Raw genomic sequence first — 72,089 nt, forward strand, 5'->3', positions numbered from 1 at the left:
ACCTACAGCCTAGATAGGTGTTCCCTATTCAGCTGAGAAAGATTGCCCCTAAGAACACGGATGTCTCCATTTAATGGTATTTAGGGTCCCTTCAGTGTGTATGAAACAGTGATACTCAGGAGACTCATAAAATTGGTGTCTACACCATCGTTGGTGGTGCCATGTCATATGGACTCTTGTATTACAATGAGACTGCTGGATTTGGGGCAATAGCACCTCTGCTTGTAGATAATTGAGTCACTCTCACACCAGTTGGCAGCTGTCGGCCCAGCACTCCCAGCTCTCTAGCAGCACCTCACCCAAACACAAACAGTAAAGGAGATTTGTGGCAGCCTTACGCATGGAACTCTGAAAACCCCTCAGGGAAATTGTGGTAAACAAGCCTTACCATTTTCTCTCCACATACAAGTCTCTTAGACACACGTAGGCAAGAAAAGAGATGCAGGATAGCTTTCAATACAGTTATTGAAAAAACAGCAATTTACGATAAAATGCATGTGCTGCAATGATTAGGACGATAATGAATAACAAAATCATGATTATGAAAATTAGAGATGTAAATATGAACAACCTCAACATATTGCAATGACATGAATATACAATTCCTACCTGGAAGCCTAATCTCTAGCCCCTTAGCGAGAGCATGGTAATGTAAGCCAAATCTGTCCATATAGTGACCATGAGAAGCACACCCTACCCGTTACCTTGTTATAAGGACAGGTCTACAGATCAGGCTCCACAGAGATAAAACTGCTGAGGTCGGCTGCAAACCGGCATGGAGCATGGATGGAAAATCCTGACTGAAACCACCTCTATTGCCCTTTGTCCCACAAGATGGTTTTATAGGGGACATGTTTATGTTCTTGTACAGAAGCCTGATGCGGGTATGTACCTAAGCGCTAAACTGGTTAAGTAGTCTTGTGGCAGCAAAACAAAATATTATCCAGTGTGCCTCGCATTCTGTTCTTGTGAATCAGAGGAAAAAGAACATGATGCAAAGTATGTTATCCATAACACTGATAGTGACACTCTGTTGGAAAATGGGTTATTGGTAGGGCAGGTAGGTACCTACACCTAGCAACAAGCCACTAACCTCCACATAGGTACAGTTAGGTCTCAGTAAATTAATCCCAGCTCAACCCTTGGTAGCTTGGGAACGAGCGTCAAGGCTTAACTTAGGAGACAAAGTGTAAAGCATTAAAATATCACAAAACAGTAATTAAATAAAACACAGGAAACAGTTTAAAAATCCAAAACCAATTTATAAAAATAGTTTATATTTTTATCTTTAAAATGACACAAAAACGATTAAAATCGGTTCAGGGGAACCGGAGATATGAATTTTTAAAGAATTATTACTTTTCTAGCGCTTAGAAACAAAAAGCGCCAATCGGGTCATCTGGTTGCACCTCGACCGGGGCAAAGTCAAACTTTCAGGCCGACCGCGATGGAGCCCTGCTCGGCTACAGGTCGCGGGAGGCCTCGGTTAAAAAGTTACCTTCTGACTTAGTCTTTATTTTGAAGTTTTTCTTCACCGGGACGAACCTGCCAGTTGAATCCGACCTCCTGGAGCCCTTGTCCGGATACGCGATGTGGGTTTCCTCGGTGGAGACTTTTACCTTCGGACTTAGTCGTTTTTTCGAGATGAAAATCCTTCGACCGGGGTAAACCTGGATCTTGATCCGACGTCCATGGAGCCCTTCTCGGATACGATGGCTGGGAGGTCCCGGTCAACTTTTTACGTTCGGACTTAGTCTCTTTTTTGGATGTTTTTCTTTACCGGGACGAACCACGAAGTCAGGCCGGGTCGCGGTTGAGGCAAGCCGGCTAGAATTTCCGCGGCGGGTCGGTCCCTCTCTGGAGCTTTTTTCCAAAAATTCTCAAATCTTTTCCAAACTTCTGGGGCTTCACCCAGATGTTCTTTTAAGGTTCTTTTGGGGTCCACAGCTCACCCCAAGGGTCCAGAAGTTCTGTGATGGTCCTTGGGGGGTGCGGACTTCAACTCCCAGAATGCACCTGGCGCATACTCCTTTTTGGCCACTGGACAGTGGTCAGCTGGTCGCTTTCTTCAGGAGTTGGTGCAGGGGACTCTGGTTAGCAATTTTTCACCTGTAGCAAACAGGGAGTCCCTCCTTGAACCAGTTGAAGCCAGGCAAAGTCCTTCTTGTGGTGAAGCCCAAGTGTGCAGCTGGTGCAGTCCTTCTGAGTGCAGGTTCCAGGTGCAGGCCAGGGGTCCAGCAGGGCAGTCCTTCTTCTCCTTAAGTTCTTTCTTCTTGAAATTTGGTGGGGATCTGAGGTGTGGGTGCAGGTCTGCCAGTTTTATCCTTGCTCCTGGGTGAAAAGCAGGGGGGCCCTGGTTCTCCAATCAGGGACAGGGTCGTCCCCCTTTGATGACCACTTCCTGGGAAGTGTGGCAAAAATCCATCCCAGAAGGCAACAGTCTCTAAAAATCCAACATGGATGAATCTGATTTTTGGAGGTTACATCTGGCTGAGCCCACCCACTGCTGTGGCTAAAAATCATAAACACACCCCTCTCCTGCCCTCTCCTAATCTAATCAAGGGGGCACCTAATTGTCTGGGGTTGCAGGATGTGGGGGTGTTGCTGGGTGCTACAAATGTCCTTCTCTGCCTTTGAAGACCAGTTTGGCAGCCCTCCCCCTTCCTGCCTCACCATCTGCTGAGGGGAGATTCTCTCCCCCAAGCACATTCCTTTGTGTGAAGACTGGCCACTTCACACCTCATCAAGGCAGCCTGGCAGAAGCTGCTGCAGGCTGGCCAATCAGAGCACAGCAGCAAAAACAATGCAGAGCTGAAATTGGCAACTTTTTAGGTAAAGTCTAAACTTTTTACCTGGACAAGTTATATTAAATCCAACAACTGGAAGTTGTGGGATTTATTACAACAATCAATTTGATACCAAATTCTTGGTATGTAACATTTAAGGAGACTTTAAAATTTAAAATAAAGTCTGCCCATTCTAGCCTATGAAGGCCATTTACTTCAATGAGGGAAAAACGAATTTGGCTGTTTTTACCTCACCAGGGCTTATAAATCTATTTTTATAAAGTCCCTGCTTATAGTTACTTGGCACCCAGCCCTAGGGGCACATAGGGCACACCTTAGGGGTGACTTATATGTAAAAATAAGGTAGTTTAAGACTTTGGAAGTACCTTTAATTCCAAAGTCGAATTTGCATATAACTTTAATTTAAAAGCAGCCAGCAAGGCAGGCTTGCTTTTAAAATGACACTGGGCACCTCAGCAGTGCACTTAGGTGTGCACCACCTATGCTGTGGTCCCTAAACCTACATGCCCTACCATATACTAGGGACTTATAGGTAGGTTAACTTAGCCAATTATAATTAGCCTAATTTGCATATCCATTTTACACAGAGCACAGGCCCTGGGACTGGTTAGCAGTACCCAGGGCACCTTTAAAGTCAGGAAAACACCAGCAAAAAGTGGAAAATGGGGGCAAAAAGTTATGGGGCCTCTGCAATCAGCCCTGTTTTCTCACACACTCTCACAAAGTAGCAACTGATTATGAAAGTCAAACGTTGCCACTAAAATTAGACAAACTGAAATTAATAAAAATGAGTAAATGAACTCAGAGTATATCATCTTGGTAAAAGGGCATAGGCCACAAGCCTAAGCTGAGCCATCACTGTACCCAGGCAGGGAACTGCAAATGGACCCACAACAGTGTAAGTCAATGGGAATGTGAGGGTTTGACTGGGTCTGTGAATGGGTGTGTGAGGGTGTGAGTGGATCTGTGAATGGGTACATGAGGGTGCAACTGGGTCTGTGAATGAATGAGTCTGAAAATGGGTGCATGATGGTGTAACTGCTGTAACTGATGGTGCAAATGAGTGCATCAGGGTGTGAGTGGTTATGTGAATGGGTGGATGAGGGTGTGACTGGGTCTACAGATGGGTCTGTGAAGGTGTGACTGGCTCTGCAATTGGATGCGCGAGGGTGTGAGTGAGTCTGTGAATTGGTGCATGAGGGTGTGACTGGGTCTGCAAATGTGTGCATCAGAGTGTGAATGAGTCTGAAAATGGGTGCATGATGGTGTAACTGGGTCTGCAAATGAGTGCATCAGGGTGTGAGAGGATCTGTGAATGGGTGCATGAGAGTGGGGCAGGGTCTGCAAATGGGTCCGTGATGGTGTGATTGGGTCTGTGAATGGGTGTATGAGGGTGTGAGTGGATCTATGAATGAGTGCACAAGGGTGTGACTAGCTCTGCGAATGGGTGCGTGAGGGTGTCACTGGGTCTCTGAATGGTTGCCTGAGGGTCTGATGGGATCTATGAATACATGGATGAGGGTCTGAGTGGATATGTGAATGGGTGCATGAGGGTATGTCAAGGTCTGCAAATGGCAGCATGAGGGTGTAAATAGGTCTGTAAATATGTGCATCAGGGTGTGAGTGTATCTCAGAATGGGTGCATGAGGGTTGACTGGCTCTTCGAATGGGTGCATGAGGGTGGGACTGGGTCTGTGAATGAATGCACGATGCTCTGAGTGGTTCTGTGAATGAGTATGTGAGTGACTGAATAGGTTTGTAAAAGGATGTATGGCTCTCTGAGTGGTTCTTTGAATGTGTGCATGAGTTTCTGAGTGCCACTGTAAGTAAATGAATTAGTGAATGAATGACTGCAAATCTTTTTTTTGTTGTCACCAATATTTGCAAAGTTGTCATGACGATACATGGGGAGCAATGCTTAGTGTTGAGCCCTATTCGTGAATATCGTATAGCATGAAAAAAAATTCTAAGGTCATAACTTACAAACACTACTATATCACTCCCCTGGAGTTAGAGTAACCCCACCCTGACCTTTTATGCCACTTTTCAGGTCAGTTTACAGCCCCCGGGACCGGGGACCATGTCCCGTTATCTAAAATGGTGGGTGCAACTTTCTAGTCAGGTTGTGACCTGCCAATTACAGCATTGCTTTTGCAGCGTGCATTTGTGAATATGTTGCGATCGCTGTGAAAACATTGTGATGGTTCCCCGGCCCTGGATCTCCAAATTTGTTTTCTGCTTACTAGCTCCAAAACAACTGGAAAGATTTACACCAAACACGTAAAAACGTAATCTGCGTAATTAAAGTTAGCTTTCTGCCACATTTGATGTAATTCCATCCAGTGGTTCAAGCTGTAGTCGCATTCAAATGTCTTATGGGAATTAACATGAGAATCACATCTATCTATCTACCTATCTATCTTTCAACAAAAGCTCACAATACTCTACACTCCAGGGAAATGTTTTTACCAATTTATTTCAGAATTATTTTATCACATAAACCACCACCCACACATTTCGCTGTTAGTGAGTAAGTCCTCTATGCCTACTATTTATATTCTCCCACTTGTGCCCATAATGAGGCATTCTGGGATCCATAAAACTTTTTTGGGGAAAAAAACAACAAATGTAATCAACAAATCATTTGCAATCCGCATACATATTGAGTGTATACATTTCTTCACTGTCATAAATTATCAATCATATCATCACATGTATAATACGTCTGTAGTGAAACAATTTACCATATGCAAATCGTGCTTCGTTATATCTTCTATTATACATTTGTGTTTGATTCCCTGTACCTTTCTTCCACTAACATTTTCTTTTGCCTGGAAACTAGTGACCTTTAACTCATCTATACATAGGATCCCTCACATCTATAAATTGGATACAACCCTTCGTAATCTTTCCTTATTTTGTGTCTCAGTACCCTGTTAAATGACATGTCAAATGGTTTCTTCTCCCTTGCAGTATGCCATTCTACTATGCATATTGTCTTATTTCTTCCTCCTATTTGTGAGAAAAAAACCTCTGCATCATTTTTCATCATTACTCCATTTCTACCTTGTTGCTGTTCGCATGTCACATTCCCTTGTTTTTCTTGCTGTCACTGGGTTATTAGATTACATCCTTTTGTGCTTCTTATATATCACCTTATAGTTTAGAGATATGTTGTATTGCACACTTATAAATGACTGTATAGTTCCTCATCCAAGTTCAATCAATTAGGTATCTTAGTCCTTAGCTTTATAATGAATCGTGACTCCAGATGTCTGAGTTTCAACTCCTTGTCTTCCCCTCTTTCATTTTTAGCAATTCTCGATATTCCAAAATATTGCGTGTTTGACCAATCTTTACCCGGGTGTGTCAATAGCTGTTTTGTCATAGCATCGTTTGTGTCCGTGTTCTGAACAGGTCTTATATCTTCCAAAATTTGTTTCCTCAACGAACATATGGTGCTACCTACAGATCTCAGCCCACAATGACATTCAATCACATATACCACGTATGTAGTGTCACACGTAATCCTTTCATTAATACGTTCTTTTTGCCTTTGGAACTCCCTCATGTTGACACCTATGTGGCAAGCTTTACATTTGTTACAGCAGACAAAACCTTTCTCTTGATTACTCAGCAATTCTAGAGTTTTTTTCAATTGGAAATGACTTCTCACCAATAAGTCTCTCAATGATGATACTTTTCTAAAAGTAACACTGGGTGTCTCTCCGTATAAGTTCCCAATATCTGGATTTCTTTTTAATACATTCCAGTGCTTGTTTAGAATATTTAGAATTAGATGGTTCTCTTTACTGTATGTCATCACCATTCTTATGCTGGTTTGTTCATTCTTCTTTTTGTCTCTGTGATTTGGGGGGTCATTATGACCTCTGCGGTCTTTTGAAAAGACCGCAGAGGCCGCGGGAGACAGAATACCGCCATTGCCGGCGGTATTCCTGTCTCCCTATTATGATATTTCCACTGGGCCAGCGGATGGTAACAGTGTTACCGTCCGCTGGCCCAGCGGAAATGTCACATCAACATTGCAGCCGGCTCGTAATAGAGCTGGCGGCAATGCGGATGTGCAGTGGGTGCAGTAGCACCCGTCGCACATTTCACTGCCCGAAATTAGGGCAGTGAAATGCGCGACGGGGCTATGCCTGGGGGCCCCTGCACTGCCATGCCAAGTGCATGGGCAGTGCAGGGGCCCCCAGGGGCACCCCAAGTCCCCTTACCGCTGGCCTTTCAATGGCGGTGTGTACCGCCATGGACAGGCCGGCAGTCGGGGACTCATAATCCCCAGGGCAGCGGTGCTTGCACCGCTGCCCTGGGGATTATGACCGCCAGGCGGAATCCTGGCGGGAAAAATGGAGGTGCCGGCGGTATGGCCGTGGCAATTCCGCCACGGTCATAATTGCTGGCGGAACACCGCCAGCCTGTTGGCAGTGTTACAGCCAACATACCGCCGGCCGCCAGGGTCGTAATGACCCCCTTAGTTTGTTAATCAGTGGCTGACTTCTTGTCAATGATTTTGTTTTTTTCTCAACCCATTCAATGTCTCAGTATTAATACCACCTTTGGATGAATCTTTGTTTGGGTTCAGCAAATTTGGCCTCCATTTTCCATTATGTCTAGCAATTTCGTTTCATCCTAAGAAATTCCCCATATGGAATGCTTCTTTTTAATGACTTGGGACAGTGGTTCCCAACCTGTGGGCCGGGGACCCCTGGGGGTCCGCGAAGCCTCCTCAGGGGGTCCGCGGCTGCTTATAAAATTTAATAATATTAGGTCCCAGCTATCAGTAATGACTCCTTGGGGTCCCCGTGTTCCAATAATGATTCAGTGGGGGTCCCCGGGCTCCAGTATTGATAAAATGGGGGTCCACAGAAGTCAAAAGGTTGGTAACCACTGACTTGGGATGTAACCTAGATCCATGTAGGATACTATTTTGTGATGTTGATTTCCAATGTAATGTAGTTGGATCTTTTTCTCCTCTATATATATATAGCAACACACACAACAAATTAATTTGAGTGGTACTTATATTGCATGTAAATTGTAGTCTCACTTAATTTTCATTCAGTTTTGCAAAGTATTTTTGGAACTCTATTTCTGTTCTATTCTATATGAAAAATAAATTGTCTATGAAACTTAGCTAGATCACAACCTCCTCCAAATATTATTCATTTCCCTCTCCCCAAGCTATATGTTTTTCCCACCCACCCATGGTGAGGTTGGCGTAGGTTGGTGAAAAGGAAACTGCCATTCCAGTCCCACATATCTGTCAGTATATTTGATGGTTGAAGAGAAACACATTGCTTTTTAAACATAGCTCAATCATCTGTATTAACATTTGTGAGTGTTTCAGTTCTGTGATATTCTTTTGTTGAAAAAAGTATTCAACAGCTTTCACACGCAATTCATGACTTATAGACGTATATAATTACACTACATCTATAGTTACCAACAGTTATCCTTCTTGCCATCCTGTCTCAGCTAGTAGTCTCTGGAGGTCACCAGTATCCTTCACATATGAACTGAGAGTGGATACAATGTGAGTTGGAATCAGTGGTCGTTTGTGATGAAATATTCCTGAAATAAATATCCAGAAACACTTTCCTGAAGTGCAGCGTATCTTGAGCTTTTGTGGAAAATTAAAACGAGGGACGGTCTACCCCTGACTGTGGCACCAGCCTGGTGAGACCGCACTGTAAGGGACCACTTTGTGTGTATATGTATATATATATATATATATATATATATATATATATATATATGCATCCAACAACAATGCTCCCAAAGGAACTTCCAGCACTCTTCGGGTTTCCGAATTACAGTTTATTCATACCAGGCAGACGTGTTTCGGCAGAAACTGCCTTTTCAAATAAAAATAATCTCCTTCCTTATCTCATTTAAAATGACATAGCTTTAGTAGATATTATCCTCAAAGTTAGTACAAGCCATCCGGTGCATGTGCTCCAAAACACCAAAACATGCGGCTGATAAGTTGTGCACAGTAACATCACAGGAGTGATTCTATTATGAATCTTTTTTCCCCTCATTCAAACTGCAATTTACCATTTCAGGTTTTACTGCACACTGCAAGTACAGGTTTAGTAACAAGCACTTATCCATTATAGTAATGTTGACACAGTGTCAGCAGTTACAGTTCTCCAGTTCTCCTTCTCGGGCTGCGGTGGTTCTGGCTACCTTTATTTAAATACTCCATCACAAATGCCACCATAAGGTTGCCGAACTATTGCCTGAACGGGTGCTGTTACCGTGAAGGGTGGCTCTCACGTTATAAATCTAACAACAGTGCTCCCAAAGGAAATTCCAGCACTCTTCGGGTTTCCAAATTACAATTTATTCATACCAGGCAGACGCGTTTATTCGCCTTAAGTTGATTATCAGCTTGCCGTCATCTTATCATGTATATATATATATATATATATATATATATATACATATATATATATATATATATATATATATATATATATATATACATATGTATATATATATATATATATATATATATATATATATATATATATATATATATATATATATATACACATATATGGGTTTCCATAGGAAATTCAATTTTGTTGCATTAACTTTGGCACTAAAGGACAAATCTTCACAAACCATTGCAAGAAAGTGCTATTTTTGCCTAATTTCTTCATGGAATATTTCAGGGTGATTCATCAATCAGAGGTGGAGAAAAAGGGAGAGCGTCCCAAAACACAAACTCCTCATGATTTTTCCATGGACATGTTATAGCCAGTGCTACTGCAAAAGCTACAGCATTACACCACAATTGGTAGGGAGCAAGATCTTGGTCCACAAAGTGTGCTTTTTGTGATTTGTTGTAAATCCACTAGTAGTTTTAGAGAAATTGAGGATCAAAAATATTTCTGGATGGTTGGGTTAGAGGGATTCTCAAGAGAGTCCCTCAAATACAATTTAAAAAATAACACATTCAGATTGACTTAGGGGACTTTTTTCCCTTAGGCCAAGTCGCTTCATCAAGAGTCAGGCTCCTGTGGGAGCAAGTGCTCTGATTGGCTTCCTGCACCGTGAGAAAAATATTTTGCAGGCAGCCATTACAGGACCCGGAGACTGAGTTCCTTGTCCCACAGAGTATAAAAAAATATATATAAGGACCCCATCACTGAGGCCGATTTGCAATTGAAAAGGGAAGGGCGCACTCCACCTTACCCTGTAAAGGCCTCGAGGGCTTATCCTCTGGGGCCAGCCCAATTACTATGTTCTAGGGACCTTACAAATCAATCAATCAGTGCTTGTAAAGCAGAAGTACTCACCCGTTAGGGTCTCAAGATGCTGGGGGGGGGGAGTGTAGCATTCATTGGTGAGGTGGTTCTTAAAAAAGTAATGTCTCCAGTTCCTTTGTGAAGCCGAGGAGGAAGGTGGTTTGTCTGATGTGGAGAGGAAGGGCGTTCCAGGAAGTGGCTGCGAGGTCGGAAAAGGAGCGTCCTCCTGTTCTGGTTTTCCTCATGCGGGGTACTTTTGCGACAGGGAGCTGGGCAGAGATACAGTAGTTTCTCTGCTAACATGAGCATGGGCAAGGAAACTTGTCTGCTTGAATCTGGTTGAACATGCTCACACCAGGTGGGAACAGACTTTTGTTTTCCTAACAGTACTCTTGAAGGCAGGGAAACTCAGATTGCTCCTGCCCAGCGGGAGAACGCAAAAACAGGAATTCTGGCTCAACAGTACCCAGGATGGGTGCACACAGGAAGACAGTGGGGCTATGAGGGCTCTGGAGCCTCATAACCCCCAACATAGTGCGCTGTGGGTGCCTCAGATGGGTGCCTGGTCACCCATGTAAGGCCCTGGGGGTTGAGGTTCATGGTGCCTCTCTTGGCTCTGGAAGGGGGGGCACACACACCCTCCTATTAAAAGTCCCGGTGAATGGGTCCCCAGGACCCATCTTTGCTCAGGGAGGGCAGTGTAATCCTTTTTTCTCTCTTTTTTGCCTCCTGAAATGGGGTCCGTGGGGTCACAATTGGCTCAGGTAGGAGTCCGCGCATCTCTCGCCCCCAAAAAAATGGCCCCAGGGGATAGTGTCTCGGGGCCACTAGTGGCTTGGGGAAGGGGGCTGTGCACCCACCTCTCTCCATAAATACTTTTTAAAAGAGTATCATGGGTGGGTATCAGGAATCCAAAAGGAATATTAAATGAGCTTATTTAATATTCACTGCTGCTTTGAAGGAGCACCCCACAATGCCCTGGAATGGCTCTTTGGTTGCTTTTTTAGCTTGGAAGTGCACCTACAATACGGAGAGGCATCACTAAGCCTTTCTTTAGTGTTGTTGGCAGCTGGAGAAAGTCTACAGCCGTCAGCAACATTAAGTAAAACAGTAAGGTGGTCATTCTGACCCTGGCGGTCTTTGACCGCCAGGGCGGAGGACCGCGGGAGCACCACCGACAGGCCGGCGGTGCTCCAATGGGGATTCCGACCGCGGCGGTAAAGCCGCGGTCGGACCGGCACCACTGGCGGGGTCCCGCCAGTGTACCGCGGCCCCATTGAATCCTCCGCGGCGGCGCAGCTTGCTGCACCGCCGCGGGGATTCCGACCCCCCCTACCGCCATCCAGATCCCGGCGGTCGGACCGCCGAGATCCGGATGGCGGTAGGGGGGGTCGCGGGGCCCCTGGGGGGCCCTGCAGTGCCCATGCCACTGGCATGGGCATTGCAGGGGCCCCCGTAAGAGGGCCCCTACATGTATTTCACTGTCTGCTGCGCAGACAGTGAAATACGCGACGGGTGCAACTGCACCCGTCGCACAGCTTCCACTCCGCCGGCTCGATTCCGAGCCGGCTTCATCGTGGAAGCCTCTTTCCCGCTGGGCTGGCTGGCGGTCTGAAGGCGACCGCCCGCCAGCCCAGCGGGAAAGTCAGAATTACCGCCGCGGTCTTTCGACCGCGGAACGGTAACCTGACGGCGGGACTTTGGCGGGCGGCCTCCGCCGCCCGCCAAGGTCAGAATGAGGGCCTAAGTCTCCTAGGTCATTACATCCTTGACTCCTATTTTATTTCAAGCACTCCCCGCTGGAGCCTTATGCTCTTCAACTGGGGTGCAAGGTCCTCTTGTGGTTGTTTTTATGACTGTATTTTCTGGGCTGAACAATGTTAAAATAAAGTCTCAGAGAAATGTTGTTTTTAATTTTGTTTTAAAAACATGTCTCTAACTATTTATTTTAACGTTTTTCACCCACACAATGTAATAATAAAAACTATGTAAAAAGAAAGAGTCATCAACATGTTTTTTTAATTACACCTTTTTTTAAAATTGTTATAATAAACAATATTAATAATACTGAAATATACATGAGAATAAAAGTATTGGTGATTTCTGGAGAAGGATGATAGATCTGCTTTATGTATATTGGGGGGACGCTGCTGTATGCTGCTGGGACTACCCATCCCAAAAGACCTGACTACCAGCTGCTTGAGGGAGGCGCCAGAGATGAATCACGCTATATTGTGCATTCCCCGCTTCTGGGGGATGCTGCTATATGCTGCCTGGAGTGTGCGTCCCAAGAGACCTAACTACAGGCTGCTGGAGGCGGGGCCAGAGGTAGGCGACTCATGCTATATAGCACAGAAGGGCGTCCCACTGCTGGGAGACGCTGCTGTCTGCTTCCGGAACTATGCATCACAAGAGACCCGACTACCAGCTGCTGGAGACAGGGCCAGAGAGACTTGCGCTATATAGCACAGAAGGGCTTGCCACTGCTGGTGGATGCTTGCAGGTCTGTGCCCGTCCGTGGTCAACCAAGGCTGGGCTGGGCTATCCCTTGTGGTTTCTCCATCTGCACTTCAGAATACATTGGTGAGTGAGCTTTCCCCCGTGAGAGGAGTGGGTCTAGGCTATTCTTTCCTGTGTGGCTGTTCATTGTTTGAACCTTGCATTTCTCACTGATAGTGTCGTCCTTGGGCGTGCCCATCTCCTTTTTGTGGACTCTTATTTTCCCCTTGGGAGTTTTTTTTTTTTAGCTTTGAATGGGGAAGAGATGGGGACACAGAGGGAGCATTTTAGTATGACCCTTGAGTCCTTTCTGGCCTGAACCATAGGGGTGATGTCGAAGGAAGTGGTCCTGGCAGTAAGTAAGCTCTCACTTGAGCTCAGCGATTGGCAAAAAAATTCTACCCCATGTTCTGATGCCAATCCTATGCAGAATGGGGTATCTGGGGAACCTGCTGTTGCTTCAGACTCGCTGACAATCATTGGATCTACTACAGTGACCCAGGATGATCCCCAGCTAAGGCAGGAGCCTAATTGCTCTACCAACTTGCTATCTAGCACTGAAAGCCCTCCATCAAAAAAGAAGCACCATCCAAGAAGGCAATTTAGGAAGGTTGTTATGAGCAAGGGAGCTGCAAAACGTGAGGACACTGATGGGGCCTTAGTTGACCCCTTTTGTATGCCTTCTTTGATACATAATGACTAGGCCAGGGTAGAGTTCATGGAGTTCTGCTACATGGAACTCTGCGAAGTGCTGAAAAAACTGCTGAGCTTCGGGGAGTTTGTCGAGCTGCAGTTTCTCCTGTGCAGTAAAATCAGCACGAAAGGCACCATGCGGAACACCAGAGGGCGCTAACTTATTTCTGCTGCTCTAGTAGATTTTCTATCACGACTGCCTGCATTCAGAAATCTTGTTCCTGCTGTCTGAGTTAGTGATTTATCTCTCTCATGCTCGCTAACTTAACATTGGTAAGCCGCTCAAGAGAAAAAACTCGTCTCCGCGTCACTTCGCTGAGCTTTTGTGAACTCCGTGTGGAGTGGGCAAAAATCTGAGAACTCCATCAGTGGAGTTCTTTGCACACACCTGATAAAGACAAGGGCCGCATATTTTCTTTGGATATTCTTCTGGAGCGGGTTAAGACATTGGGTAAATCATGCTTGCTCCCCTTAAAGGAAAAATTGTGCTCTCTGGAATCAACTCTACCTATGCTGGTTTCCGGGTTGGAGGACAGCCAAACATGTGGACCTAACCCATTAGGCACAGAATCTACCTCTGGAGATTCATCAATAATAGTGAACTGTTTGGTTACTGACCAGGCTCCTCTGGATAATACGCTCAATCCACCAACTCATGCGGCCCCAGCTAGATCTGCTCCCTGTCTATCTCAAAAAGGCAATCTTGGGGTGTTTCTGAATTGGAATAATAATGGGCCGGTCCTTGATGGGAGCTTGCCAGATGACCATGAAGCACCCATGCCCAGAGATGATTATTCTAATGCCCACTGGTGTCTAAATCTGACAGTGGAATGTGGCTCTTATGTCGCAGTTTTAACAAATGTACCTCCGCTGCTGCTGGAAGCTAGGGTATTAATGGCCCAATTGAAAATTAAAGTCTGTTTCTGGCTGGGCAAGAACTATGACTTTCTACCTATAGAATATAAGGATATCCTTTTTGTGAGTAGGATCTCGTGGGTGGGTCCATCAGTCAAACACCTGAAGGATGACTGTTTCATAATTAACTGGCAGTATCCGAGGGTGGCTCGTTGTCTGATTTCTACCTGCAAATAGTACAGTCTGATACAATTAGGTTGGTTCCTCTGGGTTTCTTTTATAGGCACCTGTGACCATCTGGGAATCCACCAATTCACCAAGATTCAAGAATGAGAACGGTGCCCTCTGATGAGCCGCCTAACAGATTTTTGGCATTATACACTTTCTATAGGCAAGCCCCTGCCTTTGTGGGTTGGGGCTCTGGCACAGTTATTGATTATGTTTTTTAATCCTGGATTCTGAGCCAGTTTGTCCTTCGGGCGGAGTGCAGGATATAGTACACAGTGACGATAATCCTATTGAGATTGCATTTGAACTACCTGTTGTTAGACGCTCCCCTGCTTCCTTTGGGTCTAAGGGCATGGTAACTAAGGACAATGGCCTCACGGTGAGCTGGTGATGCATTAACATTACATATGTTTTTTCAACCTTGGTGAAGCATAATCTTAATTTGATCTTGGATGTCCTACTGTCTGAGAACCCACCCCCTGCAGAGGCTATGGTTGCAATGGAAAAACTGAATAGTTCAACTAGAGATATAATTAACAGTACCTGTGGAGCATCTGGCTGATGACAGATGATACCTCGAAACCTGTCCCAGGATGCTTGTTTCCGGTCCAGGGAGGACGTGGCTTGGCAGTTCGGGCAGACTGTTTCCATGCGGAACAGGGTCAAGACTGATTTGCATATGGCTGGGTCCAAACTAGGGTGACATGGCAAGAAAAATAATGATGGATTAAACCCAAATATGTGACTGGGGTTGAGTGTTTGAAAAGTCTCAAAACTCCATCCATCATTTTATTTGTGATGTTGAATATCTAAAAAAGACATTGTGGATGGTTTGATAGCACATGTAAAGCGGCAAGAAAGAGGCTGTGCGAGGAGTTGAACATAAATTCCTGGGTTAGAGTAAGAGTGATTCAGGCTAGATCTCACTATAAGCTAGCAATCAAAGACAGGAAACAGAAGGCTAAGAACAAATATGGGACATCCTCATTCAATCCTGTCAGACCAGAAATACTAGGATCTTTTGGAGTATTGTTAACTAATGAAGTTTTTCAACAGGACCGTCAGATGGGTTGGGGTGTAATATCCCACCTGAAAGTAGGTACAGTGATTTAAGCTGTATATATTCATATGGGGAATCCATGGAGGATGTGGAGGTACCTGCCAAATCCCACCCCTGCTTAGATATTAGGTTTTGTCTCAATGAGGTGATTGCAGCTATTCAAAAAAGTGTGGCAAACAAAGCGTTTTGGGCACCCATTATTTTTTATATTTTAAATGCAGCTACAATTCACGAAATTCCCCCTTCCTGGCGATTAGCATATATAGTTCCTGTGTATGAAAAAGGGTGACAGAAGTGACCCCAAATGTTATCTGCCTATTTCCCTCCTACACGAAGGTGAAGATCCTGGGCCCTATTATTTTGTAGAGAATTGAGTGTTGGGCTGAAAAAAAGGCCATCATGAGTCCAGTGCAGTATGGGTTCATAGAGGGTCTGGGGACTCAAAACAGTGTCTAACCCTACAATTGTTAATTGGTAAATATATGATTGCTTATATTTGGCATTCATGGACTGTAGTAGTGCCCTTGATAGGGTCAATCATAAAAGACTTTGGGGGATCCTATATAAAATGGGTGTGCCCCATTCAATAGTTGATTTTTTTACGAGTGCTCCATGATGGAACTAAAGCTTCCATAAGGTACGGCCTGGAAAGTGAGTGTACATCATTTTTTAAATCTTTTTAGCGGGGTGCACCAGGGTAGAGTTTTAGCTACCAACTGTTAATGGCAGGACCGTGACAGCACTGCAGTACCCAGATGACGCAGTTTTATTGTATTGAACTTTGAATGGCTTATCGGGGGTGGTCGATGCCTTTGTTAAATTTATGCATGATCTGGACCTGGACGTTAACATTACAAAACCCACCACACGGTGTGCGGTATAGCACAGAGAAAACCGGGTCCGGTGATGATTAAAGGACAGCTCATTAGCTGTGTTCATGAGTTCTCTTACTTGGGTGTGACGTTTGATGACAAAGAAAACTGGCTACCATGTATATCTAAGTGATGCACCCGATTTAATGCTGCAGTGGGCACAGTTTTTACATTTTCATCCAGGGTTGGCAATAAACCAACTTTGCCCCTGCTTGAGGTGTATAAGGTAAAATGGCTTCCACTGTTAACTGATGGGGCACCCATTTGGAGATATCGGAACTGCCCATCACTGCAGCAGGAGGAGGACAGATTTTGTAGGCAGTTGTTGGGAGTTGGGCCTAGCAGTCCAGGCTTCGCTTTACATGAGGAACCAGGCATAGGTTGTGTAGAGGATGACATTAAGCTTGCTCCTCTGCTCCTTTGGATTTCTATTTGGGCAAATGAGCACACAAATTTTAACAGGGAAATTATGTCTGATTGTCATGTGATTTGGGCCTGAAAATGCCATGTCTGAACAATATTAAAAATATTACCGTTAGCTGGGGTCGACCAGAGTTATTTACTTTCCCGCAAGCATTGAATAAATGGGAGACAGGCTGGTCTAAGAGTGAGTTAAAAAAACTGCCCATGGTTAATAGATAACCAAATGAACTGGTGAAATTGTCCATGCGAGATTTTGGATTAGACATCCCAAGGTACTGATCCCTGCCTATTTCAGATCAATAATGTGTGGAAAAGGATGCTTGTAAAAAGAATTCAATTGGCCTCCATTAGGTGCAGTCTTTGTTTTCCTTTGGGCCAATTCGATTCAAAAAGTATTCTTGTGTGTCCCTGTGATGGTGTCCCTTTTCAGACTTTGCTGCACTTTCTTTTAAATTTTATGATCCTTTTAGCTGAAGATTGTTATTGCCCATATTAAAAGAACAGGGCTTTCTACATTGCAGACCAGCCTTTTTGTGTTGGTAACAGATGTTTCTGTCTGTCTTGGTGTGGGATCATTTCTCAAAAGTGGAATATGTTAGCGTAACTGAATTTTTAAATTATTAATCAATGTATCTATTTATGTACCTGTTTTAGAATATTTTATCTGGTTTTATGTAATAATAAATGAATAAACTGTATTTCCTATGAATTCCTAAGTATATTGGTATGCTCACCCCTTAATAAAGCAAGTAGGCACACTTTTTACATTGTGGTTTTGTAACCCTTTGACAAAGTCAGTAAGGCTGCCTGAGTGTGGCCAGCACTTGAGAGACCAACCGCACTCTTGATATGACAGAAGGCTGTGCATAGTGTAGAGTTGGAAGCTCGAAGGCCAGGCCCTGCGGCCAATGCCATGCCATGCTCTTGAAGGGTGTGTTGCCTACGGCGGATGAGACTCAGCCAACCAAATCCACACCTTACATGGCCGTGAGATTTATATACATATATTCACTTAAAAAATGAAAACATTAACGTAAAGTTACAGTTAGGTGAATATTTTAGTGACAATTATACATATATCAAAACAAGGCCCTTTCAAGGTGAGAGTGACACATACATTATGCAAAAAAAGAATAGAGAACTCTGGGTAGTTCCCAAGTTTAGGTAGAAAGCAGCTCCAGTAAGGAGCACCCTGCAACACCAGCGACACTCTAGATTTGCTCAACTCAAATGTCTGTTTAGCTAGCAAGGTTTTTAAGCATAGTCTTTAAGCATAGGATCAGAACAGTGCTATCCAGTGCATAGGATCAGCACAGTGCTATCCACTCCGAGCTAGATAGGGACAGCAATATATTTAAACATAGGATTGACACAGTGTCATCCTCCTGAGCTGTAAAATGACAAAAATCATTTACCACTTCCGGCACAATATTACAGCTTTGGACTGGTCAAATACCATCCAAGCCATCCTGGAGTGAGTAAACCAACCCCTGACCCGTGTTTTGCTCTCATTAGAGCTCTTCAGAGAGGTTTAGCTTTGTCCAGACACAAGGGAGCACCCAGTATAAGTCAAAACAAGGCCCTTTCAGGGTTAGAGTGTTAGAGTGATGCATAAATTATGCAAAAAAGAATAGCTTAAAAACTTTGCTAGACAAACAGACATTTGAGTGTTGCTGATGTTGCAGGGTGATCTGAAAAGGAGTCCCCACACGTCAAAATGTAAAAATAAATATTTTGGATTGAGATTACCACCGTGCCAGTGCCAGGGATTGTGGTACCCAGCATGGCATCCCCCTGGGGGACTGTGGTACCGGTAATAAGTATTTTTGTTAAAAAACAATGAGAAGGGAAACCACCATTTGCAAGCAGCAGGCTATGTGCAGTGGGGGTTGGTTACCTGCGGTGGGTTAGGTACAGGGCCAACCCACCTCTGTGTACGACTGAAGGTTGTGTGCAGCACGGGCCCTGTGCCCAATCCCCAGTGGTGCATTGCCAAAGATCATGTGCAGCAGGTGGTTGGCTACCCATTGGGGGTTGGATGCAGGGTCTGGCCTCAGATCAGGCCCTGTAACCACCTCCATCTACACATGGCTAAAGGCTGTGTGCGGCCGAGGGTTGGGCGTCAACAGCAGTAAGTCAATAGCCTCAGCCATCAGCAATGCAGTTTAGGCATCCATATATATTTAGACGCTGAAATTAGATAATAACTAAAGCTTAAAACCCCACAAGTCACTAAAATCTGACATAAGTTAGTAAACTAACTATATTTTGCGCCCCATCATCCACCGCTTACGACCTCACATATTGCATCACTCTTGATATCTTTAAATGGCATAATTGATGATATCAGTGATGACATTTCAAATAACATCATTTTTGATACTGTTATTCACATCACTTCATAAGCCCTTACCATAATTTAAATAAAAACAACTGAGTTGTGAGTAAAAGGCCATTAGCCAAATACAGCATGAAGTGGACAAGTGTAGGTGCACAGAATAAAAATATTGTAAGCCCTAGAGGCAAGCATGGTTGTGCATGTTGAAAATTATATGGTGCACCATTTTCAAACTAGGGAAGTTTTTGGGTGCAAGTAGAACTCCATGTTAAACAGGATAACGGCTGAGTGCACCTGAAGTGGGTGGCATATGCATGTTTTAAAGTAAAGCCAAATCCTGTTGCAAAAAAAGTCAGTGGAAAGCCAAAGCTCCTATTAACAATAGATAATCGAGAAGTGGATGCCTGGGCATGTGCCTATGCTAAATAGTTGTAACATAGTGCTATAGACAAATTCTTAGTAATTTGTAGACATGGGCGAAATTTTTATAATGCCAGAGAAATAGAGTGACCTTGGCAATTATGTGTAATGCAATGCAAAATTACCAAAATTACACTATGACACATGCTTGCATAATTTAGAATATTTTGTGGTAAAAATGATGGGCCATATTTAAAGCCAAGTGATGCAGTGCAGCACAGCAAGGGCAGCAATGTGTTGTATTTAAAAGAAGACAATGCATTCCTACCTTTGTCCCTGTGCCACTTTGGCGGCATAGCACCAATAAAGACACCCTTGCACCATGGTGCAAGGGTTTTTTGGTTGAAAGGAGAATTGTTTTTGTGCAGGAAGGAACACGTTCCTGCACAAAAACAATCCCATGAGGCATTTTCCTCTTTCTATCTGTGCTGCAGAATGCACAACATAATGCAGCATACATAGAAAGAGGAAACAATGAGGATACATAAATACATTTCTCCTCATTATGCCTCACCTGGGAAGGTGTAACATTTTGGCACATTCCCAGGTGTAACATTTTTGGTAGATCAGGAAATGTGTCAAAATCCATGGATATTCCTCGGGGAACACCCATGCAACACCCATGGAATGCCTCCCTGGGGTGGAGTAATGTAACGCAGTGATTTTCACTGAAATGCTTTACTCCTGACTCATGAAACCACTCAGGGCCACGCAAGGTGGCCTTGCATTGCTTCACAAATTGCATTTTCGGCTTACACCACCCTTGCACCACATTGCGTATTGCAAGAGCGATGCAACAGGGCTCATAAATATGCCCCTAAGAGTGGGTGATAAATTCCGCTCCACCGGTGGAGTTGATGGAATTTTGGCCACTCCGCCAAATTCCTCCAATCACCATGTGTTGGAGTTTTTTCTCATGTGTGGCTCACCAAATGGTAAGTTTGCAAGCATGATGGAGAGATGATGTCCCCTACCATGGTTTTCAGGCACCAGGAGGGCACCCTGTGATATTTTACTCCGCCAACAGTCATAGGCAAGCACAACCATTCGCTGTGAGAAAGCTGCCACTTGAGAAGAAAATCTACTTTAGCAGCAGCAAAATCAACTCGAGCTGCAGCGTCCTCTGGCACACTGTGTGGTGCTGTTTGCACTGATTTTTCAGTGCGGAATGAGCTACCTGTGCTAAAAGTCAGTGCGAGCAACACAATGTGTCGATTTCTGCTCACTCTTGGAATTCCACTGAATCTTACAGAGTTTTTATGTAACTCAGCAGAATTCCGTGAAGTGAAACTACGTGAGTTCCGCACACCCCCAGTAAAAATGCCTACTGCAAAAGCATAGAAACAGTGCAAAGCTGCTGCTGACTGCTGCTGTTTGTGTTCTGTTCTATTTAGCACTATTTTCTTAGTGCTAAATGCATCCTTGTGTCCATCTTGTGCTAAATATAGGGTTACACTCTTTGCAAAACTCAGCATAATCTCAAGTAATTTTGCAGTAATTGTGCATAATTCCACTACATCAAATTATATGAGTTACACCCACCCCTAGTGTTAAAGATGTCTACATGGTGTGGATGTTTATTGCTAGGACTTTGAAAAAGATTTTAAAGCATTACACATTGTTGAATAACATAAAATATAGGGGTGATCCACTTCGAGGTGTTTTAACTCACGCTAGAGTGATAATAATGACTCTAAGGCTGTGTGCTAGAGAGCACATCTCAAGAATGTATGTAGTGCCTTTTAACATTCTACAGAGGGTTGCTTATAGGGCCTGGCAGAAGGTGTCTTATCAATGCCAAATACATATCTGTCAACCTCTTAAATTAAAATTGCATGTCATGTGAGGTCTTAAAGAGGGTGGCCCTGTTAAGGTGTATAGTATACATACTTCTTGTTTGGGGGGTGGTCAAGGTCTGCAAAAGGGGTGACCCCCATTAAAATCTATTGTGGCATTTTGTTTGTTAGGTGGGTGAACCCCCCAAAATGAGGGTAACATCCACATAATTGGGTGACTTGACAGATGTGCTATGTGTCCAACCTGTGGTTCAAAGGCTTTTTGTCCATTATCACTTGATCAGTGATAGAAAAATGAAGCTTGGTGAACTACTTCAAGTCAACAAACCCTTTAGGATGATGCCACAATGACCGGATGTGGTTAGTGATGTCGTCAATGATGTCATTAGCACACCATGCACAATATGGCTCCCAGTATTTTAGCATGCAACCTTTCTCAGAACAAGCATTCTGGAAATCGCAGTCATGTTAAATTTTCACATCGCCCATATATTTCGTAGACGTAGAATACATATATAGATGTCTCTTTGATATCACTTATAATATCATACATTACATATCACATGTGTTCAAAACATTTTTTAGATTTCTGTTCATTATAGTAGAACAATTATCCAATCCCTGCACTCAAGCCATGAGTTTATTATTAATCACATACCCTACCATTAATTCATATTTTTTGCTGATGGTAATGTCCAAATAGACTATATATTCATTTTGATTGTCAATCTTAATTTTTTCCACAAATTAGCCCACTATTCATAATTGAAGCTTCATACCTTCCACACATATTTGTTATAATTTCTTATATAAATAAACCATAATGTATAGATATTGACGCCTTTATCAGAAGGTGTGCTCAATATGTTCCCAAACAGCTTCACTGAAAAATACAGTTTTTTTTAAGAAACCTGCCTTTTCTGCATGTTTGCTCTGTGATGTTCACCTTTTTGCTGGTCCCTATATTATTTCCAACTGTTAGAACGCAGTGCACTTTAACCCGGCTTGTTAGTGGCAAAGTGTATGTGCTCCTTCTTTAAACATGGTCAAAGCAGCATATTTGTAATTGGTAGAATTAACTTACATATAAGTTTATAGTATATGGTACAAAATATATCCAGAGCCTGTAAGTTAAATGTCACTAGTGAACTGCTGCACCTATCGTGCAATCTACAATAGTCACAGTGTAAACATGGCTTCAGGTCTACAATTATAACCTTACTGTAGCAATATAAAACAGTAATTTGACCTGCCAAAATAAATCCTGTTGAAAGGTCAAAAGCTCCCTTTTAAATATTAATAAGTCACTCCTATGTAGGCCTTGGATCCCTTAAGGCAGGGTACATAACACTTAAAAGCAGGACAAGTAGAAATTTGATATTAACATGTTCTTACAGAGTCTAGCACCTAAAAGCTATTTTTCACTGTGGCAGGCCTAGCTGTTCAATGTAGAAAATTAGAGTACAGATTTAAAATCCTAATACCTTATCTCAGGAATAGAAATAGTTAGAAAAATAAATAAACAACTACTTTTAGTGGTTAATAAAACCCAATTCAATGCTGAAGTCAGATTAAATAAATATTGAGGAAAAGTAGCTTTTACTAAGTTACTTTCCGTCTGCCTGAAGTCCTTAGAGCCTAAATTTGCATTTGCTCTCCTACATCTGTCAGCCAGTAATTAGTATTTGAATGAGTGCATAAAAGGTGCTTCCCAGGAGCAAACAAAAGACTGACCTGAATGGGCAGAGATGACTGCTCTGAACCTGATAGCTTATGTAGCTGTGAGCACCCTTTTTAACACTGCAGTATCAAATTCTGCTTCTCTATCAAATCCTGCTTGAGACATCTGTTGGGCTTACATATGCTACTGTGGATGTACCTGTGAGGAAGACAAACAGGATACCAAAACAATTCCTGTCTAGTAAGCATCTGGTTGTTGGAAAAACCTACTTGGGTTCTACCAGATTTCTGTCTCTATTTTTTTGTAGGTACAATGACTGCCCCAAGCTGGATTTTAATGTGGCCAAGGACTTTGGCCGTATTGCCCATACCCAAAAGGGTGTATAGTTGGCCCTGAAACCTTTAAACTCTATTGGTTAGGGTATGCCCAGAAGTCCTTCTAACCAACTAGCTTGAGCCACACCTAAATGTGGCACCTCCAGGCATGCACTTCAGAACACTACTGGACTTGTGGGAGATCAGAAGAGGACTGAACCTGTTATCTGAGAGCTGGAAAGAGCCCCAAAGGACTGAACCTACTGGCCCTCTTGTACCCAGGAGAAGCAAATAAACTCAAAGTGGCATAAGACTGATCTCCTGTCAAGCTGCAGAGATACAATCAGTCAATCAATCAGATCATTTCTAAAGCGCACTACTTACCCATGAGGGTTTCAAGGCGCTGGGGGGGCAGGAGGAGGTGCTGCTACTGCTCTAAGAGCCAAGTCTTGAGGTGTCTTCTGAAGGTGAGCAGGTCCTGGATCTGTCGTAGGTCAGAAGGGAGGGAGTTCCAGGTTTTGGCGGCGAGGTAGGAGAAAGATCTACCGCCGGAGGATCTGCGCCGGATGCGGGGGATGGAGGCGAGGGCGAGGTTGGCAGAGCAGAGTTGTCCGGTGGGGGTTTAGAAGCTGAGTCTGCTGTTCAGGTAGGTTGGTCCGGTGTTGTGAAGTGCTTTGTGCACGTGGGTGGGGAGCTTGAAGGTGATCCTTTTGTTTACGGGGAGCCAGTGAAGGTCTCTAAGGTGGGGGATGATGTGGCTGTGGTGAGGGATGTTGAGGATGAGTTGGGTGGAGGCATTTTGGATGCGTTAAAGGCGTTGCAGATGTTTGGATGGGATTCCTGCGTAGAGTGCGTTGCCGTAGTCGAGCCTGCTGCCGACAAGGGCCTGAGTTACTGTTTTTCTTGTTTCGGTTGGGATCCATTTGTAGAGTCTGCAGAGCATGAGGAGGGTGTTGTAGCAGGAAGAGGAGACGGCGTTGACTTGTTTTGACATGGAGAGGGATGAGTCAAGGATGAAGCCGAGGTTTCGTGCGTGGTCGGTTGTGGTCGGTGGGGTGCCTAGCGTGGCTGGCCACCACGAGTCGTCCCACGCAGAGGAGGTGGGCCCAAGGATGAGAACCTCTGTTTTGTCCGTGTCGAGTTTCAGCCGGCTGCTGATACAACAAGCTACTGGAGACCTTCCCAGGAACACTTTCTGCTGATCAGTGTCAATTGGACCTGGACTGGACCCTGCTGATTGGCATCTGCCTGACACCATGTGAGTCTACATTCTTTCAATCAATCAATCAGAGTTTATAGAGTGCAGCTACTCACCCGTTAGGGTCTCAAGGCGCCGGAGGGGGATGTAGCATGTACCGGAGGTGGATTAGAAAAGCCATGTCTTCAGTTCCTTCGTGAAGCTGAGGAGGGAGGTGGTTTGTCTGATGTAGATGGGTAGGATGTTCCAGGTGGTGGCGGCGAGGTACTGGTTTTCCTGATGCGGGGTACTTCTGCGAGGGAGAGCTGGGCTGAGCGAAGGGTCCTGTGGGGTACGTGGAAGTTGAGTCACTGGTTAAGGTAGGCAGGTCCAGTATTGTAAAGGGCTTTGTGTGCATAGGTGAGGATTTTGAAAGTGATTCTTTTTTAAATAAGGAGCCAGTGCAGTGTGCATAGGTGTTGTGAGATGTGGCAGTTTCGGGGTAGGTAGAGGATCAATCTGGCGGCGGCGTTCAGGATGTTTTGCAGTTTGCAGGTGAGTTTTTTGTTGATTCCGGCGTAGAGTGTGTTGCCGTAGTCCAGTCTGCTGGTGATGAGGGCGTGTGTGATGGTCTTTCTATGCTCGAGGGGGATCCATTTGAAGGTCTTGCGTAGGAGGCGGAATGTGCGGAAGCAGGTGGAGGTGACTGCGTTGATCTGATGGTTTATGCTGAGTTTGGGGTCCAGGATGATTCCAAGGTTGTGGGTGTGGGTGGCCACCAGGAGTCACTCCATGCATTGGGTTGGGGGCCCAGGAAGAGTACCTCTGTCTTGTTTGTGTTGAGTTGAAGGCAGCTATCTCTCATCCAGTTGGCGACTGCTTTCATGCCCTCATGGAAGTTGTGTCTGGCCTTGTCTGGTTCATTGGAGAGGGAGAGGATGAGTTGGGTGTTGTTGGCATAGGAGATGATGTTTATTCTGTAGCTCCTGACGATGGTGGCTAGCGGGGCCATGTAGACGTTGAACAGCGTGGAGCTGAGACAGGGACCTTGGAATACTCCTCTGGTGGTGGGTGTGGGTTCTGCAAGGAAAGGGGTGAGTCTCACTAGTTGCATTCTGCCAGAGATGAAGGATTGGATACAGTTGAGGGCCTTGTCTCTAATGCCAGTTTTGTGGAGTCTTCTTATCAGGGTGTGATGGGAGACTGTGTTGAACGCTGCCGAGAGGTCAAATAGGATGAGTGCCGCCGTCTCTCCGTTGTCCAGTAGGGAGCGGATGTCGTCTGTTGCGGACAGGAGGGCTGTTTCGATGCTGTGGTTTGACCTGAATCCGGATTGGGAGATGTCGAGGATGTTGTGACTTTCTAGAAACGTGGTAAGTTGGCTGTTGACTGCTTTTTCTATGACTTTCGCTTGAAATGGAAGTAGGGAGATTGGCCTGAAGTTTTTGAGGTCGGTGGGTTCAGCTGATGGTTTCTTGAGGGGGGGGGTTGATCTCGCCGTGATTCCAGTTGTCGGGGAAGGTAGCGGCAGCTAGTGAGCAGTTGATGGTGAGGCAGAGCTTGGGGGCAATGGTGTCTGCAGCTCTGTTGAAGATGTGATGGCGACATGGATCTGTGGGGGCCCCCTCCCTTAGGTTTTTCTTTAAAATATTAGACCAGTCTTGCGCTTCTCAGACAGCACTCACCTCTTTGGTAAACAAGCCTGCAAGTATGTCCAACTTGGCGGAAGCTCTACCTCGCTGATTTCTCCACACTCTTTGGTTATGCAGGAGATAGATCAGGATACAGCTGGGGGGGATTCTGTGCTCCCATGTGAGGTAGAGTCTGATAGAACCAATGTAGCTCGCACGGACTCCATCCTCCAGTCGTTATTGCATGAAATGACAAATTGGACGTTTCTGAATCTAACCAAGCTAAAATTCAGGGGCTCTGCGATGGTTTAGATGCGAAAATTACTAATCTTATGGAGAGACTAGGAGCTATGGAATCCTCTATAGGGGCATTACAGGCAGAAGTGGAGCTTAATTCTCATGAGGTTCAAGCTCTGAAACGAAGTGAGAAGGACCTAAGGGAGAAATTGGAGTCTCTGGAAAATCACTATAGGAGGAACAATCTCAGATTTCTGATCATTCCAGAAGGTATGGAAGGGAACAATATTAAAGATTTTAGAATATCCACCCACGATCTGGCCCCGGAAATTCAGAGAGTCCACTGAGACCCTTTCAAGAGGAACCCTAATAAGGAGAAACCTAGAAAGGTCCTGGTTAATTTTGCCTCATACCGAGTAAAAGAACTGATTCTGACAGAAGCTCTCAAAGTCCAGGGTTTTCGGCATGAGGGCTGGTCATTCCTATAAGATCCAATATGTCTACGTTAGATCGACGTTAGGAGCTTGGGAAGGCTTTGCAGGAGTTTAAGTCTTTGGGTGCTACTCCACAATTAAGGTTTCCCGCCACCTTGAGGGTAATGTGGAAAAACAAACTGTATAATTTTCGTGATTCCCAAGAAGCTAAGGTTCTGATTGATCAGATGAAAGGGGAGAGCTAGCGGTTTGCAGAGGGTTGGGGCCTAAGGGTAGTTTGAGCCACCTTAGGAAATACGGTTTCAAGGAGGGTTCCCCAGGGAGGGTTTGGGGAAGAGCAGTGCACTATTTGCTTTAATTATTCGATTTAGGTCACAATGGGTGGGGAGCAGATGGGGAAAAAAGAAAAGAAATTGAGTCCTTGCACAATTGTATAACTGTTGAGGTTAGACAAGAGTTTTTTATTAACTGGGTAAGACATGATGGTGCACCCTGGTGATATAGTTAAACTCAAAATTTTGACCTGGAATGTGAATGGCCTGAGAGTGAGCAGTGGAAGAAGGAGAATTTTGGAGTTCCTAAGATTGTCTGATAGCCAGATCATTCTCCTTTTGCTTACACTAATCAATCTTGCAATGTGAAAGGGGTTGCGATTATAGTAAAGAATAGCATTTGAAGTCAGCTGACAGACATCAGTGCTAATCCTAGGGGGAGATGGGTCTTAGGAAATATCAAGTTAGGAGGGCTCAAATACACTTTAATATCCTATTATAGTCCCAATGTGGACGACACAGGCCCACTTAGGGATCTTTATGAGCAACTGATTGGAAGAGCTCAGAACATAATAATTGCAGGCGGAGATTTTAATGTTTTGCTTAATCCTTACTTAGATAAGTCTACTCCCGACTGTCTTTTAGCACACCTAGCATGATAGCTTGCTTACACAATACAATGGAAACTTTGGCCTGATTGATCCTTGGCGAAGCAGAATGGGTCAAACCAAGGAGTTCACTTTCTGGAATAAGAAGCTTGGGCATGCGGAGATGAAGACTGTGATGGAGTCGGCGAAAGGTGCGCAGGGTCCGGGAGGGTGGTAGATGATGGTTCCCCTGATGGTGGATGTCAGGCTGGTGTGTAGCTTGAAGTGAAGGTGTTCCATCAGGTTAGTGGCTTTTTTGGAGTCTTCGGAGTCTGTGTTCAGGTGGAGGTTGGACTTGCGGACAAATGCAATTCCCCCCCCCAGGGCGGCTAAGGCGATCTTTCTGGGCAATCTTGTACCCCTGGGGGATGGCGATGTCTGGGCCTGAGGTGTTGTTGGTCCAGGTCTCGAGGAATGCACCTTCCGGGGTGATGCTGTCGAGGAGGTCCCAGATTTTGGTGGCGTGTTATAGAGAGAGCAGACATTAAGGAGGATGCACTTCAGGGGTTTAGGGTTCGATGAGTTGTTACGGGTATGTTGTGCTGGATCCTGGGTCTTGCTGGTGGTGGAGGTTTGATGGCAGCGGAGGCAGCTTAATGGACCATGTGTGTTACTTGGAGCTGCTTGCTTGCAGTTGTTGTTGCACCCTGTGTTGAGTGTGATGGGTTCAGCTGCTGTGTAGAGGCAGCGGTTGGCATGGCCAGGGGTCCTGTCACTGGTCGCTTTCAGGTCGCGGACGGGTGCAGACGGGCTTGCCTTCGGCACGCCAGCTGCACGCCAGCGGTACGGCTGCACAGCAGCTGGCATTAAATAGGGAGGGGGGAGGAGAGGACAGCTGGGAGGCGGAAGCGGGCGGAAAATGGTGCAGAAAAAGGTAGTGGGCCGCGGGGGCAGCAGCCGTGGGGATAGAGTGCGAGAGGGAGGAGGGGGGCGGGGCCGGAGGGGAAGCAGCGGCAGGGGAAAGAGAGAGGGGGAGAGCGAGAGTGTGAGAGAGAGAGAGAGCGGAGAGAGACTAGAAAGAAACGGGGAGGAGAGAATGAAATGCAGAAAGCGAAAGACAAAAATAACACAAAAGGGACAGAACACAGAAGGAAAAGCACACAAAGAGTGAAAAAGAGGCAAAAGAGGAAAAAGAGGCCTAGTAGAAGAGTAGAGCTCTCCCACTAGACACCAAGGATGAGATGCAGGCAGAAGCCTGCAGGTGGAGGAGGGCCTCAAACTCTTGACAGAGGTCAGAGTACAGAGGAACAAAGGGCTCTACTTGCCCATAGAGCTAGGAGGAGGCAGAGCAGTTCACTGACTAGATACGTGATGTTACTCCTTAACATGCATATCTCCGGTTTCCCTTTTAACTTTTGTCAATTTAGTTTCATTCTGTTTATTACATTCTACTCTGCTTTCATAATTCATTTTAAGTTTTTTATTGTGTTGCATTTCAACTTTATTACTTTTTTGGTACTGTATAAATACTTTACACATTGCTCTAAGTTAGCCTGTCTGGTCTGAGTCATAGTTACCAGAAGGTTGAGGTCACCTGAATTTATTGCTTTTGATTGTTCTCTGTGACAAGGGTTGTTGTTATTCCTTCCTCCAATTTCTTTAGAGCAATATTCCATTATTTGAAAGGCCACAGCTTATAAATTCATCATACATTTTCAAAAAAGACGTTTTAGAAATTAATGTTTTCATTTGTGAGTGTAGCAAACATTTCAGTATTCAAGTATATGCCCATAATTTGCATTTACATTTAGGGGGTCATTCCAACCCTGGCGGTCATCGACCACCAGGGTGGATGACCACGGAAGCACCGCCAACAGGCTGGCGGTGCTTCCCTGCCCATTCTGACCGCAGCAGTAAAGCCGCGGTCAGAAAAGGGGATCCGGCGGTTTCCCGCCGGATTTCCCCTGTCTGGGCTGAATCTCCATGGCGGTGCTGCAAGCAGTGCCGCCATGGAGATTCCGACCCCCTTCCCGCCACCCTGTTTCTGGCGGTTTTTACCGCCAGGAAGAGGATGGTGGGAACGGGTGTCGTGGGGCCCCTGGGGTACCCTGCTCTGCCCATGCCACTGGCCCCATGCCACTGGCCCTAACAGGGCCCCAGCATGATGTTCACTGTCTGCATAGCAGACAGTGAAAATCGCGACGGGTGCAACTTCACCTGTCGCACCCCTGCAACACCGCCGGCCCAGCAGGAAAGCCAGAATGGCCTCCGCGGTCTTTTGACCGCGGAGTGGCCAAATGGCGGTGACCGCTTAGCTAGCGGCTACCGCCACCCGCCGCGGTCAGAATGACCGCCTTAGTCCCATTGGAATTTGAATTTTCATATCTTTAATAAACCTTGACTACAACTGTCTCAGTTTGGATTTTTAAACTCCACCACATGTTTGCAGATATGCAGTTGATACATTCTTAGGTGCTGTGCCATTGGATATCGTATATATCCCAGTTTCTTCTACCCTGAAAATGTTTCAGAATCCTCCTTTTAATGTACCTATTGTGATTCCAATGTAATACAATTCACGTGGGCATTCTAAAACATAGACAACATAATTTCTATTGCAGCTTAGCCTCTTCATAATTTTCTTTTCTTCATTACAATATGTGTACTGCTCTTACATGCTTTGAATATCGCACATCTAAAATGGCCCTTATAATTCTATAGCAAATATTCAACCATGTCTGTTTGAAGTGGCTACTTAACAGTTTATTGTTCAAGAATGATGCCCTTCTATTGGTGATTTGTGGGTGTCATCAGTTAGCTGGACTTCCTAATGTTGTGTTTTCATTCTGACATTGTTTGCCTCAAACACATAGGTGGGATTGGCAGCTGTGTTGTGTTGTTGGCTTACACAGAATTAGACTTTTGTTCAAACAACAATTCTTTTCCCTCAACTCACTTTATTGTCCCCTTTATGATATATCTATTATATCCTCTGTCTTAGAAATGATTACACATTGCCTCCTTTTATTTCTCGTAACTAGCAGAGTTACTGCAGTTTCTCTTCACCTGTAAGAGTTCCCCAAGAGGGATACTTTAAGGCAGCAAATGACGGTTGTTGCGATGTAGAATACTGATACCTGTAGTTTTCTTGCTGAGCAAACTTGTTTGAAGCTTCCTATCAACTACTTTTGCATGCATATCTAGATAGCCTTATAGCACCACACTTATATTCACTGCAAGATGAGTAGATGAGTAGAGTCAAGTTATTCTGATTGAGCAAATTCTCAAACATTTTATTCTAGACTTCCATTCTGTCCATACAACAAATAAATCATCTATAAACTATAGTCATAAGGCCAACAGAGACATATAGGTGGTCATTTCAACCCTGGCGGACGGTGTTAAAGCAGCGATAAGGCCGCCAACAGGCCGGCGGTAAAAGTTTTTGAATTATGACCGTGGTGGAAACCGCCAACAAAGACAGCCACTTTAACACTCTGACCGCCACGGTGGTACAGACAAACAGCGCTGCGGTCACCGCCAACAGACAGGCAGGAGACAAAGTACCGCCCACAGTATCACAACCTACCAATCCGTCACCTTTTCCGGGGCGGATTCACCCCGAATAAAAACACAGCGGAAACAGGAATTTCAAAGGGAAAACGCTCACCTCTACACACTCCACAAGGAACGAGGACACCATGGAGCCAGGACTCCATATTTTTCCTGGACTAGTCTTCCTGCTCCTATACGACGATCATCAACGCCGGTGGCAAAGACAACGGTGAGTACTGCACCTACGACATAGGGGAGGGGGAGGCAAAAGACAGGGACACACACACGTAACACCCCCACCCCCACCCCGACCCTCACCCACTACAACACACACACCAATGCATAGCCAAACATTACAGTAACAACCCCCAACCCCCCCAGAAGAATGCAAAGACAAAAGGAAATGAGTGGAACCATTGTAATATATCAAAATACAGTAAACAAATATCTACATATGTATATACACATTAAACAAAATATACACCACGATTAGGAGTGCAGGTAATGCACCATTCATTGTCCGTGGACCACTGGGCCCAAAATGCATGGGCGAGGCCCACACTAGATACCTGATCAAAACAGAGAGAACACTGCTGGGGCAACAGATAGAAATACAACAGGCACCTCAGGGGGAAGGGATGGGGGGGCACCTCAGCCGGATGAGTGCACGACGCCAGATCCATGAGGGGGCTCAATGCCCATTGATGTATCCTGGGGAGTGCAAAGCCACAGTCTCTCAAGTCCCTACAGTGGGTGGTTTGCCCACTGTACCATCCTGGGGAGTGCAAAGCCACAGTCTCTCAAGTCTCTACAGTGGGTGGCTTGCCCACTGTACCATCCTGGGAGTGCAAAGCCACAGTCTCTCAAATCCCTACAGTGGGTGGTTTGCCCACTGTACCATCCTGGGGAGTGCAAAGCCACAGTCTCTCAAGTCTCTACAGTGGTTGGCTTGCCCACTGTACCACCCTGGGGAGTGCAAAACCACAGTCTCTCAAGTCCCTACAGTGGTTGGCTTCCCACTGTACCAACCTGGGGAGTGCAAAACCACAGTCTCTCAAGTCCCTACAGTGGGTGGTTTGCCCACTGTACCATCCTGGGGAGTGCAAAGTCACAGTCTCTCAAGTGGATTACAGGCTCCACTGGTTCTGGAGGAGGACTGGTGCCCAGAGTGCTTCCTCCTGTGAAAGACAGAGGTAGTGGATGCATGTCTCCACTGGTTCTGGAGGGGGACTGGTGCCCAGAGTGCTTCATCCTGTGAAGGACAGAGGTAGTGGATGCATGTCTCCACTGGTTCTGGAGGGGGACTGGTGCCCAGAATGCATCACTCACCCCGTGACGGTCCCAGTTGCGTCACTGCCCCTGCCATCCATGGGCTAGCGGGGCTTGAGTTGGTGGTCTTTGCCCTGTTCAGCGGAGCTTGCCATGGCGGTCTTTGCCCTGTTCAGCGGTGCTTGAGTTTGCAGTTTCTGACCTGTTCAGCGGTGCTTGCCCTGTTCAGCGGTGCTTGCCATGGTGGTCTTTGCCCTGTTCAGCGGTGCTTGAGTTTGCAGTTTCTGACCTGTTCAGCGGTGCTTGCCCTGTTCAGCGGTGCTTGCCATGGCGGTCTTTGCCCTGTTCAGCGGTGCTTGAGTTTGCAGTTTCTGACCTGTTCAGCGGTGCTTGCCTGTTTGCAGTTTCTGACCTGTTCAGCAGTGCTTGCCCTGTTCAGCGGTGCTTGCCATGGCGGTCTTTGCCCTGTTCAGCGGTGCTTGTGTTTGCAGTTCCTGACCTGTTCATCGGTGCTTGCCTTGTTCAGCGGTGCTTGCCATGGCGGTCTTTGCCCTGTTCAGCGGTGCTTGAGTTTGCAGTTTCTGACCTGTTCAGCGGTGCTTGCCCTGTTCAGCGGAGCTTGCCATGGCAGTCCTTCATTTCCCAGCTGGGCTGGGGCTGGCGGTCCTTCATTGGGCAGCTGGGCTGTGGCTGCCAGGACTGTCCTGGGCAGCTGGGCTGTGGCTGGCGGTGGCCTCCTGGGCACTGACTCTGGCGGTGGCCTCCTGGCCACTGACGATCGGGCTGCCCTCCTGGGCACTGACTCTGGCGGTGGCCTCCTGGCCACTGTCGATCGGGCTGCCCTCCTGGGCACTGACTGTGGCGGTGGCCTCCTGGCCAGTGACGATTGGGCTGCCCTCCTGGGCACTGACTCTGGCGGTGGCCTCCTGGCAAGTGGCGATTGGGCTGGCGGTGGCCTCCTGGGCAGCGGGGATGATGGTGGTCTTCTCCGCCATGCTGCTCCTCCCAGACTTTGGCGATTTCTTCTGCCCCTTCCCCACCTTGGGAGGAGTCACAGCTGAGTCAACACTCCCCCTGGGACCCTTGTGAGCGGCTTTGCTGGCTGGAGTCTTCACCCTCTCCCGACGGGCATTGTCCAACTTCTGGTGCTTCACAGGGGGGGGACTGGCTGTGCTGTGGCTCCGTGTCACACTGGCTGCCCTGGTGCCCGGTGCACTCCACATACCTGTAACAACAGGCAACACTGGTCCCGGAGATTTTTTGGCTCAGGTGCTAGTACAGGACCTATGAATTGGAGGGGGGGGGGAAAGAGGTCAAGCTTGGTCAGGAAAAGTTTCTTAGGAACACTGGGACGGGTAGCTGGAGGAGGTTTGGGAGTGGAGGAAGAGGTAGTGGTTGTAGGAGGTGTACGTTTGGTGACTTTGGGTGAAGGTGCATGCGCTGGAGGCTGTTGTGAGGTGGATGGCTGTTGGGTGGGTGTGTGCCTGCGTTTGTGTACTTTAGGAGATGGCATCACAGACACACTGGGAGAGGACACAGGGGACGTGTAAATGGTAGTGGGGGTGGTGAGTGCACGTGAGCGGGGTGTGGTGGTGGGTGTGCTGGTGCGGGACGTAGTGGCTGTAGTGGTAGTGCATGCAGGTGAGAGTGTAGACGAGACTGGGAGGGAGGAGGGAGACGAGGAGGAGGGGGACACAGTGGAGGCAGTAGATGTTGCTGTGTCTGTATGTGTGTGATGCTTGCGTGAATGCCTGTGGGATGTGTGGTGCTTATGTTTGCCTGAGCTTCCCTTGTGTGGTGAGGTGTCTGCATGCTGGTCTGATGGTGTGCTTGGGATAGGCTGGGGTACAGGGGATTGGGTCTGGGTGGAGGAAGTTGGAGGGGGGAGGCTAGACACAGGGACAATGGCTGCCATCAGTGCTGAGGCCAGAGTTTGCAGGGTTTGATGAAGGGCAGCCTGACCAGAATGAATGCCCTCCAGGAATGCATTTGTGTGTTGCAATTCCCTTTCTACACCCTGGATGGCATTCACAATGGTAGACTGCCCAAAAGTAAGTGACCAGAGGAGGTCAATGGCCTCCTCACTGAGGGCAGAAGAGGTGACAGGGGCAGGGGCTGAGGTGCCTGGGGCGAAGGTGATGCCCACCCTCCTGGGTGAGCGGGCATGGGGCGAAGGCTGAGGGGCTGCTGGGAGGGCGGTGCTGGTAGGGGGGATGGCGGCTGTACCTGTAGAAGTGGGGGGCACAGATTTTGCTGCCACCACAAGGGAGCTCCCATCGGAGGACGAGTCCGTGTCGCTGGTTGCAGATCCTGTGGCCACCGTGAAGCTCCCCTCCCCCTCCGTCCAACTGGTGTATTCCGAGTCCGTGGTGTGGCCCTCCATGGCCATGTGGGATGCAGCTCCCTCGTGCTCCGGTGCCACTGTACCTCCGCCTGATGATGCTGATGCACACAAGAACAGGGAGACCACAAAAAGGGGGGGACGACAGAAGAAAGACAGGTTGAGTGCATGGCTTATCGCTACCGTTGGCAAACAATACAGACACAGCAGCCCTCTGAACTACGCCGCACTGTTGGGCTCTACAGATGCAATTCCTGGGATATGGCCTACATGGCTATGGTCGACATCTGCACACATAGATGACACAGGGGAATGTATACCTGTATTTGGCACTCTACAGAGGTGGGGTGGGGTGCCACATAGCCTGCATTACGGAGGGGCCTAGCCTACGTAACTTGCCCTGGCCTAGGGAAACCCACAGCCCTCCTCCCCCACCCAGACACCTTCACTGCGCGCAAAGTCCACTGAATGATGTTGTACTCACCCCCTTGGGTCTGCTGTGATGTCCTCAAGCGCCCATCCAACTCAGGGTAGGCCACCGCCAGGATCCGGAACATCAGGGGGGTCATGGTTCGACGGGCACCCCTCCCACGTTGGGAAGCCATCCCCAGCTGAGCCTCCGCCGTCTTCTTGCTCCAGTGGCGAATGCCCTCCCATCTTTTTCAGCAGTGGGTGCTCCGTCTGTGGTGGACCCCCAGGGTCCGGACGTCCTTGGCGATGGCACGCCAAATATCCTTCTTCTGGTGGGCGCTGACCTACATGAAATGTACAGGGGAAGAAGAGAAGTCATTAGCAACTGCACCGTCGAAGTGAGTGGCCCACATCCCTAGCCTTGCCATGTGGCACATGCATTCACAGTCCTTCATGCACGCAGAACTGTGCCCCCTTCCTTCTTACAACCAGCCGTCTCCACACAGGCATAGCCCATACAACGTGCTCCCTGTGTACTTACCTGTTGGCCTGGAGGACCGTAGAGTAGAGTGTACTGGGGGAGGACCCCATCCACGAGCTTCTCCAACTCCTCTGCAGTGAAGGCAGGGGCCCTTTCCCCAGATGCACGAGCCATTGTCTCTTCCAGACCGAGGTCACAGCAGCACTTGCAGTGGAAGTCCTCTTCTGTTGAAAATCAGGTATCGAGTGACTGAACAGATAGAAAATGGTGGTCACGTCCGCGGCGGTCACGTCCGCGGCGGTGCATAGCATCACCGCCGGTGTACATCGTCATTGGCTCCTGGGACCCATGGGGTCCAATGTTAACCAATGCAGCATTGCGCCGCGGTCTTTAACCGCCTACCGCGACGGTGTACAACACCATCGCAGTTACCTTACATCCCATTGTCCCAGTTTAGAGGTCAGGCAGCCGCCATTTCAGGGGCCCACATGGCCTAATTACCAACTGCGTCACACAGACCTAGGCCTTGTCGCACAACACAAATACAGGCCAGATTCAGTGTATGAATAGTGTTCTGTGTAGAATGTGGGTACATACCTCTGAGTTGTTTGACTCTGTGGTCGCTGTTGTCCTTCCTAGGCACCGTCAGCTGGGACATGTGAGGAGATGGCAGAATCCTCCAGTGTACCGACCGCTGGTGAACCTGTTGACAATGGAGGAGCGACATTTGATCATCACCTACAGGTTTGACCATGTCACACTCCAGGAACTGTGTGCCCAGTTGGAGCCAGACCTGATGTCAGCAATCCGCCATCCCACAGGGATCCCCCCTCAAGTGCAGGTGCTATCAGTGCTCCATTTCCTTGCAAGTAGGTCATTTCAAACAACAGTGGCCATGGCATCGGGGATGCCCCAGCCTATGTTTTCCAACGTGTTGTCCAGAGTGTTGTCTGCCCTGCTGAAACACATGCGGAGCTACATCGTTTTCCCTCAGGTGGAGGATTTGCCTACAGTGAAAGGTGATTTCTATTCCCTAGGACATATCCCCATCATCATAGGTGCCATTGATGGGACCCATGTAGCTCTGGTCCCCCCCAACAGGGGTGAACAGGTGTACAGGAACCAGAAGACTTATCATTCGATGAATGTACAGATGGTATGTTTGGCACACCAGTACATCTCCCAGGTAAATGCTATGTTCCCTGGCTCTGTGCATGACGCCTACATCCTCCGGAATAGCAGCACCCCTTATGTGACGGGTCAACTCCAGAAGCACTGGGTGTGGCTATTAGGGGACTCTGGTTACCCCAACCTGTCATGGCTACTGACCCCAGTGAGGAATCCCAGGACCAGGGCAGAGGAACGCTACAATGAGGCCCATGGGCGGACTAGGAGGGTGATTGAACGCACCTTCGGCCTCCTGAAGGCCAGGTTCAGGTGCCTCCATATGACAGGTGGTTCCCTATTCTACTCACCAAGGAAGGTGTGCTAGATCATCGTGGCCTGCTGTATGCTTCACAATTTGGCTTTGCGACACCAGGTGCCTTTTCTGCAGGAGGATGGTCCAGATGACGGTGTTGTGGCAGCTGTGGAGCCTGTGGACAGTGATGAGGAGGAAGCAGAGGAAGAAGACATTGACAACAGGGACTCAGTTATCCAGCAATTTTTCCAGTGACACACAGGTGAGAATACATTCCTGCCTACTACAAGTACTTTTACACTTCTACCTCTATCCTGTCTGTCGATTTCAACCAGTATATGGTAACTGAGTTGTACATTTCCATTACGATTTCACAGGAATGGTTTCCAACGTGTGTTATCTGCTTAGATTCCTCATGGACTTGAGATGTGTGACATAGGTATGTTGACATTACATTTGAGAACGCATTTTGTGACTGTCATTGCTAATACACATTTTCAAAATCACAGACTGACTCCAGATTGTTTTGTGCTTCAAGGGTGTTTATTGCAGTGCTAAATATTGGAGGAGTGTTGTAAAATGGTGAGGGGTGATGGTGGAGGAATGTCCATGGCAGAGTCCAGTCTATTAGTCTCACAGGTGCATTGCCCATATGGGCATAGGAAGTGGAGCTGGGGCAGTTTAAGGTTGGACAGGGTTACAAAGTGGGACAGTGGGATGACAATCAGGGTGGTCTCATTTCTTGGCGGGGGTCTTGGCATCGTGCTCTGTCTTGTTCCTGGATCTCAGGGACCGTTTGCGGGGTGGTTCTCTGTCTGCAGGGGGTGGGGTGCTGGTGTGGTGGTCCTGTGGCGGTGCCTCCTGTCCACTAGCGCCGGCGGAGGTGGTGGGCAGTCCATCGTCCATGCTAGTGTCAGGGGCCCCTTGGAGTGCCACAGTGTCCCTCCTGGTGTTAAGTATCTCCTTCAGCACCCCTACGATGGTGCCCAGGGCGGTGCTGATGGTTCTGAGTTCCTCCCTGAATCCCAAATACTGTTCCTCCTGCAGGCGCGGGGTATCCTGAAACTTAGACAGTAACGTTGCCATCGTCTCCTGGGGGTGGTGGTATGCTCCCATGATGGAGGAGAGGGCCTCGTGAAGAGTGGGTTCCCTAGGCCTGTCCGCCCCCTGTCACACAGCAGCCCTCCCAGTTCCCCTGTGTTCCTGGGCCTCCGTCCCCTGGACCGTGTGCCCACTACCACTGCCCCCAGGTCCCTGTTGTTGTTGGGGTGGTGGGTTATCCTGGGTTCCCTGTAGTGGTGGACACACAGCTGATTGACGTGTCCTGGGGACGGAGGTATGGGCCCGCTGGGTGGGTGCTGTGCTGGTGTTACCAGAGGGTGGAAGGTCTGTGGTGGCCTGTGACTGGGTGTGGGGAACTGAGGCCCACGATGGTCCGGGCTGGTCATCTGGATCCAGTTGGACAGAGCTGCTGTCATCACTGTGGGCCTCTTCTGTGGGTGGGGTGGAGATGTCTGGACCCTCCTGTCTGGTGACGTTGGGTAGTGGTCCAGGAGGGGTGTAAAGGCATGATTATTGCATCTGTGTGTGTCATGGTGTGCAATGGGTGGGTGAGCGTGTACCCCAGTGCTAGCATTCCTGTGTGGGGGCTTGTGTGATGATGGTTGAGGGGGGTGTTATGGGTATGTGCAGTGGGCATGCTTTAGTGATGTGTGTCCATGCTTTGTTGTGTCATGCAGGGCTTGGTGTTGGGATGGGTGGTTTGTGTTATTAGTGCATTAGTGAGGAGTTGGAGTGATAGGGGAGGGGGCGAGGGTGGGGGTCTGTGATAGCATGCAGGTAGGGTGGGGGATATGATAGTTAAGATTTGACTTACCAGAGTCCATTCCTCCACCGACTCCTGCGAGGCCCTCAGGATGCAGAATAGTCAAGACCTGCTCCTCCCATGTTGTTAGTAGTGGGGGAGGAGGTGGGGGTCTGCCGCCAGTCCGCTGTACCGCGATGTTGTGTCTGGAGACCATGGAACGCACCTTCCCCCGTCGGTCGTTCCACCTCTTCCTGATGTCGTCCCTATTTCTTGGGTATTGTCCCACTGCGTTGACGCTGTCGACTATTCTTCGCCATAGCTCCATCTTCCTAGCTATGGAGGTGTGCTGCACCTGTGATATAAATAGCTGTGGCTCTACCCGTACGATTTCCTCCACCATGACCCTGAGCTCCTCCTCAGAGAACCTGGGGTGTCTTTGCCGTGCCATGGGGTGGTGTAGGTGATGTGTGGGGTGGTGTATGTGGTGATAGTTGTGGTGATATGTAGTGGTGTGTGGTGTTTTGTGCGTGGAAGTAGTGTGGGTGATGGTGTTGAGTGCCTGTGGCTGCTAGTTTGTGGATGGTGGTGTCTCTCTCTGTCGTAGGGGTTTGTGGGTTATGTGGGTGTGTGTTTTATATAGTATTGAGTGTGTGGGAGTGGTGTGTGTATGTGTATCAGGTGTGTGTCTTTCGAATTGTCCAATGTGGTGGTGTTTTGGAGATGTGTGTGTATTTTGAGTGCGGCTGTGTGTACCGCCAATGGAATACCGTGGTTGAAAGACCGCCGCGTGGATTTGTGGGTCGTGATAGCATGGGTGTATTTCTGTTGGTGTGACGGTGGAGGTTTTGTTTTCGCCAGTTTATCACTGACCTTTGGTGTGGCGGACTTGTGTGGGTGTCTGAATTTTGTCGGATTTCAGGATGGGGTCATAATAGCTGTGGCGGATTTCCGCGGCCGTGGCGGTGTGTTGGCGGTCTTCTGCACGGCGGTAAGCAGCTTTTAACGCCAATGTTGTAATGACCCCCATAGTCACAGAATTGCTCTGCCTAGAATATCTGCTTCTCTTACCAGCCTACGAACAAATTAGCATAGCAGGGATCAAAGCAAATACCTATCGCTATTCCTCTTTTTTCCCTCTACAATTACTCCCCAAAAAGAAAATTTGGTTAGTAGTCAGAAAACCAGCAATTGTAAAATAATATTTGAGTGTTCCTTGATTCTTATTGGTCATGTTTTCAGAAAGTGATTACATGCTTTCAATTCATATGTTTGTTTATTACTTGTTCACAGTGGAATCTGGCTATGCGAATTGCAGAACATTACATGATTATTCCAATCTCATTCCAAATGGCATATTTCCGCATAAAGGCTGTACTGTCTTTTGCAGAGGAAGACAGAGCTTTAATATATTAATTTCAAATATCAATATTCTTTCAACTCTGATACTTTCTTCTCCTTCTAGTCTCTTAGGAAATCATACAAATGTTCCACCATTTTTCCACAGTCATCCTTACCCACTCTTTTATAGCAGTTCTCCTTGCTTGTCTGTAGGCCTTTAGGTATTGCTATCTTCCATGCAACATGTTGATTTCACTCATCACTGAATTCTTTATAATAATTCTAAGGTCCTCTCTCAAATTTTGAATTGCCATTCTTTGTTCCTTGCAAAATTATCCATTTTTCTGTCTCCTAAGTTTTTTTTAGGTCTTTTGCTATCATACCTTAGTAACCCTACGAGACCTGGGTAGGCATTGTATTGTCAGCAGCACTGTGGCTACTGGAAGGGGTCGCCCTTACCTTGGCCAATCCAGAACAAGCAAGAAACCAGGTGGTGCCCTGAGACTAGCAGACTACAATGGTAAGAAGCATGCAAACCGTGACACCACACCTTCACCAAGCTATTCTCTGCCCTACTTACAGTATTGAGCCAGTGCAGCCTTGTAACTGTCATCTCTAAAGAGGAAAGCAGAGCAAAGTAAAATAAAGCGTTATGTATAGAAAGCAGCTTTTAGCTTTCACATGGGTCTCTAAGCAATTCCAACATCTTTCTAGCCCCTCCAGCCAATCATAGTATTGATGTAGCTCTGCCCCTTATCATGATCTTCACTGGTCCTACACAGTTCTTGAGCAGAAGCATATTTGTCACTATCCCTACTAAAGAGGAGTGTGGAGCAGCGAGAAATAAAGGGGACGATATACTAAACTGTCACCCAATGCAGCACAGCAGGCAACAATGCTGCGCTGCATTGCGTGACAGGGACGGAGCAGGAGAGCACCACACCTTCTCCCCTCAACCTAGCAACGGTGAAGATTTTAGCTGCTGTGTGCCACACATACACCTTTGCATCATAGTACAAGAGTGTGCACTATGTGTATGCGTGTGAGTCTAGCATAGGTTTTGAACTAGAAGGATACTCTTCCAGTACAAAATACTATGCCTAAGCAACTTATAAGACTTTTATTACTGTGTCTGTGTGCTGCACACATTTCTCCTTTTAATGCTTGGTTCAATAGATGTTAGCATTTGTCTAGTATTTTTAGTAGATTGGCTTTTGTGTCAAAAAGAGTAGGTGGTTGCATGGGAACTCCCATGTAATACCTCCTTGATGCTAAGCAATGTAAAGCAGCACTTCACATTACTTTGCGTTACTTTTAGTCAATTTTCAGTATAAAACAATTTTTGTACTGGAAAGCAAATAAAAACATGTTGTACTGGTTTGCAGCACAAAATGATAGTAAATCACCCCCAAAGTGTGGACCAGCAACTTTATGGTGCCACACAGAGCTAATGTTGGGAGCCGACTCCACCCCACTCACAGTCCATGGACACGAACAAACTTGTTACTGTCCCTACTAAGGAGGAGGATAGAGCACTGTAAAATAAAATATCCTTTACAGAAAGCAGTGTTTACTTCACACATACACCTTTTCAGCATCCCAACATCTTTTTAGTTCCTTGTTGCCACTCAGAGTATGGCTGGGGACTGTGGCTCAGATTCTTTTCCACAATCTTAACAGCCACATTCATATTTTTGAACAGGGAAAAACATGTAACTGCCTCTACTACAGAACATGGCACTGTAAAGTATACATGAGGTGAAACTCTCCACTTTTTTCCATTTTTGAGTGAGGAATTTTTTTTTTTTTTAACTAAGCACCTGCTCAGTGCAACTTGCAGTACACAGACATCTCAGTCACAGTATTAGCAGCAATGTGGGCTTAAGCGTAGGCCATACAACAAAAGAGAACATTTTACATATATGGACACTGCAGCGCCTATATCCAAATCTCATACTCAATAGCTGTGTACGAGATCCCTTCAGGTCCCCTCCCTGTAGTACAGCCAATTGCCCCACACCTTCTTCCACTGTTGGGGACATCCCATGCTATGGTATATCACCAACTCGGCTCTTGGCACCATTCTAAGTCTGTTTCCCAGTCTTCTACTCTAGGTGGTCTATCAGCCCCCCAAGTTCTTGCTATATTTCATTTTGCCACCCTCATTGCCAAGCTAAGACAAATTTTTGAATACCTTGGCCACCCCTCCTCTCTGGGTATTTGAAGTAAGAGCCAATGTGCTTCCAAGGGGACAGAGAGGCTGGACACACAGGAAATTAGGTGCGTCACCTCACTCCAGTCTTGCTGGATAGAAGGACTTTCCCAAAGGATATGGTCACATGCCCTATCTCGGCACATCCCCTAGCGCACTGATCTGACGCACACCTCCCCAGGTGAAAAAGCAGGGGTCTGGGATAGTCTGACCTATCCAGTATCCGCAATTGGACAAGGCAAAATCTAGACAGAATTGCCACTTCCTAGAGGTTCTGTACTGCATCTACCAAGTCCTCCTCTTCAATCTGCCTAAGGTCACCCTGCCAGGCCTCTCTCAATGCACCCAATGGGTCCAGGAAATTGTAGAGTAGCTTCTTGTATGTAAGGGAGACCACCTTCTGCGGCATAAGGTCCAAAAGCAGACGGTCTTCTAGGGATGAAAACTCAGGCAGTTGCTCACCAGATGTGATCAGTTGCCTCAACACATGTCCCAATTGCCCATGATTACACTGTTCACCCTGTAAGCCGGCTTGGTTCTATCTGCAAAAACCCAATCATTAATTACTATCAAGTGAGACGCACAGTGGAATTTACACACATTCAGGATTGCCAGTCCCCCATTGTATAGTGCAATTCTGGAGCTGCCCCCATCCCAGAACAGCTGCCAAATTTTGTGGTTTAATTTGCTGAAGAATTAGGTGGGTATTTTTTCTGGGGTACGTTGCAGGACATAGAGCAGTTTGGGCGGGGTCATCCTTTAAAAGAGAACAGCCCTGCCCATGAGAGATAGTGTAAGCTTCGCTCATATGTCACGTCTCCACGTAGGTGTTCTAAGTGAGGATAGAGGTTTCAGTTGAGGAAGTCCGCTGGGTCTTGCATCATTTGGATGGCCAGATAGCTGAAACTGCCCTCCATCATCAGCACCTCGCATCCCAGTGGCAAGGGGGGGACGTCCCAAGATAAGGGATTTATACCAGTTAATCCTGCACCCAACGCATTGCCCAGAGATGCAGAAGATATGGAGTAGCCTGTCAACTGTAAGCAGCACAGTTGTAGTAGTATGTATTATGGGACCTTACTTTAGGGTGCTTCCATTTATGGTTTTAACTTCATTCACCTTATCTTTCTGTTTAATAGGAAAACCATAAGAACCCATTAGAGGGTGGTCCAAACAAATTCCCGCGGCTCCTGAATCAGTCAGAATACGGAGAGTAGCTGAACCCCTATTCCAAGACATGTTAGCAGAAACACATAGGTGATGATATTGTTGGATACAAGATGTTTGTGCTAGGGACCTTGAGGCTGGATCCACCTGTACGCCTAAAACATTCACCTCACTGGGTTCCAGGTGTTCTAGTTTCCGGCCTCTGCTTTTCTGTTAGGTTTACCTGGATAGTCACGTAGGAAGTGACCTTTGTTTCTACAATATAAACAACGTTTTAAGGTTCTTCATCTTTGCCTTCCTTCATCCATCAAAGGTTCTCTTAGACTACCTAGCTGCATAGGCCCTAGTTCATCAGTTTTGTCTGAATCAGGTCTTTTTTCCTTTACTACCACTATCTTTGTGTCATGTCGGCCTTTGTCTAGTCTACATTCAGTGAAACGATGGTCAATTTCACCACTAAGTCAATCAATTTGCTACAGTTGTCTTGATGTTCAACTACTTTGGCCAGTAAGTCTTTTAATTCATCACACAACCCTTTATAAAACAAGGAGGTCCTTTTCCTTTCTGGCCACCCAGATTCCACGACTAGGTGGTTAAACATGGTATATGACAATAAAGCCTTGTTACATTGACGCAGGTTCAGTAATTCTGTGTCAAGAGATTAAATGAATGGCGGACAAACAATTTTTCCAATTCAGCCTTAAAGGCAGAATAATTATCCAACAGTGGATCACCTTGTTCAACTGTTGAGATTGACCATGTTTCAGCTGTACCCCCTAAAAAGGAAAGGACAAGAGCCACCTTATACTAGTCATTAGGAAAACAAACCGGTTTGCAAATAAAATGCAACTGACATTGGTTTATAAAAGTGTCAAATGCTGGTGGAGTCTTGACCTGAATAACGGGGGATCCTGCAGCTCATTATCACAAATCCAACACCTGGGGCCAGATGTAACAAAGGGTTTTTCCCATTCTGTGTCAATGGGAAAATGTGTTTGTACATATGGCCCCTGGTTTCATGTGATGACTTCAGGAAGGTACTCAACTTCTGCAACAAATAACAAAACTACTTAATGCTTGGATATTACAATGAATCATATATCAAAAAGAAGGTTGATTCCCCACCCTGTGTCACCTACTAATTGTCCCTTTTTCACATTTGTGAAATACGCAGGTTCCTAGTATGTTGGAATTGAGGTGCAGTAAATCAAGAAAGCAAGCTAGACATTAATGCCACAATACATATCACATGAACTTATATGTATATGATGTCATTAATTTCTTCACACCTACATACAGTACATGAAAATAGTACAACACTATCTATAAGAATTCATAAATGCAGAGTTCATATCAGAAGTAAATAGCAGTCAGTTCAAAAGTTCATAGCTAGTAGTTTTCCTCACAAATCTTGTCATTTAGGCAAAGACTATCCTGTTTAGCTGCAATTGCCATAACAAACTAACAGTTTCTCTATGAATTATTATGTGTATTCAAAAGAATCTAATGCCAAACTAATTTGTCTAAAATTTCTCCTCTTTAGGCAACAAAACAGTTAATCACCAGTTATATATACAGTACTCCATCAGATAAGTATGTTGCCTTGTAAATGTTTTTTGGATTGAATGGTTACCGTCCTGAAGGGTATTCTGCTTTACATTGTCTCTTCTTCTTATGTGTTTGTTCTCCAGGAGCTCCAGAGTTCCAGTAATGCAGTCAGAAGAAACCAGACAAACCTGACACCTAGTACAAACCTGTGGCAATTCCTGAGATGAGGACGCCAATGTCAGATTGGTTCGAGAGAAGATGCATCAGGTATTACCACACAACAAAAACAGAGGATACCAGCACAGATGTCAAGAAATAACAGGTGATGACGGGGGACAAGAGGACAGATGACGAGCAGTCATCATGGTGCACCTTAAAGGGACCGCAACCGGCATGCAACCAAACCAGTGTGGCGTGCTTGACAGTTTCCATGTTTAGTAGCGATATTAAACAGTATGTCCTACAGTCATCTGGGGGCTTGTCTTTCTTTGGTATCACCACTATTGTAGCCAGTTGTTGGTCCTCTGGCAGTCTACAGTCTGGAACACGTCTAACAGGGGGCCAGCTACCCTGTCCGCAGCATATTTGCATAGCTCTACCAGTAGACCACTAGACCCACTGCCTTTCCAGACTGTAAATCTCGGATGGCTTTCGAGAGAAGTGTAAACTTACATGTCTCCATTCCCTTTAAAACGGAACTAGAGCCTCAATGACTCCAGCAGGGGATGTATGCTTACATTTAGTAAATGTATTATTTATAATAAATAAATAATAAACTATGTTAATGTACAGTATAAATGTAAATGTAATTTGAAATATGTATTATTAACTTGTAAATTATAAAATATAATTTTAATGCACTCGTCAAATTAAATATGTATTAAATATTGAAATAAATATATTAATTTAATCTATGAAGAATAATTTGTAAGCAAATATTTTAAAAATACATTATTGACCCTCACTAATATTTTTATTTGTATTTAATATTTAGTAAAGTCAGGTACTAGCTGTACATTTGACTAAATTAAAAACATCTGCATTTTTAAAAAGTTTAAAAATGTAATGTTTTTTTAATATACATCATCATATTAATTTGATTGAATATGTTACACAAAGTTATTATTGTTATGTCAAAGTTTCCATTGAAAGAGCGTTTTTTTGTTTCGCTAATAACTTTGATATTATTTGATGAATCTTCACAAAACTTTCATCATCATAGAAAGTTTCATGATGATCCATCAAGCGGGGGCACAGAAAAAGGAGGGCTCTCAAAACCATGGTCAAAGGCTGTGCACAGTAGGGAATTGGCCATTCATGGGAGGTTAGGTGTGGGCCAGCAGCCAGCCCGCTGCTGCTCACTTTCTAAACCCCACCAATTCACTGAAAAAAGATTAAAGTGTTGTTATAGTCAGGTATGGCATTAAGATCCCCTTTAGAGTAATAAATAAAAAGCATAAATTCACTGAATTAACCAAAAGTTAAAGTGATGTTATAGTTGTGTATGTTGAATAAGATCCCAATTTACGTTAAATAAACTCTAGAAATACACTGAAAAACCAATGGTTAAAATGACATTATAGTTAAGTGTTGAAAGAAAATAAAAACTATGGTTTAAAAAAACAAAAAACACAGAAATTCACCAGTAAGAGATTACTGAGCTAACTATAACTTGTTTCCCCGCCATGCACTGCTAATGGCCTCATGTATGATATTACTCAGGACACGTTAAGTGAATCATTGGTGACATTACTGTTGACATCATACAATCATTATGACACTGCCCTATTGGATTTGTGGACTTGAAATAATTCAACATGCTGTACCTGCGTACAATTTTCTATTCACCTTAATAACATTACCCTTCACATGACCCACAATTTTAAGTCAAGAGGTTGAGAAGTATCGTTTGTGGTTTAAAAGGTACCTTCTGTCAGGCCCTATCAACAACCTTCTATAGTTTAGTAAAATACACTACATAGACTTCTGAGAAGGGCACAGTGATGTGCAACCTAGAAGCCTTGCCAACAACATGAGTGAGATAAACTATCTCAAGTGAGAGACCTGTACTTCTACATTATTCAACAATCTGCAATGCCTCAAAATCTTCAGTGAAGTTCTCAAAATAAACATCCACACCTTTTACACATCCTCACTACATAGAACTTGTCTATACAACTGTATTACAACTATTTAACATGAACATGTGCCAAGATGGTAGGTTATCTATTGTCAATAGAATCTTTAGACTTTCTCACAGACTTTTGGTAAAAGGCTTTGGCTTTAAGCCTGAACTACTTTAAACATGCCTATGCAACACACATGAGCTATGCTCAGCTTGTACCTTGTTTAACATGGAGTAATAATTTAACCCCAAACTTAAGTGATTGATAAATGGTGCACCATATAAGTTTCAAAATGCACAATCACTCTTGCTTCCAGTGCTTACGCTATTTCCATACCATGGACCCCCACATGTACTCTTAGTAACTCTGTGCTGTATATGCCCATAATGTTATCAGTGATGTAATCAAAGATGCCGTTTTAAATGTCACCAGTAATGTCCTCAATGGTGTAATTTAATGTTTAATCAATGTAATAGCTAAGGCCATAAGCTGTGCACTCAGTGAATGATAACTGATGAATATATTTGTTTTGGTTTTCAACTTTAGCTTTTATCTTCTTTTAAAGCCTAAGGGCCTCATTACTGGTTGACGGTCGGACCGCCAGATTACGAGTCATGCTGGGTTATGGAGCAAAGACTGCCTCAGTCCCGCTGGCACTGCCAGGCAGTACAGACCTCCACGGTCACGCGGCTTTGCAAACAGGCCGGCGGAGCCTGTGTTTCCGATGGACAAATTTTGAGGTAGCACACCGCCAATGTGACAGTGGCAGTGCAACCATCATGTCTCAGAAGATGAAAATGTGGATTATAGAGGGAGACACTCCCCCACAGGCAGTCTTACACGCCCTGTACCACCATGGAGCCCATCACGCTTGTCTTGTCGCTGCTGATGATCATTGAAGGTTCACAAAACCAATGCTGCAGTGGGCGCAACTGAATGTAAATACACACACCTCCCTGTGCTATTAACTGCACCAACAGATCGCTGCACCCTCATCCAAATGATATGGGGGTCACACTATGGGCCCCAAGTGCACATGTCATTGTGTCCCGGGTCGGAATTATACATGAAGAAGGACAAATGCACAGTCACAATGCCCCTCCTTTGACCAGGTCACTCACAATGTACCGCAACACTACAGAAAAACACATGTCTGCTCATCTCAGGCACAGGGACAATGAAGTGTACACAACATTGTGTCACACAACAACATACCAACATCACACCTACAAATACAACCCACACACTCACATTGCACACATGACATGGACTGTCGTCACATAGAACACACATATGTATGGATATGGCATGGAAGACAAACACCACCCCTGGTAAACAACCCTGCAATGAGCACACACATCATACACACTGTAACAGAATGGAAGGACAATGAGATGCACAACAGTTAGTAAGACAAATATACAAACCTCACTATGCAAACAATGCCTGCACGACTGGGACGTGGCCAGCAGGATCACCCAGGGATGACTGCTGCACTGGAACACATATCACCTTGCAACTGGCCATCAATCAACTATTGCACAGGAACTGGCCCTTCAGGTATATTTGAGACAAACAATACTAGACCGAAAAGATATGCCACCTGTCTGCGCAATCTGAAAGTGCCCAACAAAGCACATACAACTCCTATTGAACAGGACATGTCTCTACATGAAGTAACTGCAAAGTACACACAGCTAAATCGACACATGCATGTCAAATACAATACAAAGAAAGGTAGCACAATTGTACAGACTCCATGTCTGCACAAACAAGACTCAAGCGGACACATATCAGATGAATGCATAATCCATACCACGGGACAGGTCTTACACCATACATGCTCACAGTGGACATCATAAGATGAAATACTTACCATAACAAATAGTACACAATACCATGACACCTCCAATACATTTAGGCCAACATATCCATACACTCAACATATACCCTTGTCTGGGGGACACCAGCACTGCCCACAAAGTCAGATACTGTAAACAACAGCAAATGGATCAGCAAGCAGGCTGAAACATAAACAACTGTAGGCAGACAACACAAGTTTCTCAGGGGCCACTTAAAGGTAGAAAAGGAATTGCAGGACAAATGTGTACCCCAAAAAACAACTGCTTGGGTTTATTAAATCAGAAGTATGAAAAGGCTCAGGCCATTGGCCAGTCCATGGGTGTTGGCACAGGCACATCATGGTGCTGTCACTTGACTCCTAACTGTCAGGGAATCTCCACAGGAAGCGGCATCAAGTGGGCAGGCAAGCACATCAGGGATCACTGAGGGTCGGATTTGGGAGGGAGGTTTAGTCTAGGGTTTGGGAGGGGTGGACTGCTTTTTGGAAGGAGTGCGCTTCTTCTGGGGGAAGAGGTATGGGTGCTTGCAGGGAGGCAGGGTAGATGGAAGAGAGGGACTAAGAGGTTGGAAGGGGCCTCTTGAGTTTGGACGGGGTGTAGGAAACAGAGGAAAGATTAAGGTAAAAAAAAAATGTTCTTAAGACACGGGGATGGTCAGCAGAAGGAGGTGAGGATTTGAAGGTTGAGGGAGTGGTTGCCTGCTGTGTGGGTGTGTATGTTGTGGGTATGTGCTTTTGGAGATATGCTTGTGTTTAGTTGGTGTCTGTTGGGTGGATGAGTGAGTGTATTTGTGTATCTTGGGGGTCTAAAAAATGGAGGTGTTGAGGGATGGAGTGGTGGATGTGTGTGTGTCTGTTGGGGTGGTGTCTTTGGGTATGAGTGCTTGAATGCTGGTGTGTTTTGTGGTGCTTTTGTCTGTGTGGGTGTTGGGTGGTGTGCTTGTGTAGGTAGGGGAAGGGGTGATTTGGATTGGGAAGAGGAAGGTGGAGGGGGGACGGCAGGTGGGGGGGGTAGCTGGTTGCCATCAGTGAGGTGGCCACAGCCTGAAAAGGTCTCTGTAGGTAAGCCATTGCACCATGAATGCCTTCCAGGAATGCATTTGTTTCTTGGAGTTGGGTTTGCAATCCCTGAATGGTATGCACAATGACTGACTGACCCATAAATATACTTCTCAGGAGGTCAACAGCCTCCTCACTGAGGACAACAGGGGTCACAGGGGCTGGAACGGAGGTGCTTGCGGCAGAGGAGACGCCCACCCTGTTGGGTGAGCAGGCACTGCTAACTGGGTAGGGAGCAACAGGGAGAGCAGTGATTGAACAGGGGTGGCAGACAAATATGGTACAGAGGGATGTCTTGACCCAATGTCCCGTGGCCAGATGCTTCCCCACTCAACTGTGCCCCGCCTCCTTCACTTGCTGGTGCTGATGCTGCAAACACATTGAGAAATAAGGTCATCACATGTCCATGATCACACTTGGACAACAGCTCGGATTAGCAAACATTACCATGTTATCAAGTAGGCCCCAGCAACAAGATCCAGCTAAGTGGTCCATAAATGTACCATACCATACACGTGTGTGCCATCAGAACTGTCAACAGTTGCCCATAGGAAAATCAGGATATCACACAACTACAATTGCAAGGCTGAAGTTTTGCAATCACAATAACCATAGGAGATCCCAACACCCTCAAAGTTTTGCCCCATGGACCAGACCTCAGTTACCTGTTGTCATACAATAGTAGGCCAATGCCAAATGCATTTCCATAGATCCCACACAAGGTCATGCACACATCTATTTTTCACATACATAATGACTCAACAATAAGAAATGTCAACACCAGGGCAGACTAGAATGCAAAAACCCAGCACTTTCAAAACAACGTAATTTATGCATTGTGCTGATATGTTGTTTAACCTTTTGCATTGCAGAGTTCAATCCTGAAGACTTATTTTTAATGTGCTTACAAATGCTGTTCATCTGCAATGTATTGCAGCAGGCTTTCAGAGTGTGTTAGGGTGTGGTCCCTTTCCAGGGCCTTCTAGAGACTTTCCCTGCAACATGCCTGGGTGTGGTTGTGGGCTGGGCCAAGGCTCTATAAAAAGGAGCCAGCCCAGCTCCAAGTGCTCACTATTCAGAGGTCCCGGTGCAGAGCAGCAGCTACTTCCTGAGCTCCTGTCCCGGTGGCCTATTTGGTCTTCCAGACATCTAACTTTCATTCTTCATTTGGAGATCCTTGTTCTGGCCGGTAAGACGGTGGTTGGGCTGGCCTCCCGACGCCGTTATCGAGAACTCTCATGTTCTTGGGCCTAATTGTTTTATCATTTGACAGAGTACTTTGCGCGTGTGAAATATGCGCTTGAGTGTTTGTGACATTTGCAGGGTGACCTGCGAATCGGCAAGACGCGCGATTCGTTTCATGATAATTTAATCTTGTTATTCATTGCACGCTACCATTTCTTGACATTTACATGGTGGTTTTACGAATCGGCAAGACGTGCGATTCATTTAATGATGATTTGACTTTGATATTCATTGCGTACTATCATTTCTTGGCATTTTACATGGTGACACTCGAATCGGCAAGATGCACGATGCTCTCCTCGAGTTTAATTCATGTTGTTTATTGTATGCCACTATTTTAAGATATTTATCATGTAATATTCGAGTTGACAAGTTATGTGATTTGTTTTCCTGAATCCATATTGTGTTATTCATGGTGCACATTCCTTTTATGGTGTTTACTATATATATATATATATAAATCTACAATATGCGCAATTTGTGTTGAAACATTTTAAGAGTACACAGAATATCAGAGTTTCTAGATGCAATATTGCATGGTTCTAGTATGCATTCTCAAAAAAGGATTTATATGACTGGTTTAAAATTTAGTCAGAATGTTTTTCTGATCATCATGTAAAGGAAAGTACTTGAATAAGAAAGTTTTCATTTAATCCTTCTTGATTCCTTTACAGGTATCCGGCCATCTCGAAACTTAGTCATTTTAAACTTAATTCTTAGATTGTTCATGTTTTCAGAATGACTATGCTTAGAATCATAGAGTAGTATTGATTTCAGGAGATATAATTTTCATATTGTGTGTTCTAACCTTTTTCTTACTACAGGTCTCCTTCCCAGCTGTTTCCCTTCCTAATCCCCTCTTGAACTCTCTTAGCCTCTGTGATTTATCTATCAGAGTCTTGGAGCTGTTCAGTGGTGGACGTGTTGGGAACGTGCGCAGACCCTGAGGATCTGGTGACTCTGACAAGAAATAATGCTTCAAAATCCTGCCACGTTGCCTACAAAAGTACAATAGCCTGGAGAAGGTGACATGGAAATACTCATGTTACACTGGAAGCAGTTCCACTATGCACACTTCATCAAGTGATATTTGTCCCAATAGACTCATGGAGGTAGTATTAATGCTGTTCAGATAGGCCACACACGACTATGAGTCCCAATAGGCTCCCCAGCTCAGGGCGCGGCTAGAGCTGCGGTTCATATTCTCAGCTGCTGGGCGTGCCACGCCCCTTTTTTCCGGTATTCTCTCGCACAAGGCCCTAAAGTGAGCATTGGGCTTCTGTGAGTTCAGGGCGTGGGGGCCCTCGAAATTAGAAGTGGGCACCCCCCCAAACCCTTACTTACCTGGTGAAGCCTGTTCTTTTCTTCTTTTCTCTTCTTTTCTCTTCTTTCTCCTTTTCTTCTTTCTTTCCTTTTTACACTTAGAAGTCATGTTCTTCTCCATCCCAGAATGCCTTGCTTCTACCCTTTTCCCTGCATGCATTAGGATCTTTTTCCAAAATGGCGCCTTCCTCTATATTCTCCTATGGTCTTTTCCCAATCCAACATGGCGTCTTTTTTCTTCCTGTCTGTCATTTCCGGTTGTAGGGTACATAAGGAGTGTGATTCTTGTTCCCCTTGCGCTGCGACACTTCCTTTGGTGGTGATCATTGCTCCGTTGTTTTTCTTTAGCTTTTTTCTTTGCCCGTTCCAGTTTCTTCTAGTATTTGTTTTCTTTGTTGGAAGACTTACCTTTTTGTGCTTCTTTTTGTTCCAGGGAGTTCCAGCCACAGAGGTTTTTCCCTTTGTTTTTTTTTTCCTCTGGTACTCCTTCTGAAGGGCACAGACTGGCTTTTGACATCTCATTGTCAGCAGCACTGTGGCTACCAGAGAGGGCCGCCCTTACCTTGGTCAAAGCAGAACCTACAACAATCGAGATAACTCTGCAGTTCCAGTTGGCCTGAGTCATAAATGACGAGTAGTCCGTGACAGAGGTGGTATTAATGTTGTTCGGATAGGCCACACACATGGCATGGAAATGGACACTGTAGACACTGTGTGCAATATGTAAGGGAGAGTTGTCCCCAAAATCCACAACACAAGGAATCTGCAAGCCTCATGGTAATCACCACTAATGTCTGGCCCCCCTACAGTAACACACTCTTGTTATTAGTCCCTAAGATGTTGGGGAGGCCCAGCAAGTTGCAAGTACTTGTTGAATGCACTCAACATGTTGCCCAATTGCAAACCACATCATTTTCTCCATTATGGTAATGCAGACCCAGATGTCTGTCTGTGGATGAATGCTTGTACCCAAACCCATGTGATTTCGATATAACTGCACACCACTCCATGATGCTGGCCAACACTTAGGTCACACACCTCACCCATTACACATGTGCAATGCATTTGTCTACATGATGCCACATAAAGGACATAGATTTTCACATGGTGGCTCAAAGCTCTAGGCCTACCTGTCATGTCCATCATTGCAACTGCAATTGTAAATTACATGTTATGACACACAGTTTGCCATGCACATATAGGTGAGGGAATACAGACATCATCCTATCAACATAGGTAGACCATGCATGAAACAGCAGCTCACAAATGTTTTTCAAAAAAGAAAGGGACACATGCTGACATGTAAGCACATGGAATGCTAGAAACAGTGATGGCATTTAAAGCATGTCAATGGGCATTTCCCACTTACCAAGGGAATGTATTGATCTATAGATGCACCCAAAGTATGATGTAGGCTCTGTCACATGTGTGATGGTCATCTTCACATTATAGACTGCAGTTAGGCACCAGCACCCATCATACACTGAAGACAACTTGCCTCTGGGTGACAAAAGCCAATATAGTCATTTGCCCGGACACATGGGTGAGGACAGTGATCCATGACTTACTTACCTTTGGCCTGTAACATTGAAGAGTAGTGGTCTGTTGCATAGAATTTACACGCAGTACAACAACAAACAGTACCTGATTGATCACTGTACAAAGTCATGTTGCCCCTGGAAAGCAAGTGGTTTGTGGATTGTACACAGTTGTGTCTTAGGTCCCTGGGCCAATAAGCAAGGAACATCAGTATTAAACAAATGACATATCTACACAAACAATCACTCATCTACTGTGTTACACATGGCTCATGCCTAATTGTCAGGGGGAACTGTCAGAAACTAATACATTCACTTGGCAACTGGACAGGCAGGAATATGCCCTGTACACACCCCGTTGTGACTACTCTGCTGCTCTCAGACATCCATCAAGCTCTGGATAGGCCACCACCAGATTGCGGGCCATTGGGGTTCATGGTCCACCAGGCACCCCACCCACATTGGGAGGCCATCCCCAGCTGTTCTTCAGCAATCTTCCAGGCCGAGCACCTCAGGTCCTCCCAACTTTTTCTAAAGTGAACTTTCCGGCGGCTCTGGACCCCCAGGGTCCGCACCTTCTGGGCTCTCCTTCGTGGCTTCTTTTTATGGGTGTTGCCCTGCATGGATGTAAAAGACAAATCAAGAGATCATGATCACAAGTTCCATCACAATGGTGTAGTCACAGGCATGTCAGTAATATCAAGCTCGGACTTTATTATTTGTCAATACTCCCCAAGTGTGACACAGAAAAGCCAATAAGTACAGAGACATGACTACAGGAATATATATACTTCCATCTGCAGACTAACCTACTACCCTGATCATGGCTTTCAATGACTAAGCAAGCTTACTGACATCAGGTAGCCCATGCTGTAGCAACCTGTACTGTAAAGTGAGCTACTATGAAACACTACACACCTATGTGGCTTCTGAAGGATACATTCTTGAGGCATGAATGGAACAACACATTGACACTCTGTGAGAATAACTCTCTGCATGCAGTCCCTACAGGCAACTGTCAGAGTACAAACTCCAACATTACACACAATTAAGAATGACGGGGCTAGCATGGTGGGTACAGAAAATATATTCCCTATCCATGCGTGGACATGTGGAATAACAAATGCAGACTCATGCCACTTCATGGGGGTGGGGTTCTGTGGTATGTACCTGTACCACAGAACACTCCTACAGAGATGGTTTCTAACTAACAAAGGCGTGCATTGTACAGTTTCTGCTGTGTTACAAAACTACTGACTCACATATCATAACCTCCTAGGAATCAACACACTGCCTGCACTGTGGGACTGTCAGTTATGCAATAAGCCTGTAGAGGGCAAATGTGACCTGTGGGAAGGTGATAACAGAGCTGTGGGAGTAAGGGACCCACCATGAGTGGAAGACACACACTGACAATAATGTCAGGTACACATATGGACTAGAATAATGCATTTCCTGTGTACCCATTCCTAATCTAGTCAAGGGTATGAGGCATTCAGGGAAGGTTTTGCCACCAGAGCCCCATATTGGCCACATGACAGGATCTGCTGGGGTACAGAGGGCGGGCACAGTGCCACAGTTTCATAGCCACAGTGACTTTCCTGCAGCCTGGACTAGATCCCATACTGAGAGATAAATGTGACAGGCCCTGGTCTCTGCAGGCTGAGCAAACAAAACCTACATGACACTACATTCCCATCACTTCCGTGCATGTCAGTACATCAAGTAGTCAACAGCAATTTGGCATGTGGTGTGTGTGGAAACCTGGAGGACCCTGTGATATGCCTTCAAAACAACAGTTTATCAAAGGCAGATGTGGATTGAAAGATCTGTGGCACTATACACAGATGCCACTCAAGTGGCTCGTACAACATGTATTCACAGCTAATGTTGTCATGCACATACATGTTCTCTGACATTTACATTGGCAGTTGAGGGCTAATGGACACAGCCATTGGCCTGCAACCGCCACTGGAAACAACGTTAGCCTATGGCTGTGTCCGCCATAGTGGCAACCACCTACTGCCATGATGACTTCCGCCATCAGTTGTGGGCGTTTCCTAATGTCCGGGGGAGTAGGTCAGACAGCCACCATTTTGGCAGCCTGAAATGCTATACTGAGCTTTAGAAACTGCCTCACACCTACGAAAATGTATTTTTGACCTCATAAGCATGCTTCTCCTGTCTTGTCCTGTAGAACCTACTACTCAAACACAATTGTAGTATGTTGCAGGGCAAAGATGGCATTTAAACGTGGGCCACAGTCCACCACCACTGATGTTCATTTAGGTGGTTGGAATAACTAGTCACATTTCGATGGGCAATTGTGTTGCACATCTCTGAGTTTAGTCCATATACATGCTGTGACCACATGTGTGTAGTATCAGGCTGGCCACATCTGACCCTTGTGTTATATGAAGCTGTGATGTGTATTGGTTGCCATGTCTATCCATTCAGAAATGCCTTGTCACATGATATCATTGACATGCATAATGAATGTTGATGTGGACACACGGATTAATGTTAGAAATCATGCCTTGACCTACATAGGTACCCAGGGAGAGGAAGGATCTGCCAACCACCTGTCTACCATCAACTGCCAGACCTTCAGTCCATGGAGGAACAACACATCATACTCCTATATCGTCTGAATAAGCAAACAATAGTGGACTTCTGTCGTCATTTGGAGCCAGACCTGATGCCAGCTATTAGTTATTCAACCAGCATACCACCCATTTTACAATTCATGTCAGTAGAGTACTTCCTAGCCACAAGGTAGCATTTCCCAACCTATGTTCAGTCTGGTGTAGAAGGTTGTCCTCTCAGCAGTGTTGAAACACCTGGACAGCTATATCCAGTTTTCCTGATGTGAAGATTTAGCCCATGGGAAGGTTGACGTTTATGGTTTTGCACACATTCCACATAGGTGGAGGCCATTGATGGCACACAAGTAGGCTTAGTCCCACCCAAACCAATGAACAAGTAAACCTCAATAGACAGAACTTCCATTTAATCAATGTGCAAGTTGTATGTTTGGTTGATCTCTACATTTCGCAGGTCTGTGCCCATTATACGGGTTCAACCCATGATTCCTTCATAATGCAGAACAGCACCATATCCCAGCTGATGTCACAACTGCATCCAGAGAGGGCCTGGCTGGTTGGTAAGTCACATCTGTCCTGATTGTGTGTGTGCAATGTGTGGCGCTACAATCATGAAGTGAGTGACTCGTTGTTCCACACATGTTCCATGCCCTAACAGGAGACTCCACATATCAAAACCGTCCTTGGTTGTTGACATTACTAAGGAATCTAACTATGCCAGAGGAAGTCTGCTTCAATGAGGCCCATGGAAGAACAAGATTGGTAGGAGAGCAGGCTCTTGGGCTCTTGAAGGCCAGATTTGGCTGTCTTGACTGGACTGGCGGAGCCCTCCTCTACTCACCCGGAAAAGTGTGTCAGATCCATGTGGCATGCTGCATGGTCCACAACATCACCCTGCAGTTGAATATCCCGTACATCCCAAAGGAAAGGAAGCATACAGTGCCACCGGGTGAGAATCCTTAAATGCCAATTGAGGATGATGGTGGTGAAGAGCAGAAGCTGACCTGCGGGAAGATCCTATGAACAGCTACTTTTCATGAGTGTAAGGCCCTCATTACGAACATGGCGGTCCGCCAGGGGAGGATTCCCGCTGATGACGGCAGAGTCTGCCCACAGGCTGTCGGAAAGGCCCAACCCACCCATCAAATATTGAACCACCATTCCGCCGCCAGTTCTGGGGCGGGAACCACTGACACACAAAGCCAGGTGGAAATGAAACAAATATAAGGAGCCACGTACCGGAGTCCGACAGAACATGCAGCGGCAGCCATGGATAGAGAGCTGCAGATCATGCTAGCCCTGCTCCTTGCCATATACCTACATGACCGAGACTGCCAACGAAGGCGACAACGGTAAGTACCGCAACCTACGACACAAGGGAGGAAAGGGCACAGTTACATACCCACCCACTCCACCCATCAGGCAACGCCCCCCCAACCCTTCCCAGCAGCACAAGTCATTCACCCCACACCAAGAGGTACGTACCCGACCAAAGGCGAATGTAACTTGAACACAGTATATACAAAAGCCACACACCCATAAAAAAGTAAAACAAACACCAGGGTGTAGCTGCATGCAGCCAAAACACAGGCCACACAGAAACTTTAATAAGAAGCTCACTGAGCCAAACAGTGCAAACAGGGCCAATGGCCAGTCCGTAAAATCCCAATCATCATGGGCCACAATGGGCCCCACCTGACCCCCACAAGTGCTGGGTACTCCACATAACGGGGCACCATATGGAGATCAAGACACCTCGCGGTAGGGGAGCAGGGGGTGGTGGGGGTGGGGATTTTCAACGGGGTGGGCCTTTGACTTTCTTGTGGAGGGTTGAGGGGGGTAGGCTTCTCCTTTGAAGGGGGTGGGGCTGTTTGGCTCGGTGGAGCTGGATGGCCTAGGCTCTGACCAGGCCTTCTTCTTCTCTGGGGAAGGGGGATGGGAATGTGAAGGGTGGACCGGAGTGGGCTGTGATGTGGAAGGAGCAGAAAGGGCAAGGAGGTGGGCACGTTTGGGGACAAGATGGGGTGGGCCAGTGGGTTGGAAGAGGTCAGCACCGGAGAGGAAAAGTTTCTTGGGAGCAATTGGGGTTGGCGTGGATGAGGGCGTGGGAGTGGAGGCAGAGGGAGTAGATGTATGGGGTGTAGGGGTGCGTGTAGTGGGTGCAGGTGACTGCTCAGTATGCTGTCGTGTGGTGGATGTCTGATGGGTGGGTGTCTTGGTGCGTTTGTATGTCTTGGGAGGTGAGGGGTGGAGACAGTGGGAGAAGACAGACAGAGAGTGTGGATGTTATTTGTGTGGGTGTCTGCAAGGCTGGTGAGTGTGCTGCATGTGTCAACTACAGTAGAGGTGGTGAGTGCAGGTGGGTTGTATGTCGGAACGCCGCCTGCCGGAACAACAAGTGCCTGAACAACAAGGTCGGAACAACGACCTCGTTGTTACCACTAATGCCTTTACCACGAATGCCTTAACAACTATATTTTGTTGTAAAGGCATTCCTGGTAAAGGCATTAGTGATAGGCATCCATTTTCCCTGCATGCATCACCCCAACCCCCCACCCCGACCCCCCCGCCCCAAAACCTAAAACCCCCCGACCCCCACCCCACCCCACCCCAAACCCTAAAAACCCACGCCCCCACCCCGCCCCAAAACCTAAAAACCCACGCCCCAAAACCTAAAACCCCCGACACCCCACCCCCTCCCCAAAACCTAAAACCCCCCACTTACCTGAGTCGTCGCCTTGCCATCCGCGTCATCCTCCTCAGCCGACTCCCTTGTTTGTGCCTTAACCACGCATGTTCGTTGTTCAGCACATGCGTGGTTAAGGCACAAAACAACAAAGTCGTGGTTAAGGAAAGCATTGTTCCGCTTTCGTTAACCAGGACTTCGTTGTTTAGGAGTCGGCGTAGAGGGCGTTTCCCGTGCAGGTGTGGTGTATGGGGTGCATGTATGGCTGTCTGCGATTGTGGTGTGTGCAGGAAGAGGAGCAGTAACAGTGAGTGAAGGTGCAGTGCATGAGGGTGTGGGTGTAGAGGGGACAGACAGGGAGGCCGAAGAGGTGGGCACATTGGGGGAAGTGGACGTAGTTGTTTGTGCAGGTGTCTGTTGGCTGTGTGAATGCTTGTGGGGGGAGGTGTGGTGCTTGTGTTTTGAAGTATGCCTCTTGTGTGTTGATGTGCCTGTCAGCGGGTCTGATTGTGTGCTTTGGACGGGTGAAGGGAGTGGGGTGCTGAAAGGGGTAGAGGAGGTTGGAGGGGGGACGGAATGGCCAGGGAAACTGTCTGCCGTCTGAGAGGAGGCCAAAGCCTGAAAAGATCTCTGTAGGGCAGACACAGCACCGTGAATACCATCCAGATAGGCATTTGTCTGCTGCACCTCTGATGCTAGCCCCTGGATGGCATTTACGATGGTTGTCTGCCCTACAGAGATGCTTCTCAGGAGGTCAATAGCCTCCTCTGTGAGGGCAGCAGAGCTGACTGGGGCAGAGGAGGAGGTGCCTGGGGTGAAGGAGACGCCCACCTTTCTGGGTGGGCGGGCACAGGCAACTCTGTGGGGAGCAGAAGGGAGGGCGGTGATGGTATGGGGGGTGGTGTGAGATCTCACGGTAGTGGTGTGTGCACTAGGGTCCGCCACCCCTGGGGGACCCCCATGGGAGGAGGTCTGAGAGTCACTAACTCCTGTGGTAGTAGCCTCCCCCATGGAAGTCCCCTCACCCTCCCACCCAATGGTCCCCTGGGCGTCAGTTGTCTCTGCCTCAGAGGATCCGTGGGCCGCTGCCTCCCCACTTGCTGGTGCCTCATCTCCCTCACCTGATATTGATGCTGTACCAAAACAACATAAGAGAACAGGGATGGGGAGACAAAACAGGAGAGACCTTTGTAAATAGCTGAATGCAGATACAGAATGGCCAGACATACCCCCACCCAACAAACACACCCAACAGGCAGCACCGTACACTATGCCCATGGCCATGCCCCTGACTACTGAACAGAATACTGCTCTACACCCATCCCCTGAAATACTTTTGGAGCTGAGGTAGGTGAAACCTGACAGGGACACCCCTACACCCTTTGGGGAACATACAGTAGATGGACACCTGTCAAATTCCCTGCTCTAAGCAGCATGAGCCCTATTGCACACCCAGATATCCTTCCAGACTGAAGTATGGTCAATGAGTACTCACCCCCTTGTGACTGCTGTGCAGCCTTCAAGCGCCCATCCAGATCTGGGTACGCCACTGCCAGGATCCGTCGCATGAGGGGGGTTAGTGCCCGACGGGCACCCCTTCCACGTTGGGAGGACTTCCCCAGCTGGGCTTCACTGATCTTTCGCGCCCAGCGCCGCAGGTCCTCCCACCTCTTTCGACAGTGGGTGCTCTGCAGGTTGTAGACCCCCAGGGACCGCACCTCCTTGGCAATGGCATGCCAATGTGCCTTCTTCTGGTGGGCGCTGACCTAAAAGGGCGACACAGAAATGGAACACAGAGGTCAGGCACTTGCACAATAGGAACAGCTGGCAAATTGTCCAACATGGGACGGACAGTACTCTCAGACATACAGGACAGTCGCACGCAGCATTCCATGCACCATGGCCCATGCGGGCTCAGAGGAACACACATATGTCCAATCCACATCATCCATTACACACACAGTGCCCTCCAAACCCAGACTCACCTGTACCTCTGGACGTCCGTAGAGTCTGGCGTACAGGGGCAGGACACCGTCCACTAGCTTCTCCAGTTCTTCCTGGGTGAAGTCCGGGGCCCTTTCACCTGCACCACATGGCACATCCATAGCCAGAGGCTGGGCACAGCAGTACACAGAGTGGAGTACCTGTCAGCACGAGATCAGGGAGTCAAGTGATCAAAAAATGGTGAATGCGCGTACGTTCCGCGGTGGTATGAACCGTCACTGCCTGCGGCCATCATAATACACCAGGATTCACAATTGGCATCCATGTTAGCCAATGAGGGTGCGAACAGCGGTCAACACCGCCTTATGCTGTGACGTCAAGCGCTAGCGGTATGAGGTCACTTCCTCAACGAAGGGGCAGATCTACAATGGGCAGACATTTTGCCATCACCTACGCATCTAGAATTTCCTACTAATCACAATGCAGGGCCTACTAGCCACATGAAGCACCTAGGCCTCTATCCATTGCGTATAGTAGCACACATTAATTGCGCTGTTCCCTCCTAGTGATGGCGAAAAAATAGAGAGGGGACCCTCCTATATCCGATATCCCGAGGGGGACAGGGCACCGTGACACAGTGAAATCATAAAATTACCCCACGGGAAGACCAAACCAATCACTTCACACTCACACAATCAATGAATCTCTCTATTGATCAGCCTAAAGACAAAGGAATCAAAGGTATAAATTTAATATACTCCCAAATAAAAACCCAAGATCTCACAATAACAAGACAAACACATCAAATACTAAAACCATCAATAAAACCAAATAAGTATATTTCATGGAATCCAAATATATTCGAATAAAATAAGCCAAAACCAACTATTATTCATGTGGTTCAAGCCTTAATTCACATAGTCGGCGTTGTTATCTTTAATCATATGCTTTGCGTTCTGTCGGTAGACAATTATCGATTTGCCTATACCTACCAGAATTGGGACAGTTTCATTTTATAGACTATTGTATATGTCTTTTTCTTGTCTCCCTTTTATTGAATCTTATTTGGTTTTATTGATGGTTTTAGTATTTGATGTGTTTGTCTTGTTATTGTGAGATCTTGGGTTTTTATTTGGGAGTATATTAAATTTATACCTTTGATTCCTTTGTCTTTAGGCTGATCAATAGAGAGATTCATTGATTGTGTGAGTGTGAAGTGATTGGTTTGGCCCTCCTAGTGATGTACATGTACATCTGTCGGGTAGTAGTTACTGTCGAGACACTACAATGAACAATGCAGTGCAGAAATTATGAGAAGTGTGGCTATATATGTGTCTTCATCACTCCTTTTTATAACCCCTCATAGGTACTGACCCTTGTTGCGAGGAAGGGCACCATCGGTGTACAGACCACTTGTGGCTATGGGGACCATGGTGGAGCATCAGATCATAATCACTTACAGACTCACATGTGCAACTATTCAGGACCTTTGTGCATTATTGGATCCTGCACTAACTCTGGAAAATTGTAATCAGCATGCCATTCCAACTGAGGTGCAGGTGCTCTCCGCACTTCATTTCCTGGCCACAGTCTCATTTCAAGTGACAGTGGGCATGGGTGCTGATTTGTCACACCCAATGTTCAGCCAGGTACTGACAAGATTTCTGAATGCATTTGTACAACATCTGCAATCTTATGTGTGGTTTCCCTAAAGTACTGACCTCCCTGCCATCAAGTCTGACTTCTATTCCTTTGCAAACTTTCCACGTCATCGGTGCCATCGATGGCACACACATACCCATCACCCCCCCAAGAGTGAGTGAACAGGTGTACAGAAACAGGAAGAACTTTCACTCCATGAACATCCAATTGGTGTGTACCTCAGACCAGTACATTTCACATGTGAATGCCATGTTTCCAGGTTCAGTCCATGATTCATTTGTGTTGAGGAACAGTAGTGTGCCACAGAAGATGGAACAACTTCAAGAGGGCTGAGGGTGGATCATAGGTAAGTTTGCCTGTCAATAACTGACACATTGCAGAAAACCAGCCTTCCTGACTAAGGGACATAACAATGACTAGTCTGTATTGAACCATTTTGCAGGTGATTCTGGCTATCCAAACTTGCGTTGGCTCCTGACACCAGTGAGGAATCACAGGACAGATGCAGAGAGGAAATACAATGAGGCCCATGGGCGTACTAGGAGGGTAATAGAGCATACTATAGGTCTCCTGAAGGCTAGATTCCGGTGTCTACATATATCTGGGGGTTCCCTGGCCTATGGGTCTGATAAGGTGTGTAGAATAGTGGTGGCCTTCTTCATGCTGCACAACGTGGCAGTGAGACATTCAATCCCCCTCTTGGAGGTGGAGGGTGCTATAGGTCCTGATCAGCTACCTCAGAGAGGTGAAGAGATAGATGGTGAGGATGAGAAAGGGGAAGATGTCCATTCCAGGAACCAACTGATACAACTCTACTTCCAATAACTGTGTGGGACTTAAGCCTGTCATTGGGGTTAGTGTCTAATACTGTCAGTGTGCTCTGTCATATAGGGGGGGGGTTGGTCATGATAGGCGATACATCGACCACTTCTGCATGGTACTGACAGAACATATATGCATTCCCTCCTTGCCACCATTTGGGCACACAGTACCACCATCAAGCACAAACTGACAATAAAGTTGTTCTCTGCCAATTGCATCCATGCTCCACTTTGTTCACAATTTAAGACAGGGGACAGTGTTACAGGTGTGAAATGTGTTTTATTTGTAGAATTGAGTGAATTGTGCTATATACAGTGATGGGAGTTGTAAGGGTTGGGTGTCCTCAAAACCAACCTGGTGGCAGCCTTGTTGGATGGTTTAGATGAGTCCATTTTGTCGAACAGTACTTCATATTGCCCTCAGCTAAGTGTTGTTGGTGAATGGGTGGGATGGTTGCTTTGCATTAGTAGCAGAGTCAGTTGTTGGAGGGGGCCTTGTTCTTAGCTGGGTTTCCAGTGCCATATCTTGGCCTAAGAGTACGTTTGGGCACCTGCTGTTGAACTTCTTGGGGTGGCATGGTTGGCCCTTGGGTTTCCTGGGAGGGTATTTCCTGGGATGTTTCTGCTGCTTGGGTCATCAGATGCTGGTTGTCCAGGGCTGTTGTGAGGGCCTCTTGTCTGGTGTGGGTGACTGTTTTTTTACCAACTGCAGCAGTGCTCTAGCAGTGGTGGCCACTGAGGCATTGTGCTCTTTCCACTGTTCCATGGCCTATTGATGTTGTTGCTGCTGCATCCTCTGAATTTGCTCCAGGGTGGACACAATCTGTGCCAACCTGTCTTGGGTCTGTTGGTAGGCCCCCAATACCTCTGCAATAACGTCCTGGGCTGCTACATCCATCCTGTAGCCTCCCCCCCTGGCCCACTGGGACACTTCAACTTGCCCTAGCCCCCTGTGCCTGTGTCCCCTGCACAGGTCTGGATGTGCCACTTGTACTGGGGGCCTCGCCTTCCTGCATGTTGGGAGTGGGAGACTTTGGCCTCTGTAGCTGTGTTCCACCAGACTGTGCCCTGGGTACACTGGTGTGGGTACGCCTCGCCTGGCCTGCTGGTCTTGACTGGGTGTTAGGGGTGACAGTGGTTTCCTGGGTGGGGCTGCTGCATGGTGAGAATCCAGGACTGTGTGAGGGGCCTGCCTGCTCATCAGTGTCCAGGGATCCTTCGACAAGGTCTTGTGAGGTGGCTCTGTCTCCCTGGAGGGCAGTGGCACTCCTTGTCCCGTCCGTTAGGGTTGCATGGGTGGTGGTGCCTGTTGGAGGACACACACATGTCTGTTACATATGCATGTAGGTTTGAGGTGTACAGGACTGTGCTGGTGTTAATTTCAGTGGCCTTCCAGGGTGCCTTTGTGAGGTTGACATAGCATTTAGCGCCAGTGGTGGGGTTGCATTGTGGTGGGGGGTATTGTTCCATTGTGGGTACGTGCAGGGGTGCGTGGCTGTGCACAGCGGGAGTGATGTGGGCCTGTTAGTGGGTTGTATGTAATGCAGGGGGGTGGATGTGGTGGGTAATGGCTCGGTGGGGTGCAGGTCCAGGTGGGTGTGGGTGGGGTGGGGTGGTGCATGCATTGCAGATGTGGTGTATATGGAGTAATTGTAGAGGACTTACCCGAGTCCATTCCTCCAGTGAGCCCAGTGAGTCCCTCTGGGTGCAGGATGGCGAAGACCTTCTCCTGCCAGTCGCTGTAGCCGAGTTTTGTTGGTGGCGCTCCTCCCCCAGTGTTCTGCACTGCGATGTGGTACCTAGATACCATGGCTCCGACGTTCCCCCGCAGGTTGTTCCATCTCTTCCACATGTCGTCCCTGGTGCGTGGATGGTGTCCCACTGCATTCACCCTGTTGACCCTGGTCTGCCACAGCTCCAATTTCCGGGCGATGGGTGTGTGCTGCACCTCGGCCCGAATATTGGTGGCTCTACCTTCAGGATCTCGTCCACCGTGGTCCTTAGCTCCCTTTTGGTGAAGCTTGGATTTTTGGGGGGAGACTTAGTGAGTGTGGTCGATGTGCGTCTCCTGTATGCTGCTGTTCGCTGTCTGGCTCTGGTGCTCTCCGTCTTCTTGTCCTGGTTTCATTGCAAGGGATTGTGGGGTGTGTCCGGGGTTGTTTTATGGGGTTCTGGATGTGTGTCAGGTGTGTGGGTGATACGCCTATCCAATGTGTGTACTTGCTCCTGTTGAGTCCACTTGCCGCCTGTGGCGGTCCGGGAAGTGGATGTGCTTGGCGGTGGCGGGGTGGTGTGGGCCGGGATTCCAGCCGACAGAGTCATGGCGGGGAGTGGCGGTGTGGAAATGTTTGGCGGGGTTGGGTTTTTCGTTCATTAAATGGTGGGTTTCCATGCACCGCCAATGGCAGGATTCTGTTCACCGCCGACACGGCGGTCGGCGGTCTTTCCCACCATGTTCATAATGACCGCCTAAGTGTGTCATGTGATGTCATGACTGTGACTGTACAGTGTACTGTAGGTCTGAGAATGTGTGGAGTTGAGTGTTTTGGCAACAGCTAGGGAGGTGATACTCTCCAACATTCAACCAAAAGGTGCTTGATGAGTTAGCCTTTAACATATCCCCACCTTGATGATACTGCTTTGTTTGTGACAGTCTCATTGCAATGTTATTCAATTTTCAGAGGCTTGCTATTTGATTTGTGTAATAGGTATGTTTTCAAGTCTATACTCCTCGTTTTGTCTTTGTACAGATACGTTCACCATGACATCCTCATGTGGCCATTTTAGAGTTGGTACATTGGCAGGTATACAATGCTGTTCTGACATAGGAAGTTGTCATGTGTTGTCCCAGATAATGTAGGTCACAGATTTGGGATGCATGAGAACTGTACCAAGGCAGTTTGAACAGCGTTTGGGTGGAAGGTCTGAAGTGCACATTGTACTTGTTTAGTGAGCTGTGGTGGGCCAATTGCATCATGTGTGTCATCATGTAGGCATGAATTCTGTAGTCATCAATTGTGAGCAAGCCATTCGCTAAACACTCTTCTTGTATCACCTGTACGTAGATGTAAATGTGTTTCATCATTGCAGGCTATGACTGGACACTTGTCCAATGTGTGTGTTGGTTCATTCTTAGCATGACACTGTACCTCTAACATATCCCTCCTTGCATTAGCATCTTGGTCTTCCTAATTTGCATCACATGGTCTTACATCTCCACATAGCAAAATATGAAACAGAAGCAAGCAGGCAATGATTTTGTGATAGGTGAATTTATTGCAAATTTGTGTAGAATATAAATTGGGGCATGGTGGAGCAGAAAAGTGAACGGGTCAGTCATGGTAGTTTAAGTCTTTGGAGTAGGTGCCCCATCATTGGGGTCCAGTGTTCTCCTCCCATTGGAAATGGAAGGTAGTTTAAGAACAGTCAACAGAGTGAATATGTAACACACAAAGAAGATCATTTTGGAAGAGGTCACTTGCTGGCAGTGGTGGGTTCTTACTTGGACGTCCCCGCTTGCGTGGGGGATGGAAATCTGCTACTACAGAGGCAAGGGTGTCTGAGGTGGGTTCTTCCACTGACAGGGCCTTCCTTCCTGTGGCTGGCACTGATTGAGGGCCTGGTGTGGATGCACAAAAGGAAGGGATAGATTGCTGTTGTCGATCCATGCTAGGGGGGTATTAATGTCCCTCAGAAGCCCTGTTAGGGAGGCCACATTGGTAATGTGAGCCCCCCACTGTTCACGCATTTCCTGCTGAAAGTGCCTCTCAGATGCTTCACTTCCAGTAGTTCAGAAAGTACCTGGCCCATCACCCCTATTGACCCCCAAGATTTTGCTGATGGTGTCCTGGTCAAGATGAACAATGGTGGCCTCACCCCACTGGCCAACAGTATCCCTCCCACGCACCCTACCCCCACAGGCTTATTCCCTTGCCACAGGGTATCCTATCCCACTGGTCCCTGGGCCAATTTTGTCAGAGGTGTTGTGTTGTGACTCAGGATCCTGGACTGGGGAGCACGAGATGGTTTACACTGTGCTGGGGACACAGGTTGAGGGACGCATTGTTGCCATTGATGTAGAGGCAACCAGGCTGGAAGGCCTTGGTTTTGCCACAGTGAGGCCCACTGTTGGTGTCTGACCAGGTTGCTCAGATGGGCCAGAAACGTCCTCCATGACCAGATGTCCAGGAGTGTCTTCATCACTGAGGGCTTCATCTATGGGGATAGTGGCAGTCTTTTCAGTGGCCTCTGTGTGACCAGTGGCACCTCGACCTGTTGATGTGAAAGATACAATGTTACTATTTGTATTGTGATACCTATATCCAAACTGTGACATTTCACAAATACCTTGTACATATTTGATTTGCAGGTAACCATATTGTGACAGTTACACATGGTATTGGTTATATTGACATGAGATATGTGGAGCACGCCAGATCTCCTTGTCTGAAACTGCTGCTGAGATATGCAAAACATTATCCCTTAGGGGGGATGGCCTAACAATATCATCTTGCCACCAGTTCAGGCTAAAAAGTGGCTAGGCAAGCTAGGGTTTTGGCCCATTTTGAGGCCTAGTCAAATGTGATGGAGGCAGACCCAGGAGTTTATTTTATAGGTGACGGGACTCATCATGTGGTTACGCAAGTGCTAATGTATCTGCTGCCAATACCATTCTGGTGATGCAGCTTGAGGCCTTTGGGATCATTGTTTTGCACAATGGGTAAGGTGTCCTTCCTCTCCTCAATAGTTAAATCTTGGGTTAGCAGGGCAAGATAGAGCTAGGTAGCCAGACACTGCTCAGAGTTGGGCATGATCTGTATCCTGGTCACCTCAAATCTGACTTAGCAGGCAAGTGACCACTGGTGTGGTGTTTTGAGAGGGGAAACAGTGTTTCCTGGGAGTCACAGTCATGTAACTGTCTCTACTCCACACACTCAACACTTTTCATCCTTCCAGCTATATGGAGTACATTTGGGTGTTCTCTACTAGATGGCTTTGGGCAAGTGAAACAGGTTTGGGGTTATATAAACAAGGCCAGTTGGGATTTACATTATGGTTACTCACTCTGTTTCCCTCCATTTTCCATATGGTATCCTCCCAGGGGAGTGAACTTCAATTGGGATTTCACAGGCATAGCTATTTGGGCATGGGGACCCTGGACTTGTGTCTGGAGTGAGAGATACAGAGCCTTCTGGCCTCCTCAGCCAGGTCCCTCCCTCTACTACACACACTTTACAAATAGAATCCTCACATCGGAGAAAGCGTACGCTGTGATTGGCCAACCTGTGCTCTTTGATTGAATGAACACTGTTCTGGTATTTGGAGTCAGAGAAGCAGTGCCTCCTGTGAGTTGCAGTCAGGTTATTAGATCTATGTCACACACGACCAATGTCATCCTCCCACGTGGGTAAACTTCATTTGTGAGTTGAGAAACAGGGGTATTTGGAAAACTGAATGCTATGCTGGTATTTGGGGTTATGGAAACAGTGCCTCCTGGGATTTGCCAAGGGTATTTGGAGAAGGAAACACTGGACTGGTGGTGTGTCTAACAGTAACACTAACTGCTGGGAGTTGTAGTCAGGTCAGTCCCTGTACTACACGCTATACAAATATTCTACACCCAAGTGAGTACACTTCAATTGGGATTTCACAAACAGGGGTCTTTGGACAAGTGAACACTGGGCTGGTGAGTGGAGTAACAGGAAAAGTGGCAAAAGGTGAGCTATGAGCATACATGACATGGCATTTTGGTGACATTGTTTAGTGCTGTGACTTACCAGATCTACTCCCCAAGTATTCTTGTCAAGCCCTCAGGATGCAGTATGGCCAAGACCTTTTCCTCCCATGGAAATAGATGTCATGGGGCACTGGTAGGGCCACCACCAGTATTCATGGCCTGCAGCTGTTGCTTGGAGACCAGGGAATGTACCTTGTCCCTGAGGTTATTCCACCTCTTCCTAATAATCAGGGTGGTGCCTTCAGCATTCACTCTCTTGACTATCCTGTCCCACATTTCTATTTTCCTACTGAGAGGAGTGTGCTGGACCTGTGCTCCAAACAACTGTGGCTCTACTCTTATGATTTCATCCACCGTGACTCTCAACTCATCTTTTGAAAAACTGTGATTTTTTTAATGTTACAAGGTGGAAAAACAAAAAAATATATAAAACAGGTGAAAGTGACTTAATAAACAGTGGAAGTGCATTAGGGTGTGAATGGAGTGGTGTGTGCAGGGCGTTGTATGGATTTTTAAAAAAAGGGGGTGCCTTATTTATGGTGTGTGGATTAGTAAATTTGCTCTGTCTTACTGGGTATTGCTGTGGAAATGCAAAGGATTGTGTTCTGTGAAGAGGTGTGTTTTATAGTGTCCTTTGCAGGTGTGTCCAGTGTGGGAATGTGTGTCAGCTGTGTTGTTTTCAAATCCATACAATGTGTCATTGTGTACTACTTTGGTGACCACGAACCACCATGGTTCGGACCTCCATTGGATGACCGCCATAGGTGTCTGCCACGACGACTTAGTGCTTGTAATACAGAGAGTGGTTAGTTGCTGTGCTGTTGGCGCTGGATGTCAGGCCACCTATTTCCAGGCCTTTGCACTGCTGGCGTTCTGCCTTTTTTGGTTGGTGGTTGGCAATCCTGCCTGTATAACTCGTAATAGAGCGGTCTTTTTGAGACCACCAACATGGAGGTCTGGCGGTCTGACAGCCAAACTCCAAATGAGGTCCTAAGTCTACCGTCATCAGTGAGTTTGCACCTTTATTTTATTCAGTGAAAAACTGATGCATTTCATTTTTTTTACAGAAGGAATCGAGAGTCTTAAATCTTTAGGGCCGTAGTAACCTTAGAAGAGTATTGCGTAAACTGTAATTACCTTACTCTTTTGTGGGAATTTGTTTTGTATTAGGATGTATGTTCCAAACCCTTTCTTAAAGTTCCCTAAATCTTTCCCTTTTAGTAGAAATGTTTGCCAGCTTTCCTCCCACACCCTTTAGTCCCTCCAACCTTTACTTGTAATTCAAATAGCTAAATGCACAGAGATCTCCATCACTATGGAGCAGATCTCCACACAGAAAGATAGGAGAAGCAGCGGCTGAGGTCTCTGGTTGTAAGCTTGTGATGTGAATTTTATAATACTTGAGTAGCACCACTGTAGTACTACTTAACATACTACAAATCACCTTTGTGAATCAAGCCAATAGAATTTTGTGTAAAAAGAAGTGCCAGTTTTTCAGTATTATGAAAAGCCAGCACCTTTGTTCAATACCAATTTGTTTTCTTTTTCTGTTTTTTTTTCTCTACATGAAAATATTCCTTTGGAGAAAACAACTCCCCTAGTCCCCTTGGGTGTTGTAGTGTCGTTCGACTATGGGGGTCATTACAACATTGGCGGTAAAAGCCACCTACTGCGGTGCAGAAGACCGCTAACACACCGCCGCGAATTCCGCCACGGTCATTATGACCCAAAGCCCGGAATCCGCCAAAATCTAGACACCCACACAAGTCCGCCACAACAAAAGGTCAGTGATAAACTGGCAATAAGAAATCCTCCACCGTCACGCCAACAGGAATACGCCCACAGTATCACGACCCACAAATCAACGCAGCGGTCTTTCAACCGCGGTATTCCATTGGCGGTACACACCGCCGCGCTCAAAATACACACACACTTTCAAAACACATCCACATTGGACAATTCGAAATACACACACCTGATACACATACATACACCACTCCCACACACCCAATACAATATAAAACACACACCCACAACACCCACAAACCCCTACGACAACAATTGCGACTAAAGGCCAGAGAGAGACACCACCATCTACAAACGAGCATCCACAGGCACTCAACACCATCACCCACATAACATCCACGCACTTCACACAGCACACCACTAAATATCACCCCACACATCACAACACACACCACCCCACACATCACCCACACCACATCCATGGCACGGCAAAGACACCCCAGGTTCTCTGAGGAGGAGCTCAGGGTCATGGCGGAGGAAATCATCCGGGTAGAGCCACAGCTATTCAGATCACAGGTTCAGCACACC

Source organism: Pleurodeles waltl, chromosome 9, assembly GCF_031143425.1.
Source record: "Pleurodeles waltl isolate 20211129_DDA chromosome 9, aPleWal1.hap1.20221129, whole genome shotgun sequence".
Lineage (NCBI taxonomy): Eukaryota > Metazoa > Chordata > Amphibia > Caudata > Salamandridae > Pleurodeles > Pleurodeles waltl.